Source organism: Centropristis striata, chromosome 17 (assembly GCF_030273125.1).
Source record: "Centropristis striata isolate RG_2023a ecotype Rhode Island chromosome 17, C.striata_1.0, whole genome shotgun sequence".
In the NCBI taxonomy this organism is placed as follows: domain Eukaryota; kingdom Metazoa; phylum Chordata; class Actinopteri; order Perciformes; family Serranidae; genus Centropristis; species Centropristis striata.
The window spans coordinates 22,743,381-22,815,469 of NC_081533.1; the positions used below are offsets into that span (position 1 = coordinate 22,743,381).

Consider the following 72,089-nt stretch of genomic DNA (forward strand, 5'->3'; position numbering starts at 1 on the left):
TGTTCACACTTAGAGACCTGTCATCAAATATGATTGTTTGCTAGAAATGAACTGTTATTGTTGCCTTGTGTGTGGGCTTCTCTCGAGTGTACCCTTTTTTTTTTCAGTGTGCCCCACAGCTTTTACATTTTAGTTCCAGATATTTTCCACGGCTGTGAGGATGCTTTCCTTTTTTCCCTTTGCTCCAACAACACTAGGCTGACATGTTTGCATTCATCAGAGGTTGATGTTTGTATCCACTAACGACATCAGGTTTGGGAATCTTTAAAGAAAACACGAGGACCAATTAACGTTACGTAATATATTGGAACTGTTTGGTTAATTGTAAAACATGAAGTTGCCCTTGTTTAAGAAAACAATCTGGGCAGCGGTTTCAGTCAGTGGATTAATTTTGCTTGTATATCAATCTCTTTGTTCAACATTGAATTATTATATAGCTTTTGTACATGATGGCACAATGTAATCAAAATGTAATTAAAATTCTGCCAAGAGGGATAATATATTGAATTTAAAATAGTAATATTAATGTTTTGTTGTTTCCTTGATGTACTCTTATCGTTAAAATATTCACTTCTGTTTTTGTATTTCTTTAACGTGACGCTGAAGTAAATAGGCCGGTTGCACAGTTAGTATATATCGACATTTGTTTCCCAAAGGAACTGAGGAAAAAAGTTTGCTCTATCTACTGTATATCATGACTCATTCATCTGGAAAAAACTTGGTTTTCTGTTAATTCAAATGTTGAGATCCAGATAAAGACCTCCTCTGGCTCTTAATCACAACTCTGTGAAATCGAGCCCATATGTAAACTATTTGTGACGTGTTTTCAAGTGCATGTTTCCTATATTTGCATTACATTTTGTATTGTAATCTCTTTATCTCATTGCTTTTATTGCTCTCTCTTTTATATTGTACATATTGTATTCTTAGATCTGTGCCTCATTCAGACTTTGGTGCATTATTGGTGTTTATCAGTGAATTAAAGTGATACAAGGCTTGTGTTGTGATGTCTGGATTCACACCACACACACACACACACACACACACACACACACACACACACACACACACACACACACACACACACACACGTCCTTGTACTTCTATCTTTGTGAGGGCCCTCATTGGAATGGTGAATTCCCTTGCAAGGTTATAATAGTTTTGAATTTTTCATTAGTTTTAGTTTTAATTTTTACTAGTTTTAGTTTTTTTTATGGGGTATTTGTTTGGTGGGAGATTAAATGAGGTCACAGTAAACTTTGCCTTCATTTCCTTTGCCTTATCCATCTTCATTATCTATGAAAAAAGTTGACAAAGACGAAAACGAAGGACACTTTCACTTTAATTTTAATTAGTTTTAGTGAGTTTTGTAACCACACAATACAGTTTCAGTTAATTATCATTTAAACATTAACCTAATTGTAACCTTTACCCCTTAAAACAAAGTCTGAAATCTCAAAAAAGCCTTTAAAGAAGTGAGGACCGGCCGAAATGTCCTCACTTTGCAAAAATGTCCTCACTCTGTTGGTTAAAAACGTGTTCCGGTCCTCACTATGTAGGAAGTACAAGAACACACAGACACACACACACACAGAGCACACAAGCCCTCTCTCTTTTAGTGTTCAGGTCCTGGTAGCCAACACTAATACCATCATACTTTAAGCCTTTAATCTAACAACACTAAAACACACACATACACACATTCTCGCTGACACTAATACTTGGATGATGGCTTTGTAAGAGGCTCAGCCTTAGACTAAGTCTAGCCACCTGAGGCAGCACCGCACACACACACACACACACACACACACACACACACACACACACAATTTGTCTGGTATGCTAACAATCTATCCAAACCACAGAGGTCTTGCAGAAAAAGCTCCTGTTTTGTAACAAGCTGGACAATGACTCTTGTCACTGCAGTGGACCTGGTTAAGCCATATACGCATGCTCCACATACTAGGTTTAGTTTGACCTTCTGAAGGAAGATGTTGCACTTGGTCACAATAGACACAGAACACACACATAACTGCAAACATTCCCTAACTAACTTATTAATGTCTGCCGATAGTTTGTGAATTACCCGGTTAAAACATTTCAGCCACTTAAAATCCACATCTTCTTGTATTATTAGCTGTTATCTATTTATAGATTGTGTTGAGGTCTGCAAAGGCTTTGAGACACCAATGTCAGGCTTTTTTAAGGCTGTTAGTGGTGCCTTCAAATATAATGGCGTCTTTGAGCATTATTTTGGCATCACTTTGTGTTCTTTCCCTTTAGACAAATTAATCACGGCTGTGGAATGCACCACAACAAGAATGCTTTTCATAGTTTTCAGACATTTACACACTTAACAAATGTTAAATTTAGCTTAAGTGTTCCTTGTTCCTCTCTCCATCCATTTATTCTGCTGCAGCCGTCTATCCTTTCCACTACAAGCATCTTATTGTAATGCCCTTTATATCATTTTTTCTAATTGTTGTCTTGCACTTTCAAGTGTGTGAAAATTAAAAACTCTAAATTAGATTTATTTAGCAGTAGTTCTATTGGACAAGCAGAACTTGTTTTAATCATTTGACATATAATCATATAAAAAGAAAAAAGAAACCACATTAAAAAACATTATCACACTGTTGTTTCACTATTTCTTGGACAAACTTGAGTGATGTAACACATTCCCAGTGGGTTTGGATATGTGTCAGGGCGTATTAGAGCTCCTGCAGATGTGAATTTAACATGCTTGAAAATTGTGTTGCATATATCAGAATAGGATGGTCATATGACAAAAGTCACAAGGTTTGATTAAGCAAGACATACCCAGTGGTGGAAAAAGTATTTAGATCCCTTACTTAAGTAAAACTACTAACACCACACTGTGAAATTACTCCTGAATTCAAAACTTATTTAAGTTAAAGTTCAAAATTATCAAAAGTAAAAGTGTTCATTATGCAGAATGGTCCTACTCAGATTGTTATATATAAATATATATTCTAAATACTTAATTGTATCATTACTATTGATGCATTTATGCATTTATTTAATGTTGTCCAGGTAGGACTTATTTGAATTACTTATATGTGTTTTAATTTATAAACATGCATAATTATTTTATATTGATCATATTTTTGACCTGAAAAGTAACTAAAGCTGGCAGCTAAATGTGGTGGAGTAAAAAGTACAATATTTGCTTTTAAAATGTAGTGGAGTAAAAGTTTAAAGTTATATATTTGGAAATGCTCAAGTAAAATACACGTACCTCAAAATTGTACTTAAGTACAGTACTTGAGTAAATGTACTTGGCTTCATTCCACCACTGGAAATATCACATACACACTCTGGCCAGCACTAATACCCGGATGACATGCCTTAACATCCTGAGGTGTAGCCACCTGATACTCCACTGAATGGAGGTAAAACACAAAGTATGTGTGAGCATACTTATGAGGCTCAGCATACTGCAGCTGTGCATCATAATGTATTATAGGATTATAGTGCAAACTTTTTTTTATATAAAGGCTACATTAATGTAACTCATATTCACCATCCATCCCATTCCTCCTGCTTCCCACAACTTTCAGTTTATCTTACTGGGTTATCAGTCGAAACCAGCTCCTGACCCGAAGAAAATTGCTCTGTATGACAGCCTGTGTTGAAGCTCCTCTACCCTTGAGTGTGACAAATACATGATTTTTACGCATTTATAAACTGACGTGCCTATCTGGTGGCGCTCAAGAGAAGTAGTAGCTGATTGAAACTAAAACAGGAGGGAATCTTCAACGCAGGTTTGTCGCTTCAGACAACTGGACTATGAGTGAGAACTGAGTGAAGCCGTCTAAAAACAGCCAAAATAACGCCGGAGCAAACTCATCTTTAAATTTAAGCGTGGCATTTGTGACACTGCACAAGAGACAGGTGAGTTATGGGGATATAAATGGTTTATATGGCTCATTGACAGAATGTTAAAGTGTGTTTCTGCAACGTATGAGAAAAAAGTAGTATAGTTAAAAAACAAAGTTAACAAAAAAATTAAAAAATAAAATGAAAAGTTTAAAATAATTTCTTGTTTATACAATTGTACTCGTAGCCCTACTGTTTTTACTTCGTATTCTTCAATAAATACTAAATTCTCACCTTACAATAAAGGTGCGCTTCATCTTTATTTTGAAATACTTTAGCGGAAGTCTTTTATTTTCTATTGTGGCTGTCCTCATGCTGGTGTCTTCCCAGACAGGAACCTGGCCGCAGGACGATGGCGTTAACGGGGCTGCTGCTGCTGGAGCTGGGTCTGTACGCCTGCTGTTTCGTCTGTGGGATTGTCACCGCCGCATCCGTCACCATAGTCCAGGTGAATTTACACAAAATTAATAAAATAGCTTAAACGCTATGCTTATTTTATATCCATCCTCTTCCGGGTAGACGCACTTTTTTCAGTGCGCGCGAGTGTGCAACAAAGTTTTAAGTTCACCAAAGAGTCAGCCGAGACGAAAAACCACCTCAAAGGTTGGATTTGTCGCACTTATCTGTACTAAATCCTACAGTTTTACATTAATTTGCGTTGTTTGATGTACAATGAGCGTCATAATTTGCTACTTTTCCCCCCTGAAAATTACCTTTACTGACTTTTAACGCTCGCGCATATCAAAAACAATTGATTTTAAACTTTTATTTTACACATTATGTAATAGTTATTATCAAAACCAAAGCTCGAGCAGTTTAACAACAATAAACGTAAGACGCACTTTCACTTTCTTGTGATTTCTGGCAACTGTGAGTGTTGTTGTCTCGGACACACCTCTGTCTATTAACCTTATAATGTTTTAGGCAAAACATCACTATTTGTTGCACCCTACAGTACTGTTTCCCTGTTTAACACATTTTAGACCCTCAGGGAAAATTACAGAAACACTGTATCATCATCAGCACGCGCATTGTAGTAGCCTGTCACTCATTGAATTAGCTGCATCACTTTATGCTGCTAGTTAAAGTCACTGTGAAAAATAACATTTACTGTGAGCCTTGAGTCCCAAAAACAACTTTCTCTTCTTAGCTAATCAAGAAGCGTGTGAAAATGCGCGTGCGTAACTGCTGATGTGCGTGCGCGCGCCAGTAATAACAGATCATGTTCCCATCATGTGACCAGATGGTCCTCGTGCCCAATTATTCTCTCTGCTTCTTTATAGAAGTCAGATGCTGCAGTTTATGAGTGTGTGTGTGTGTGTGTGTGTGTGTGTGTGTGCATTTCTAACAATGTAGAAAAAGGAAGTTTTTGAAACAATGCAACAATACTAAGACTATTAAATGAAAAAGGGAAACATCTGTTATAATAAAATGACATCTCTTTGTCTCTCTTTGTCTCTCAGGGTAATTTCGGAGGCCTGTGTATGCTCTATGGACTTGTCAACTACAATGCTACAGCAAGCCTCATTGGGGTCCAGTCATCCAGCGCCTCGTCTCTGTGCTATTTTGTGTCGGCCATATCAGTCATGGTTGCAGTGGTTTGTTTCTCACTGTCTCTGTACTGGCTGTACTCTTTCTGCATGGACGGGGAAATCAGAAGGTAATGGCACATGTGATCACAAACCACTGGCTTTCAGTTCCACATTAGATCAAACACACGTAATTTTTTGGTCAGTCCACTTTTGACACCTGCTCTGCTGGAGTCCATGAAGTCATAATTTTATTGTCCTTGGAAAACCCAGTTGCACTTAAAATTAAACTAACTATAGTCATCATATTTTTTATATTCATAAGTTATTCTTTTCCAACCCCATCAAAGCAAATGTTGCACAGCTTGTAGAAGACTTGAATTCAGTTATTCATATAAACTGTATTAATCACACACTTAAATAGGAATGTATAATCAGTATGATGTATTTTAACGGATACCAATATCCTATATAATGTTTTCCCACCCAATTTAGCCATTACAGCCATATACATAAATACATGCAGCCGCAAAAAAGCAACAGCTGTAAAGAAAGAAAAAAAAGGAATCTATAAATAATTCAGAGGCTGTTGTGACTTTATTTTGATGATACAAATGTTTAGTTTATAAGTATTTTTTAATAAAGCTTGGAGCTTACATTTAGAAGCTAAATGCTTTTAATAGTATTAAAATGACTTCACTACCCCTAATGCTCTTGGAGCAGAAGAAAAAGCTTTGGAGACACTAGGAAGGTCTTGTTGGGAGCAGCCAAGTTGTGTGCTAGTTTTTATAACCTTTTTTTATTCAATGAAGGAGAATGTCAGTTATAAGTCCAATACTTTATTCCTCTTTTTCTCTTTTCATGGCAATACCACAACTGGCCAAACAATTAACAATAAAAAATAAAGCTGGACTTATACTATTATTGCTGGTTAATCCTTATATTGTCCAGCTCTACTCAGAGTTGTATTTTTGTTAGTGTGAAGCACAATGAAACAAAATCAAGGTTCACTCAACAGAGACTTTGGTTTAAGGTGAGACATGCACTGGTCTATTTATAGGTTTTGAGCTATTTTCTACCATAACATGTCTTCTTTCAGAATAGTGGAAAGAAATCATCCAAAACAAACATTTAGGGGGTATATTTTACTATATTTCTCTTAAGTTCACTAAAAGTTAGTCCTCTATAAACTAAACTAAAGTCTAAACCTTGTCATCACAGCATCGTTTGAAAGCTCCCACTCTCCTGCACAATATTATGTGTTTTACATGTTCTACATTGTTGTTGCTAAGAATTAGATTCAGTATTTTGTCTTTTAATAGTATGAAATCTTTAAAAGCAGTTTTCTCAAAACACGTTTTTTCTCATGCTCTGAGCCATAAATCTCAACTTAATGTGGAACTTCTCAACGACAAGTTTTTTTTTTATTGCTTCTGACAGTATTTTCTGATTTATGAAATGATAAAAGGAGATATCCCAATTTCCTTCTGTAAAAAAAACTTTGAATCTAATATAACAACAAAATGAAAAACAACATTGAAATTTGCTTTATCCAATGTTAAGATTTATGTCCTGGAAATGGTGATATCTATTAGTTAGAAAATTACACTTTTCACCTGTAGTGTCTAAATGGCGTTCCCAAAGCTGCTCTAACAGCACAGGCTACAGAATGGGCGAGGAGGGGAAAAACATTTAATAAAAATCAAAAACTGACACAGGTCATCCGATTTCATGATGATTATAAAAGAAAGTGTTACACACAGTTGTTTGACGTCATTCCCTTTGTTGTTCAGAGGTTAAAATAACACTTTATTTCTCTTTTCCATGGCTTAAAAAAAAGCTCACAGCCGTACTGGCACTCTTTCTGTTTGTTCTGTCCTCCACAGGGAGCGTATGTGGATGAACCTGATTATAGCTGTGAGCGGCGTCTTCCTGTTCTTCCTGCTCATCACAGGGTGCATGCTGAAGATCGGACGCGACACGCTCTGCAGCTCGGTCACACAGAACGTTCACAACATCACCAGGTGAAATAGTCTCACACACACACACACACAATGCACATGCACAGACATGTCCATGCAAACCAAAAGTTCTCACAGAACAAGTCAGAAATGAAACTTAAAACAACATCTGATGCTCTGTGAGCATTATGTTTGCTTTCTAATTTCTTCAAATCTGTTTTTTTTCTCAGTTTCCTTGCTTCACAGCCTCATTTATCAATGTTAAAACTTTCTGTTTCAGTTGTTCTCCACTTTCTTTCCCCTTTGCATATGAAAAGTAGATAACTGGATAATTTGATATAACTTATGACCCTTAAGTAGATACGTTTTATATTTCAAGTTGATTTTGAAGGGATTTTTGCAGCTAAGATGTTTCCTGTTTGCTACTGGTAACACCTATTCAATGGGATGTAAAAATGCATTGAAGCTTAACTTTCTAACATGTAATCATTTGTTTCTGTCTCTCAAGATGTGAAGACGCCCAGGCTAGAAAATGGGTTAGTCCCATTAAAGGGGAAAGGTTCTACAACAGTCTATACAAAGCAGAGGTCAGTAGAAGTTATTCAATTTGTATTTTAATGTTTACAATCACATGGGTGCAATAAACTGTTCTCTTTGATTATTATGTTAGCAAAAGGTCCAACGTAATTCATGCACTAGTCGACAATCTACTTTGATTGCAAACAAAGAAAAATGCAACATGTTACAAGATTCAAGCTCGCAATTTTAGTTTGAAAGTCCTCAGTTTAGTCATTGGAAACTTTTGCAGGAGCAAGAAGTTTCAAAAGAAAAGTGACCCACAAAGATTTTTTTCACTGTACAAGACGCAGCTGATTCAGTCAGCATTACTCTTCATTCTTTAAATAGCAATAAAGAACCATTAGTGCTTCAAAGAGCTTCCTCATATAGGCAGCTGCTATGAAGTATCACTTTGTTAATGTGTCTAACCCAGACTGTTCAGATATAGATGAAAGAGTTTCATATCCATCTCATCTGTCATGTGTGTTCTCGTGTCTCTCAGACGGCACTATGGGTCAACTTCTTCTTCTGGGTCATCATCGGGGTTGTGATGATCGTCCAGAGGCGCCAGAGTTCAGGGTCCAAGATTATCGCAGGAGGGTACGGAGGGTACGGTGGGTACGGCGGGCCGGCAGGAGGGCTTTTTGGTGATGCGGGGGTGACGGCTGCAGAGACGGAGCCGTTTTTCAACCGTCCTGCGAGGCCACAGTGAGGACGGGTGGCTTAGAGGAACACATACAGCACAGCATTGTAATGTGGGAGTAGATGTGGAAACAGGGTGACTACATTTAATGCACTTGTACTTCAAGTATTCCATTGAATATTAACACAAAACCAGTCACAGTCATTTGTGGTTGATTCCGTAGTTTAAGGTATTGCAGCAGTTAGATAGAATATAAATATTAACCCTCGACGAGGATGGGATTCGAACCCACGCGTGCAGAGCACAATGGATTAGCAGTCCATCGCCTTAACCACTCGGCCACCTCGTCAAGTTGAGAGAATTGTAATACAAACAAGCCTGCAGGGCCTCCATGAGTCAGTCAGAACATGAATGTTACATAACCCAGAGATTGAACTGTCGATATGTACATTTACCCTTTTCCCACATTTACTCACGTATCAAAGCCAATTCCGTTGCCTGACTCCTGGATCACACAGAAATGTGTATTTTTTGTATTTTGTTTACATAACAAAAAATGTGAGTGTTTTTCGCAGGCATTCTTTTTTTTAATATTTCACCAGTGTGCTGAGATTTTGTATTTTTAATGTGACATTTTCACTCATTTGACAAATTATTAACTACACCGTCCTCAAAAGCTCAAAGTCTCTTTCTCTTTCTCTTTTACCCTTTCAGAAGTTTGTTTTCACTATGTGCCTGCCAGTTTTAATTCTGTTAGATGTCTTTATTCTCTATTTATGATTAATTAATTGACACTGAGGCCCATTGTCTCCTCTCTCCATTTTGTCTGAAAATGTTTGACATGTGATCTTAGATACTTCTGTCTCACTATATTAACAGAACCACTGCTTAAAGGGACAGTGCACCACAAAATCATAAAGACATATTTGACCTCTGACCTGTAGTGCTCCAGATTGTTTTGGTGTGAGGTGATGTTTGTTGGAGATATCGGCCGTAGAGATGTCTGCCTTCTCTTGAAAATAATTAAAGGAGGAATAATGACCCAATTACTCAAGATAATCCACAAAATTGTGATTTAAAAAGCCATATAGTAATGTACAGGAGAAGGCAGACGTCTCTACAGCATATTTCTCCAACTCATACCAAAACAATCTAGACTGATAAATCGCACTACAAGCAAAAATATGTATTTTTGACTTGTGGGTGAACTGTCCCTCTAAAGGAACACTTGCTACAGTTCATAACAATGTCAATTACATTATATTACATTATGAAACATGAAATAATTCTAATGGATTTTGACTTTTAGGTACAGCATATGTGCTCCCACTCTGCCTTTTACATGTAATATCCAGTTTAGGTTAACTCACAGGTGCTCATCAAATATTGCACCTTATGCGTTAGTGTACCTAGAAAGGATATATATCATGATATCAAACACTCAGAGATGTTCCTTGACACCTGGTGTGCTTTTTTAAACCAATAAACCAAAGAGTTAAAACACAAAGACCCTAAATGTGTTTTCTGTTCATTTATTTCAGGCATAATGAGACATGGAAGTAGATTAGTTGAACTGTGTCTCCCTCTGCTGGCTGATAACAAGTAGACCCTCACTTAGTATATTCATTCACAAAGGTGGTTTATGTGTTAATATCTAGATGAGACTTGATATTATTACTGTCTCTATTCTGCTGTCTCATCAAGCTAATAAACAGTGATTTAAGACAAAACAGTACATCTCTTCTACTCAGTGGTGGACGCAACGCTGACTCGCTAGCTTAGGACGTCAAAGTTCTTTGCACTCAACACAAACATCAGAAAATAAAAGTCTAAAGTTCTTCTTTTGTCTGCTTACTTACAAACTTAAAATCATACAGTATAAAATGTAGGATCTTTATTTGCTAGGATAAATTAACTGACTAGTGTAGGTCAAAGACTGTGTTGCTCTAAGGTCTAGTGGCTTCTGGATGCTTCACTGGGTTCTGTTTCTTTTAATACTAAATCTAACAGCCAATCAAAATACATTATTACTCTCAGTTCCATTTGCAACACAGAATTTCTCAGGTCTAATAATATAATCAAAACTTAAGTGATCTCACTACAAAATTATAGAGCATTACAAATCATATTTTTCATAGAAATGGCTACAACAAGCAGCATTTTCCTTTTCTCAATCTAGGGCTCTTTTAAATACTTAATATACAGTTTTGAGGTTTAATTTAAAAAAAAAAAAAAAACTTGAATCACTTTAAATGTATCATGTTTTTCACGTTTAATCTTGACCTGAAAAGTAACAAAAGCTGGCACTTAAATGTAGTGGAGTAAAAGTACAATATATGCCTCAAAAATGTATTGAAGTAGAAGTATAAATTTACATAAAATGTGAATACTTAATTAAAGTGCAAGTCCCTTAAAAGAACAGTACTTGGGTAAATGTACTTAGTTAAATTCGACCACTGGTTGTTTCTGCTATAGCAGTAAATTAAGACATACTGTAGCTAAATACCCTCAAATAAAGAATCATTTTTTATATGCCACTTAAGATATTTCTTTAAAAAAGAATGAAATTGTGATTGAACAAATTATGACTCAACAAGTTGCCTAACAGGTGAAAATAGACTCCTGCCATTACAGCATGACTCCTTCTCTCTTTCCTTAATTGTCTAATCTCTGTGGATTACCTGACCTTTCTTTAGCCCTGAGGTAGAAGATAATGTTCAGTGGAAAGAGACAGGGAGAGGAGAGACGAGAGAGAGTGAGACGGATGGGGACAGAGAACGGAGAGCGGTGATAAAAGAGCATTTGGAAGACATACCGGCACTTTGAAGGAAGAACTTCACTAATTCTGTCAATCGATTTCCACTCTGGAGAACATCGAGGACTGTGATACACTCGAGAAGAAAACCATAACGCTTGTGATAGCTTTGACTTTGGAGTCTGTGGTAAGACCTTTTCACATCTTATTTGGCTACTGATTAGCAATATAAACAGTCTAAACATGTCTGAGAGAAAGAAGTAAGAGTGAAAAAATGATGGAGAGTGATGGTAGGATAGGGATAAAAGAGACAGACAGGACCAGTGGCCACTGTAGACTGAGCTAAGCCATGATAAGCCTCTTTAAGCTACTTCACTCTCTACAGATCAGATGTTCTGTTTAAAACCTGTTGATCTGTGCTGGACTTCTGACTGCGACCTATTGATTCACTTTATCTGATTTTTTTGGCATGATAACTCAGTTCGCTGCCAAATCAGACAGTAGATAAACTAGAGAGTCCTTAAATCTCAAAACTGAATCAACAAGAGCCTTTGAACTGGAAACCAAAATATGTTAAGTCTCTATTTTCTCTGTGTTTGAACCAGTCTTTGAATAATGTCCAGCTCCCATGTTGACCTCTGACCTCCATCCCTTTATGTGTGTCCAGAACATGTCTCACAATCAGTGTGAATCAGTGGCAGTAAGTGTGGAGTCCCTCCTGAACGATGCCAAGAGGATGCAGCTGCAGTGCCGTGAGCGCAGCGAGCAGCTCTCCATGGCCGCCACGCAGCTGAGGGTGGAGTCGTCCGCCCTCAGGGAGCAGTGCGAGTCCACCCAGCTCGACATGGCACGGATCCGCCGGCAGCTGGACGAGCTGATGGATACCAAAGCCGCCTTCGAAGCCAAGGAGAGGCAGGCGCGTAAACTCAGCAAGCACCTGTGAGGAAATGAGGAAGAGGAGGATAGTGATGTCCTGGACTGTTGATTTGCACTCAGGGGGGAAGTGGGGCTGAAGAGGAGATTAGAGGAGAGGGGAGAAGGAAGGGAGAGAGAACAGGCAGAAAGGAGAGAAGGAAAACATTCAATTTGGTATCAGTTTTGGCAGATCCCGCAATGTAGTTTTGGACAGAATAATGTTTAGATTTACAAATGTACCTTTAAAAGTAAATAGTAAATCAGAAGCCTCAAAAATAATTAAACTGTTTGTCAGAGAAGTTATTGACAGCTCTTACTTGTTCTTTTTTTTTTCTTCTATATGAAACAGTTGAACATGTGAATACGCACAAGAATATTTTCCTTCGAGCTCTCTGCTTTCCCACTATTTATGTTAAATAAATTATCTCCAAAATACACTCTTGTCTCTTGCAATTCTCTGGCATGTCTTCACATCCTCATCTAGTTTGATTTCCTTACTTTTTTTTCTTAAAGTAAACTCAACATTCTCATGGCGCTTCACTTTTTCAGTGCTTGGGAATGTGGCGTACCTACCGACCCCCAAACTGTGAAATACAATTGTAGGAAAACCCAGTCAGTTTTTTGTGAGCTGCCTAGGCCAGAAAACATGTGATTCAACAAGCTATTCAGCTCTGACTCCCCTTTCTGAGTCACCTGCAGGCATATTTGAATATACCGCCCATCATGTGAATATTTCCACCCAAGACAAGTACCTTTGCAAAGATTCACTATGTTTCTCATAGTTTCCAACAGAGTGAATACAGGTAGATTCTGACACAGTATGAAAAAAATATTGTGTTTAGTATTGAAGCGTGTTAACATGTTCCAGTAGAAACCCAAAACATAAGTATGAACCTGAAAATCTCTCTGTGTTAATGTCTACTAAAGCACTAAAGAAAGCATTACAAACTACACAGTCTTTCCTTATTGGGTTTCCTAAATTCTACTGATTTTACACATTTACACATTCATTCCAGTCCCATAGGTGGCGACAAGCTGATTTGGCGAGACTCAAATCCGAAGACGAGAAAGTGCTCTAGCTTTCAGGAATATTCACTTAACATTGCATGCAAAAAAAAAAAAAAAGAAATACAACTAAAAACAAACAAACACACAGGCATATGGAGGAGAGAGTGAGTCGCTGTGCGGTAAGTGTTGCCTGTCACTATCTTTTTTTTGTTGACAAAACCAGACAACTGCAGCTACTGCATGAAGAACTTCCACCAAGAGAAGCCACACCAGTTATCTCATGCAGGAGAGAAACCTTACCAATGCAATCTGAGAGAGAAAAGTGTTGCATAACCAGTGCTCCGTGGACCCTCAGAGGAAAATCAAAACAAAGTTTATCCTTCAGATCATGCTGCACTTTGCTCCACCTTATTTTCTCTGGTCTCACAAAGAGTAACTACCAAACAGTGTGATTTCTGCATTTTGCTCACTTTTTAAAATTAAGATAAAATATTTCAGATCAGTGGTTGTGAGTGTAGACAGTCAGTGTGTAAAATCAGATGAGAGATGTAAGATCAAATCTGTCCCTAACCCTAACACCTCTGTGTGGACCCCAGCATGCCTGACTGCAATGCCAAATATTTCAAAAGGCACAATATAAGTCAGCCATCTGGGTAAAACCCAACTGTATTCACTTGCATAACATTTAACCCCAAAAAATCTTCTCAAAATTCAAACTCCTTTTACTGACTTCTTTAAGTTTCCACTCTTCTACCTTGTAGAATCAATAAAAAAATCTAATTATTGTGGAATAAATGCCTCTATGTTAGTCAGCAAGTCAGGCAATGAGAGCTGACATTCAGCATGTAAAATCATATGAGAGCTGAGAGTTTACTGAAATAATCTCTCTTAACCTTATTACAGAAATTCCCTCCATGATTTGGGCGTTGTTGGCAGGATGCTGCATGTACCAGGGGCAGGCTCAACACAGATGGATAAAAGCTGTGCACAGTCAATGGGGGTTTCGGCCCCTGCAAAAAGAGCCTATGATGGGACAAATCCTGATGTTTGGAAATGAACAAACCCCTCAAATTGAGAACTGTAGTTTTTGCCACTGTGATTTTTAGAATTGCAACTGGCATTTCTCTGTTTGTTATTTAATTTTAAGAAAAGACCAGATTAAAGAAAAGATGGAAGGTTTCTAAATAAAGTGAAAACTTTATCAGGACAGGGCAGGAACCAAAATACTCACAGGGAAAGACAAAAAACAAAACAAACAAACAAACAACAAAACAAAAAAACCCTATGTGCAATAGAATAAATGCCAAGTAGCAGCTGAGTATTTATGTAGGCCAATATAAGGTGTGTATTATATATTGTATGTATTATTTATGTATATTATGTATGCACATGTCTTAGTCTTTATTCTGTTTTTTTATATATTTGTGAGCTCCCCTGTCTGTATCTTGAGCTGCTGTGAAATTAAACTAAATTTCCCCACTTCGAGATAAATAAAGACTTATCTTATCTTACTGCAAAAACGCACCTAAATAAGTCTTCCACCACTGTGCCGACCTTCCAAATGATATTAATTTCCCTATGACTCTCCAGACATTGTGTGTTACTTTGGTGTCATCTTGTGGTTAATTGCAGTATATGCATTTAGTTGGAGCAACTGCTCTGTTCAATGGCAAGATGGTTAATGCAAGACAAAGAATGAAGCTTTACACCAGTAGCATGATGGGATGGCTGCATCACATTTTGCAAATGTTTCTTGAGTTGAGGGAAATAACAAACAAATACACAGCAGTATACATAATCCCCCGAATATCAGGTCAGTTGTGCCCATATGTAAATAAAATAACTCTTAACAACATATTTGTCTTACGGAAGAGGAGTAGGGTCAAATAGGAGAGAAAACTAATGAGGAGGAAAATATTTTTTTTTATTATGCACACAAAAATTCGAAATGTCGAAAATAAAGTCAACTTTTTGAGTTCAGTAAAGTAGACTGCGAGCTACAACCTGATTTTCCTCAATACGTCTAATATATGTCTAAACTATTCCAATAAATTACATAAAAGCACATTTTCTCAAAACAATAGTTGTGATAACCTACCATGAATAGGTCATTAGTAGTTTTTTTAGTACTACTACACTCTTAAATATTGTGGTTATTGATCATTTTATGACATTGATGAAAATCAGGCTGTAGCTTGCAGTCTGTCTCTTAAACAATGTTCCTCTGATGACTTATTGACACAAGAACAAAAAATCTGTGAATATCTTTCCAACTACCGAACACAAAAAGTTTACTTTTTTCTCGTCATTTCGACTCTTTTCTCAAAATTGCATTATATAATAAAAAATTACTTCTCTCATTATTTTTTCTCCTACCTGGCCCAAATCCTCTTCCGTATTGCAAAGTCAAGGCAGTTTAATAATTCCTTCTTCTTCTTTGACCTATCTTTATCTGTATCTGGTCCAGCAACATCATCAATATCATATCAGTGCAGTTCCCAAACTTTTTAGCTGCGCACCCCCTACACCTTCAAAAAAAAAAAAAAAAATGCAATAAGCTTCTTTATAGCCATATTAAAGGCGGTATAACAAAATAATCACGATCACAACAATGCACTCTCGCATTTGAATTAATCTGAAACACAGTTTCAACATAATGCAACAAAGTTATGCGCAAGCTTTCACTTTTAAGAGCAAAGAGGATGATGACAGGCTCAGGATCAGAGGCAAAATGAAATCATCAAAATGAAAGATAACTTAACTACGCTTCATTTTAAGATGAAGTGCATTTTGAATAGGCTGCATTTATTAAATAATTAATATTACAGTTTTTGATTTTACATTTTACAAAGGAAATGTTTATTTACATTACATTTTTCATCTCGCGCACCCCCTAGCAGCAGCTCATGCACCCCTGGGGGTCCCGGCACCACACTTTGGGAATCCCTGCCATAACACATCACATCATATTGCGATTGAAAAAGGAAGCTGCGCGGTATTTTTCATAAAGTCCTTCCTATTGGCTCACTCTGGTGGTCTACAGCACCAATCTGGATGAGCATTGGCCAACTGAACCTTATCCAGCATTCTGATTGGACAAGCGACGTTTCGGGCTGGCCGCTCCTATTGGTCACCGCGACATTACAGCTCGCCGCTGATTGGCTGCATTCACGGGTTGTAGAGTCCGGCAAGGTGTCGAACTGAAGACCGAAGTGAAGAGGAAGTACTTTTTAAAATGAAAATATAGAAAATGATCCGTTAACGTTCTACAGACGAGCAGAGGGAGAAGGTGAGCAGGCTCTTCTAGTCACTGTCCTGTCCGGCTCAGGGACATGGGTCATCTGTTTACATTCAGCATGGATGGATAACGTTAACGTTACTTGTTAATCCGTGTGGAGTTAAGAGATAGGGTCAGTGTGAAAGCTGGCGATGCCGCATTTAATAATGACATTCAAACGCTGGTTTTATGAGTTACTACCAAATAGGCGTAGAAGAAGCCGTCCGACAGTGTGATGAGCAGGCAGTCATTCCCTCGCTCTGTGGTTTCAATTGTTAACGTAAGCTAGTGTTGCACTTGACTGCACTCTGGTTCATTGCCGCTATTTGACATAAAAATGCAACAACGCGTCTCGGTTGATTTCTTGGGGGATTACAAAGTAAACGGACTGACAGTTTAACACGCTTCAGACTCAGTTTGACTGTTTATTTTAGTCTAAATATCGCCGTCGAGTTCATACCGTTTACAGTCTTACTGTATGACATCACAGAAGCTAACGATGGTTAAGTTAGGCCAATTGAAATCGGACTTCCGGTAAGAAACAAAATAAAAGCCCCATTAAGATGTAGCAAATTTTTGCAGGAAATAAACGGTCTATGTTACATATCGTCACCCTATTAAAATAATCGCCTAACTCATTTTTTCAAGTTTTGCAGGAAACACAAAAAACTTCACCAAAAGTGTAACATATGACATTTATTGATCATTTCACTCAAAAAGGATGTAACAAAGGCTATTGGCATAGTAATAACACTGTGTGTAAAGTATGTAACTTAAGAGAAATAAATTACTTAGGCAATTTTTGAACATGCCTTTGTGACTTAAGCAAGATATGGTAACACTTTATTTTGAAGGTGTCTACATAAGAGTCACACAAGCCTGTCAGAAACATGACATGACAAGTATCATGAGCATTAATGTTACTTCAAAGTGTCATTAATGTTCATGACACATCCCATGTCATGTTTATGACACGCTCATGTCACTCTTATGTAGACACCTTCAAAATAAAGTGTTACCATATCTTGCTTAAGTTACAAAGGCATGATCAAAAAATTGTAATAAGTCACATTTTATTTTGACTTAGGCATAATAAAAAATCACACACTTCACATAGGCCATTATCTTAAAGGGGTAACATCACATGATCTGATCAACTGAGGATGGAGGCGATTTTACCGTAGGTGGCCGGCGTCATGAGATGATTTAGGCAAAAAACTATTTTGACAAAAAATGACTTAGGCGATTATTTTAACAGTTTGACGATATATAGTTATTTTCAATTAAGCGTTTCTAAAGCAGTGTGACGAACAGCTATTTACAATATGTATATTGTTTTGCTTTACATCAAGCAAAATCGAATAATTTCCGGTCATTTGTTGTGTTTTTCCAGCTGGCTTGACAGAGATACGGAAGCCATACAGTAGCTCGATGTCCCGCGGACTGCCCAGTTTTATTCTATTCAAATTATTTTCTATTTGCACAATAAGCTACACTTAACTATTAAACATAGGATAAGTCGCTTGTTTAACCAGTAGATAATTCAATGAGTTAAGCATTTGTCTCCTTTCTGTTGTTTACAATGATTGAAGCCCGTTTGCGGTGTTTTCTTCTACCGGCATCACCCATATTAAGCAAAATGAAAACAAGGACATCAGCAGATATCAGTGTCTGTATGTTGAAGGACGTTGTCTTTCATATGAAATTGGTCTTTGTGAAATAGACATGAAACTGAAACTTAAATTAGATGCCCACTATAGTTCTTTTCATTTATTTTCGTTACTTGTGCAGGTTTGTTTTTGTTTGTTTTTTCATTTTAAAAAATCATGTTTGAAAATACGATTTAAATCAATAGGGAGAACTTTCATTCATTAAGAGGTTTTTTTTTCCAAAGAAAAATGTTAAAATATTAAATTAAAGAAAGCAATCTTAGAATGTTTAGACTATTGTAAAGTGTCGAAAAACAAACAAACAAAAAATACTTTTAAACCTTTACCCAGATACACTTTGGTATAGTTTGTTTGGGTCTGTATTTTTCAGCCAGCCATGCCAGCCCAACCCCCTGTGAGGGAGCCAGAAGAGGAGATGGGGGCAGAAGGAGAGTCACTACTCCCTGAGGCCAATGGAGAGGTTGAGCGACAAAGAGAAAATGAAAGAGGAGGTGGAGGAGGAGAGGAAACCATGGAGGAGAGCATGGAGGAGAGGGACAGTGACTTGGAGGATAGTGAAGATGAAGAGGAGGAGGAGGAGGAGGAAGAGGAGAGTTCAGGTAAGATCCAAGTGCTCTGCTAAATTGTTGGCTGTTCGTATGCAGTTACGCTATGTTGACCGTTTCTATCCCTCTGTCCACTGAAGAGATGGATGACGAAGACTGTGAGCGGAGGAGAGGAGAATGTCTAGATGAGATGTTGGATCTGGAAAAACAGTTTCAGGATCTGAAAGAGAAGTAAGTTGAAACAGGAGGGGGAGGAACTTTTCAGTGTGTCCCTCTGGTACGATTTAAAGTAATCTCACTCGATAAAGGATGGAAGTTGGAAAAAAAAAAGAAGAAGAAAAGACTGACTTCACTGTTTGATTGCAGGTTGTTTCGGGAGCGGCAGAACCAGGTGAAGGTGAAGCTGGACGAGGTGCTGACAGGGAAGGCTGGAGAGTACAGAGAACCACTGGTTGCACTACAGGACAGCATGCAGATACGAATACAAGTGGCTGGTAAATAATACACACACAGAAAACAGAATATGATGAGTGTGGATTTTCAAAACTTAAGCTCTTCTCTCATTGCATACACTGCAAGACCACAGTGGCATGATGTGACTCTGTTGGGCAATGATACACATGTTATACATTGCAAAACAGAGTCACACTGCAGACAATATGCTCCAAAAATTATTAGGGCATGCAGTAAAATTTGCAGCCGGTTGTCTAGGGTGTAGATCAGGGGTGGGCAATTAATTTTCCCAAGGGGCCACATGACCAATACCACGAAGGTTGCGGGGGCCGGACCAAAACTCTGAAGTAAATTCTGCTCAGTAATAATGTAATCGCTTTATAAAATACAGTAAATGATCTGGTTTTGAGCTGCTACTGATAAGAATACATGTAGTAAATACTCCAATCACTATATCACTTTTCCATTTATTTTATTTTAACACAACTGTAAATGTCTTTTAGTAAGGTTCCTATTGGGGTTTTTATATTATATAGCTTTTTTTCATGTTTGTACATTTTCTAGGTGTTTTAAATGTTGTGATGCTTTTATTTTTGAAAAGGTGCTGTCCAGTGTGAAACGGTTGCTTTAATTTTGAAAGGTAGTGACAGGAAATAACAGGTGGATCGGTCAAATGAAAAACGAATGGTTTATTTTTATTTTCATGGAGCTACGTTTTTTAAATAAATCTTGTGAAGTTAAAGAGTCAACCGTCATTCAGCCAGAAATGCTACTAAACATACATTCAAACTACTAAAACAATATAGAACATGTATGTTATGCAGCAAACCAGTCATTTATTAACTTTATGCAAAAAGCAATACGTGTTTTTGACAAGGTACCGAGGTAACACTTCTGTGGAACGTGTTTCTTTGCAGGTGGGTAAATTGCTTTCAAAATAAAAGCACTGCGGTTGTATTGATTTATAATTTCTGGGTAACCTCACGCGGGTCAGACAAGGAGAGCCAACGGGCCGGATGCAGCCCGCGGGCCGCCTAATGCCCAGGTCTGGTGTAGATCTAGGGGTGGGCGTTATGGCCCTAAATTAATATCCCGATATTTTAGGGTCATTTTGCAATAAGGATATTCTTGATGATATGACAAAATACAAAAAAATATATAAGAAATATGATTTGTTTTTGTCTGTATAAGTAAAAACTGTACAACAAAATAAAATTCGACCATAAATCTAAATTGTAGTGTAAAGTGCAAATCTCAACAGCTGCCAAATACAAAAAAAAAATAGTTTCGACTCTTCAGTGGAAAATGAAAGTCTTAGAAAATAATAAAAAGAATACTGCAAATGTCCGTGGTGAAATGCAACTAAATACATTTACTCAAGTACAATTTTGAGGTATGTCTACTTAACTTGTGTATTTCCATTTATGTAACTTTATACTTCTACTTCACTACATTTTAAAGGCAAATAGTGTACTTTTTACTCCACTACATTTAGCCAACAGCTTTAGTTACTTTTCACATCAAGATTTAACACAAAAACGGTGATTGAACATTTAAAAGGAAGGAAAGTCGTCCTGTCTCGACATTCACGCTGCAAATACTGTTAGTTGAATCCAAAAAGTGGTGCAGAATGAGACACAGTGCCAGTACATTTGTACTCTCCAGTGTTGGCAGCTTGAAACTTTCTCTTTGATCGGTGAATGGATGTTAATTACCAATCATCATAAAGGTTGTTTTTAGGCTTATGTGCAATTTCCCTGAAAACATGAAAATGTGAAATGAGCTGTATTAGATAATATAAGATGTCGGTGTTGCTGCCTGTTTCTGTCTACTACACATCTTCCACTCTGTGTTCCACTACAGGGGTGTACAGAGAGCTGTGTCTACAGGTCATCAAACACAAGTATGAGTGTGAACAACAAGGAGCGAAGCAGCACCTGGAGGTAACACACACACACACACACACACACACACACACACACACACACATTCTTGTTCTTCTATCTTTGTGAGGGCCCTCATTGGAACAGTGTATTCCCTGCTAAGGTTATAATAGTTTTGGATTTTTCATTCGTTTTAGTTTTAATATAGTTGTGATTTTTTTGTTTTCAAATTCAGTTAGTTTTAATTCGTTTTTAGAGTGAGTTTGCTAGTTTTAGTTTAGTATTTATTTTTTTTAAATGCTTTAGTTTTAGCTTAGTTTTTATTGAAATGTCCTTTCTGTCACTTTGTAAAAATATTCTCACTCTGTTGGTTAAAAAGGTGTTGTGGTCCTCACTATGTAGGAAGTACAAGAACACACACACACACACACACACTCAATGCAATTGAACAAATCTACTACACAACCTAAACTGTGTGTGTGTGTGTGTGTGTGTGTGTGTGTGTGTGTGTGTGTGTGTGTGTGTGTGTGTGTGTGTGTGTGTGTGTGTGTGTGTGTGTGGTTCAGAGCGAGCAGACGCTGCTGTTCGATGCAATGAAGACAGAACTGCTGGAAAAGATCAGAAGACTGGAGGAGGACAGACAGAATATAGACCTCACCTCAGGTACAGCTAGAATGACATCATTATCAGTCTTTCTTATTTAGAGAACAAAATAAATCTACTGCACTTACAGCAAAATTCTGCTAAATTTTTGTTGAAAACGAAAACAAACATTGTGCAATTTCTGTGTACCAAATAACAACCGCTACAGTCTGAAGACTTTCAAAGAACAAATAAATGTAAATAGTTGGACAAGTTATGTTATTAATTCTTTATTTTCTCATTCCAGAGTGGAGTGATGAGATGAGGGGCAAGAAGTGTAAAAGAAAGAACCTACTGGGACGGTCGGAAAGGAAGAAGAAAGTAGCTCTGGTTTCAGGTAAAACCTTTCTTATTTTTTCATCTCCTCCTTACCTAGGGCTGCAGCTATTGATTATTTTAGAATTGAAAAATCCAGTAATTGGATAACAAATACTTTTGCATTTTAGAAACCAGTCATTAAAAGAGAAAATAGGACCGGCCTCTTAAAATCAACAATTTATTGGTTACCTTTTTATAAAAACACACCTCTGAAATCTTAAATGAGGCTATTGTAATAGATCATAATATCAAACCACGACCCCATATTCTTACAGCACACTTACCCATGTTTGTAATCAAAAAGCATTAATAAAAATGTCACAATAATGACAATAGTTTTTTTTTTCAACAAGGCGGTATTATTGCTGTTTATCAGATTAAGATTAGTTTCAGCACACACTGAAAAAGCAGGAAGTGAATTTGCCGCTGCATTTAGATAATACACCCCAGTCAATACGGGGATCAAACCCTCAACCTTGGCGTTATTAGCACCATGCTTTAACCAACTGAGCTAACTGGCTATGTTGACAATGACGTCACACAAATTTTTTGCTCGAAAAAAAAAAAAATTCTCAATAGATTGAAGTGAAGGCAGTATTCCAGTCACTGACAATTCTCCTTGAACTGATGCTCTCAATTAGCTCTAAACTGGAGGTAAATCGAGTTGAAAATGAAAAAATTGGAGTTACTATCCATTAACCAAAGACATTATGAATCAGGATGTAAAGGCCTAGTTTAAATGAAGTGATCATTTAGGAAATAGAGTGTAGCTTAGATGCATAAGCCCTACATATATCATAGTTTGTCATTAATAACATTTCCACAAAGATCACCACTTGTTTTCCTTATATCTATTAGATACATCAACAAGATCACAGCCACTTGTGTATTCCGTCCTGCATGGTGCTTACTCAGCATACTTAATTTGAGTGCAGGACTTTAATTGTTACTAACAAGTACAGCTGTTGTAGAGTGTTGAAATTTCAGTGGAAAAAGCATGCTGGCCCGTACGGGGATCGAACCCGCGACCTTGGCGTTATTAGCACCACGCTCTAACCAACTGAGCTAACCGGCCACGTTTGGCCTAAAACAAGCTGGCAAATCTTTCGCGAATAAGTACTATTAAACAATATTGGCAGGCAGAAAAAAATCTAGTAGATTCGATTAGGACGTAAAGATGTAATAGACATGTTTTAACCATAGACTGTATATAAATAAGGTTTTAACTGAAATCTTTCGGCCATATGCTTCTGTACTTTGAAATGACTACTGTGGCTACTGTGGGGGGGTCAGTAAGGTTTAGCAGTAGACACATTGGAAAGAGTGTTTGTTTTTGTTCCAGCTTGAAATGATCCCAAACTTTCTCTGGCCTGTCCCTTCTCTCCACCCCTTGCTATTTACTCTCTCTTTCTTTATTTTGCAATCTGCATCATAATATCACGTCTTCATCACGCTCTTAGTTTTATTATCTTCCTCTTGCTTTCATTCATTACATCAAACATGCATTAGTAAATAACGTGCAGCAGTTAAATGTTGTCGTAGTGAGACAAAACCTGAGGTTGTTTTTTTTCCCAGATGAAACTGCCATGCAGTCTGTTTATCCCATGTCATGTAGCTTTATAATACATTAGGGGACTTAGTTGCCTAATCTTTGCAGGTCTTTAGATGGCTGTGGAAACTCTGACAATAGCCGTGTTTCCATCAATGAATCTCAATTCACATTTTGAAGATTGAAAGCTTGATGGAAACACCAAAATTCCCTAAAACTTTTAAAAATGCACATAAAAGTTTTTACGCATGCTTGTCTTTTTTCGAAATCTAGTTAATGTGCTAAACAGGAGATGGAAACACTTTTTTCTGAATAACTTCTGACGTATCAAAGTATTTACCCATGACTGATCAGCTGTTTATATAATTATAAGTTGCTCAGTTTAACCTAAATCCTGAAGACATATTTTCTCTCATGGGTGGCCAGGTTGTGGGATTATCAACACTGTTTTTAGTTTTTTCTCTCTCTTTTGTTCAACTCTTCTCCTACTGTTTTCTTTCTCGCATAATCTCTTCTTCTACTGTTTACTGACAGATTAGCCTATAGCAATACACCACACTGCCATCTTCTGACCAAACTACGTTTATGCAGCTTTGTTTATTCGCTCTAAACCAGTTGATGGAAACGTCCCTAATTTGCATATTCTTTAATGTGACATTTCAAAATTTCGCTTCAAAATTTGCTTTGACGTTAATGGAAACACGGCTATAGATAGACTGAAAGAACCATTGAGTCCATTGAAATAGTCCCAGGAGTAAAATGACGTTGAAACCCAGCTCAACAATATCTTTATGTTTACCGTATTTGTTGTTAACAGCCCCTGACAAATGATTTAACATGCTTCCTGTGTGTCTCGCAGGGCCTTTCATCGTCTACATGTTGAGAGACCTCGACATCCTCGAAGACTGGACAGCGATCAAGAAGGTGAATAAGTAGTAGTAGTTACAATTTCAGTGTTGACATGGCGGTGAATAAAGTCCTGAATGTCTTTGTTACAGATATTTTGACAACTTTCTCTCTAATTTTCAGGCAAAAACAGCGCTGTCACCGCTAAAAAAGAAAGTTGAAAGTGAGTCTGTCTGTTTCCTTTTTGCACCCATACACAAACATCATACTGTTGGGAATTTTTTTTCCTGTAAATTCATTCTCATTCTGTCTTTCAGAGCGGTGATAATAGGACTGACGTGGCAACAACCAAACTTCAAGCACACACATTCCCAGCTACTTCCACTAACGGTGACGGTTTTGAATCCAAAACCCAGAAGATTGTTGTGTTGTTTTTCCTGCGCCTTTGACCCTCAACAGCCAAAACCAACCACCCTACTGCTTGTTTATCTATTGCTATTTAAAATAAGTTCTTAATGATATGACAACCATGTATTTATAGAATGATTTATAATGCTGATTAAAATTTTAATCTTTTGTGACACAAGGTTTTTCCATGTTCGTGCGATTGATTCCTGCTCCAGGGGTTTATGACTACACACACACACACACACACACACACACACACATTGAGTTTTTTTTACAGAAATTATGAAAATATTTAATCAAAGAGGATGTTTTAGTGACCTGAAGACATGTCACTTATAATATGAGGGAGTATTTGGGCCACTGTTTTGAGAAAAATATTGAGATTTCAAAAATTAAGTCTACATATTTCTATGTGAGAAGTTGCATATTCATGTCTGTATGCTAAATTAGATGATATGGTTAATAACATGGTGATATATAATGCTACTGTTAAAGAATTACTTTAGGCAATAAAACATTCATTGCCTCAAGCTATTTCCAAACTAACTGTAAATTCAGTTAATTGTACCTTGCAAAGCCTGACTTAAAACGAGGAGTTTTATTCAGTGCTAGTCATTAATTTATCATATAAAAGACTCACATTTACTGAATGGATGGTAAAATAAGATCATTTAATTTTAAATTTATACGAATCTGCCATATTTTGCAGCAAATATTCACCTCTACTATTAGAAGTTCCATTGTTATTACCACCAACACTACTACCATCTCTGCTCTGTGAGGACCACCCACACTGCAAAAAAAGAAAAGTTGGGTGAACTCAAAATTTCAAGGCAACAAACTTCGATAAAATTTTAAGTTGGACAATTAAACTAAATATTTTAAGTTTTGATTTTGAGTTTGCTCAACTCTGAATTTCTCTGGCACGATTGTAACACCGCTATGAAATGTCAGCTAATGTTGCGACCACAATTTTGAGTTAGCATTGATACGTTAATGGCTACTCTTGTAGCTGTAACAAGCAGCGCCGCTAGCATCAGTTAGCCGCTAGCTTTCGCTAATGACCGAATTTCACAACAAAGAAATAAGAGTTAGCAGAACTATTGTCCCTTGCTGTGAACCCCAACTTAAAGATATAAGTAACAACAACTCACAAACTTGTTTTTGAGCAGACAACTGGCTTCCTTTGTTGTGCTAACTTACATTATTGCCCTAAATTTCAATAATTTATATTTCCAAGTTTTACCAAATTAAATCACTGTTTTAGGCCAAAAAATACAAGTTGGCTTTTTTGCAGTGCAAGCACTCCAAGCCCCCTTAAAGCCTCTGTGAAGAACCACACCCTTGACACTCCCAATCCTGCTGAAGCCTCTGCAAGGACCCTCACCCCGGTCACTGGCAGCCCTGCTGAAGCCTCTGTGAAGACCACCTCTGTCTGCATCACCATTTATGTTGTAAGTTTTTGCTTTTACTATGAAATGCTTCTGTTTAATCACCTCATAGTTTTTCATTCAGTCTCTGTCTCATTCAATGTCTTTCAACTTCATTTTAAAGTAATATTTAATTTTGCATAATTGTCATGTACTTAAGAAACCAACTGCCTGTTTCTGCTCCATTCTGGCTGCAAGGGGAAGAACACAGTTGCTGTGCAGGATCAACTATACAGTTCCAGAAAGCTGCGTCCAAACTTACTGTTCTGCTTTAACTGCCACCGGCTCCTGGTGTGGATGCCAACCCTAGGTGAGAAAGTTCTGCTTCGGTCTGCTGGTGATGGAGATTCTAAGGTGTTTCACTTGATATACACTGTTATAAATTATTCTGTAGTCATTTCATTTTACTTAATATAGTTGATAAAATGTATTAAACATAAATGCGTCCTTGATTTTGAGGAAGTTGTTTAAGTAACTTTAATATAAAAATGTTTGAGATAGAATCTACTTATTTTGACCACAATAAATATAATCTTTATGTGTAAGTAATTCTAAATCAAGAGAATTTTGAATGAATCCAACACAATAGAATTAGTCTGTTTTTAATTGACAGGCACTTCCTGTTAAGTTGTTATTAACTCAATTTGTAACATAGTTAGATTTAATTAATAATATTGCGTGCAATCTGTTGCCTCAATTTTATTGAGTAGTTATCTGACATAGTATGACTTTAAATCACTTTTGGTGGTAAAGTTTGATATAAGTTGTGTATAAAGTGGTCAAACACAGGACTTTTATGTAAGTGTTAAATTCTTAAATTACATCATATATACATTCTTCTATAACAGTGCTGCTGTGTGGTTATTTTGCAACCACAGAGCAACATTGTCACATTGCATCTGTTGTTATATTGCAATTCACCAGATTATGACTGAAGTGCAATGTCGTCAGGTATAAATAAGGGTTAAGCTAAAAAAAATTAAATAAGTTGCACACTAATGGATATTAAACTGAAGCAGATACTGACACAAAGAAACAATATGTCCATTTTACATGTTTTTATTAAAGTTGCATAAAAGTGTAACAAAATTGGGCAAAAACAAGACCTGTTGTTGATATTGCTACATTTGTTTGTTGGTTTGATCTAATCATTGTCCAAAAAACACCTCCGCTTCTTCAATCGACATGGTTTAGCTCTTGTATTTAGCCTCAATGATGATAATCAGTATATATATTTTTTGCAATTTTCCCCAACAGTAAAAAAACAGACTTCTCAATAACAGTCTAGAAGGTATAATCCAAACCTGGATTCAGAAATGAAAATCCACTCAAATTCACCTACTGATTGAGCTTGCCTGGTACAGTCCGATGTCTCCAAATAATGCAAACGCCGCTCCATTTGGAAACCTTACCAGGAAGGCAAAAGCAATCGCACCAAAAGTGTATCTGAGTGGATTTTTGTTCAACAATTTGTTAATCCAAGGCCTGGCATCAAGAAGTGTCATGATCACAATAAAAACAGACCAGTATTCAAATGGTAAATGTAAAGAACATTGTTTTATCTAAACAAAATCACTGTATCAAGGCCTAAGTATTAAACACTTACTTCTAAAAAAACCCAACAGAATCTCATTTGTTTAAAAAAAAAAAAAAAAAAGGAGCTATAGATCAGAGATTCTCCACACGCTGCTGATCTGCTCAGTAACACACGTGTTTAGCAGGTTGCGTTACCTTTTTAAAAATGAATGTCTCCCATTTATTTGGTTTGTATAACATAAATAATACCTAAGGCAACATCTGTTTTTTTTTAAAAAAGGAAAGGAAACTGATGAAAGGATAGAGGGAGGATGGACAAAGGGATGAAAATGGGAGGGAGGAGGAGAAAAGAGGGATGCCAGGGAGCAATGACAGAGCAGCAAGATGAAAATGGGCCTGTGTGTGTGTGTGTGTGTGTGTGTGTGTTTTGGCACTGAGAGAGGAAGACAGACAGTGAAGGCCTGGTCTCACCGCAGGTGTTAGAAATCGGCTGTAGGAATCACAGAAAACGCTCCTGCTTCTCCAATTGGCCGATGGTCGGCAGTCTAAGCTCTGATTGGCTCAGGATGAGAAACAGATGGCTTATTCTTGGAGATGATTGGCAGTTGCGGCAGGGAAACACACAGATCTTGTGACAGCTATGGACCTGTCTGTCTCTCGCTCTTTCTCTCTCAGCACTTTGTGTGTGTGTGTGTGTGTGTGTGTGTGTGTGCACATCTGTGTGAGTGGCAGCTGTGTTTGCTAATGTGTTTCCGTTTTCTCCGCCCCAAGGGTGGCCTGTGTGTGTTTGTGTGCGAGACAGAAGAAACGGAAGGGTGAATGCATTGAGACAGCCTCCCATTCAGATGTCTCATTGGTGGGTCTGCTGACAGGCAGAGGACAGAACAAAGTCTCGACACCGACACGGAGCTCCAAAGACATTTTCCATGTGAGTCTCCATATGCGAGTGACTGCTCTGAACTGATGTCTGCCAAGCACAAAACAACACGGTGGACTGAATGAGTTACAAAACAAAAGGAGGAAAGTGAAAAAGAGACGTAGAGAGGAGGGATGATTGAAAGAAAGATAAAACAAAAAAACAAGGCAGCTTTGTTCTGGGTCCCCCTGTCGGACTGTCAGTGTGTGTGTGACAAAATGCATCCAGAAAATCAAAACAGGAACCAGTCCTATACTAAAAAATCTAATTTGTCGTACAGAACAGCAGAATATACAGGCCAGAAAAACACTCCTATTATGAATGTTGCTGTACATTATGTAGCAACATACACGTAGCATTTAGCAACACACAGACGTACATATGTATGTGCAGGCTGGACAGCAGCGGCTTCTAAAGAGCCTCTCTTATGACTGCACTACGCATTTGAGGAAAGAAAAACACACTTTCCCCTCCAAGAATTTGAATTCTATTCAAGCACACCCGACCTAAGAGAACCTACTTCTACGTCTAGCCTCAAAGGAGGGTTTTTAGTCTAAAATAGGTTGGACCGTATGACCACCACAGCCAACCAGTGACTTTTTTAGGTTCAACCACTATTTCCAGGGATCAGATTTCCCTCTAAAGATATACCACACAATATTCTTAGTGGTCAGATGTTCAGATTTTCTTCCCAAAATGACATAGTGCAGATTTTTAAACAGATCCACACAAAAAAAGACAGTCTATAAATGCACCACTGTAGCAAATGCCTCTGATTAAGGGGAAAAGACTGTACCACCCCGCCCGCCCCCCCAAAAAGTTACCTAATTAAAAAAAACTACAGTCAAGTGACTACACCCACACCCTCAAACTGAACTAGAAAGTATCAAAAGAATCATGGTTGGTAGCTGGATCATTTACAAGGTTAACCCCTTACAGATAACAGAATCTCATTGGTAGAAACATAAGCAATGATTAGGCCCTGCTTCAAGCTGATTGGCTGTTTCAGCCCTCCACTCTTTTCTTGGCTGTCGCAGATTCTTTCTCTTGTTCCTCTTCCCACTCTCAGCCGCTCCGCTCTCAGTAATTATGGGACTCATCTCGTCTCCCCTTCTCTTCCTCCTCAGACAGATGGAGGGTGGTATGAGGGAGGGTGGGAGGAGGAAGAAGAGCTGGATGAGGAAGAGGAGTAGAGCCAAACAAAGGGTGAAGGAGGAGCAGGAGTGAAAAGAGACGGAAGGAGAATGCCTGGATTTAAGACCGATGAATCGCCTGTTGTCACCTGCTTATTATTAAGCATTATCTACTTTTTCTTCTTCGCTGATGGTTTTTCAAGCAGGCAGTCCAACAAACAAGATAAGGTCTCAAAAGATGAAAAATAAAAGCCATTTATGGGGCAGGGAAGAGAAGGGGTTAAGAGCAGATGGTGTAACAAAAAGAGGAAACGAGGATCAGTAAGAGTATTTCATGAGTATCCTCAACGGAAGAAAACTGACTTTAAAATAAAAAGACACAAAGCACAGTAGGAAGACGAGAGGTGAGGGCTAAGGTGGAGGGGGGGATGTGGGGGTGGAGGAGAAGGAGGAAGGATGCCATCATTTCTTCTGAGGCGTGGAGAGCTTCTGCATCCCTCGGATCTTGTCGAGCAGTTCTGAGATGAAGTCCTACAGGGAGAGAGGGGGGACAAAACACATGAGGGGGGATTGAGAAACAAAAAATCAATAGAAAGTGCAAAAATATAACTGTAAAGTGTCAGAAGACGGAGAATGGAAGAGATAGAAAGATAAATCTTACCTCAGTAGGTTTAAAACAGTCGACCAGTAAGTCCTGCAAAACAATAAAAGACAGTCTGAATATAAATATATTATATATATTTGCATCTCTGTCTCAGTAAATGCATACTCGTATCCTACCTTGACCCTGGCTCCCCGTTCAACGTCACTGGGCATATCCAGCAGCTCATCCACGTCTATCTCCAGCTCTGGAATGGCCTCCTCCTAAAACAACAACAGAAGAAGAGAGGAGAGCACATTAGGGCTAGGACTATGAAAAGATAGCCAAGATAAAACTGTTTCGCATTAGAGTGTTTCACAAAAATGCATGTTTTGTCTTGAGTTATAATTCCAGCACTTTCACCTGTTTTCGCTGGCTTCCTGACTGAATATAGTTCACCAAAATATTCAGTATATGTTTCGGATATATGATATATATCGTACATATGTTTCGATTGATTTATTTTTGTCCAATTTATTTCTATTTGGATTAGGTTGTGGAAATGCATGTGAAAATGACATTAAAACACAGTAGATGTAATGTATTTTGATCTAATACATTTTTATTATTTATTTATTATATTTGTATTATTATTCCAATTTATATAGAGTTTTTTTGTTTTTATAACTATTTTTTAAAAATTCTTTAAAAATAATTGTGTTCCTTTTCCACGTGTATTATACAATCCACTGGTCAATACTGACCAAAATAATCTTGATTAGGAATTTTGCAATGATCAAGGAGCCCTAACACACTCACTTATACGTATTCTCAAAGTTACCACAATAATCTAAAGATGCCAGTTCACTGTCACTGTGCACACATAAATAGAAATCCTCCTCGTCCTTTCTATTCTTAGTCCCTGTGTTTATATTTTGTGGTTTTCTGCAAATAGACCAGCACAGGCTTTTCTGTCTCTGTGTGATGTTGTACAGTGACTGATGAAGTGGCGGTTTATGAACACTAGAGGGCGGTGTCCTTCCATTGCCTCACATGTTGCACATGACAGAACAGAGAGGAGAGACAAAGAAACTTGAAAATAGAACCAGTAATTTCAAATAGTATTTTAAAAGAATTGAAAACAGATTTTCTACATGCACACAGCTTGTGAAAAAGCTATAAAGAAAGCGATTTTCAGTTCTTCCCTTGAATGTTTAAAACTGTAGAATAAAATGTGGTTGAAATAAAATAGTGGTGGAGTGATGGTGTTTAAATTGGGGTGCTACACTAAACTAAAGTACAGTAGAGCTGCAACTAACAATTAATAATCATTATCAATTAATCTGCTCATAATTTTTCCAGATTAAATCCAAGGCAACATTTTCAAATGTTACAAATGTCTTGTTTTGTCTGATCAACCATCCAAAAAATGTTTTTTTTGTTTAACATTTCATCGATTATTGATTAAATTGATGCGTTTCATTGATTATTGATGCATTCATTGATTAAAGATGCAAGCCTACAACATTACCAGGTAACAGTGAAACTGAAACGAGCATAAGAGCAAGACTGAAAACGCAGAGTCAAAGCTGATACATTCATCTCTAGATAAAATCTACAGAAAAAGCCAAATCTGTGTCAAGTTGACACAAGTTGGTTTTTTACACTATAAGAAACCAGGCCAGTTGTTCCCACTCTTTTTGCTAAGTTAAGCTCCCTGGCTGCTGGAGGAGGCTTCATATTAACAGATATGAGAGTGTTATCGATCCTCTCATCTAACTCTGGGCAAGACATCAAACAAGCATACTTTCCAAAATGTCAAACTATTGCTTCATATCTACAGCAAGTGCATTATTGAAAGCTTGCCTGCAAACTGCTGACTGTCACGCTGTTGCCTAAAGTGAAAACACACTGCTGTGAATATCAAAAGGATGAAATCAACTCCTTGAATCACTGTAGATGTTTACAACTGCACAGAAAATCTCGATCCATTCGACACTGTAATTCACACTTAAACAGAAATAGCTGCAGTAAATGAAAATGCACACTAATGCACTTTTAATTTAAGCGAAGCAATTATCGCTTGATACTGATAAGCTGACCTCTAATATGAAGGTTAAGAGCACCCTTGCCTCTAGCTCTGAGATATTTGGCTCGTTAAATATGTAAAAGTGAAAACGGGGTTCACGTTAGGTTCGTCTTTGTCTTGTTGGTCTGGACACGCCTTCTCCCTCAGGCCAATCAGTGCCTTTTCTGATTAATCTGTCGCTTTATAAAGTGCTTTAATAGTCTCCCTCTTCTTTCTCTGTTTCTCCATCTGTCTCACTCAAACACACTAGCTCAGTGTGTCCTATCAAAGCACTTCACCACTGGCAACAACACACACACACACTCGTACAAACACTCGTTTCCCCCTCTTTTGCAGCTCAATTGCTACCCTATATTCATGTCATTCTCTAGGAATCTCTCCCTCGCTCTCGTCCTCCCCCTCGGTTAGAGTTGCCCACACCAGCTGTCTCTGCACCTGCCCAACTGCCCCCTACTCCATCACACACACACACACACACACACACACACACACACACACACACACACACACACACACACAGTCATGTACACTCACAGGCCCAGCATGCTGTGTGTGCACACTCATGTGTCACATTAACCGAATGCTACTTTTTTCCAGTCCTTAACATCACACACATTCTCTCTGGTACACACACCTCACACACACACACACACACACACACACACAGACACACAGACACAGAGACACACACACACACACACACACACACACACACACACACTTGGATTAAAGAATTATAAAATGAGCATTAATAAGTCTGAACTGGATAAAGTGTGTGTGTGTGTGTGTGTGTGTGTGTGTGTGCATAAAGGGTGGGGTATGAGGATTTAGTTCTGAGCAGGACAGCCTGTGTGTGTGAGATAGAGACTGGAGGTGACAGACAGACTTACTGTCAGCAGTCACACACACACACACACACACACAAGTTGACATGTAGACACGCTGTAAGCAGCAATGCGGACAAAATGTGCAGAAACGCACACTTTTAAGAGTACACCATTAACACACACACAGACACAATGACACATAAGCTGAGATTTTTACAGAATATCAAAATGAAAGCTCTGACAGACAGACACAAAGGTGCACACATGCTTACACTGCAGACATTCTGACGCTGTCTGTTATTAACACTCTCTCTCACATACACACACACACACTCTTTCACACACACACACACACACACACACACACTGTGAAGGCTCACACAAAGACAGATCTGCACAACATGCGGGCTCCATGTGCTACTACATACAGTAAAGAAAGCGAAGACAGAAAATGTGACAAGACAAAGAAACAAATAGATACAAAAATATTCTTGCTCATAAAATCACCTTTACTTTTAACTTCTTACCATTTTATTTCTTACATTACCAGCATTTTATTTTTATTTAATACCCGTGGCATGCTCACTAGGTAAATGAAACGCACTAATTCCAGTTCCTGAAAAGCGATTCCATTTAATACAGCTTACTTGAAAATGATTCGAGAGAGAAGACTGTTAAATCTGCTAAAGGGGGAAGGGAACGCCAAGAGGAAGGAAGGTAAGAGGTTAAGGAGCATATCGAGAAGAGGGAGCAGCTGAGTTGAGCAAACCAGGAGGGAGGGAGGGAAGGAGGGAGGGATGTTGAAAAAGGCCGGAAGACAGGCTTCAGAGAGGAGACACAAAGAAAGCCGGGAATCACGAGGGAGGATTTCCAAAACAATCTTCCAGACTGACTTAGTGAACTAGTCTGCAGTCTGGAGGGGGTTTTACTGCTGGCTGCAGATGTGATCTGGACTGAAAAGGTGCCTACAAGATATTGGCACACACTGCGGGATTGTAAACAAAGCCGTGCAGTGTGGAACTGTTCAAAGAGGAAAATCTGATTTATTCTGAACCACAAATCTTTTCAGTACAGCCACAAAACATCAGCAGTTTGGATGTTTGATACATTAAACAAGTCACTGCGATTTAAAGTGGTACTGTGACATATAGTCTAGTTTCAACAGACATTCCCTCATATGGTGTTTTGATGACATCGCTCCACAATCTCTCATAGGTGTACAACAGGGGAGATGTATCATGAAGTGGGATTAGTGGGTTAACCAGCCATCTTCAAACTTCACTGTGGCTTTCTGGTATCACAAAGCTGTATCACTAAACCAAGATAGGTCACCATGGTAACCGATGCAGCCTCATGGCGAACCTACTCTGGAGCAGGTTAACTTCAGAGGATTTAGGCTTTTTGTGATAATGACTGAAATAAAAGGTGAAAAAAATGTTTCCTTTTACTAGAAAAAACAAAATCCACACACTGGTAATGAGCTTTACATTACTTTTACCTGTTTTATTCATAATAGTTTGATCATCCTAACAAAAAAAGCAGCAAAATATCACTATGACGGATCAATGAACGATCCATTTATCTTTATTATTCATTATATTATATTATATCATCTTATTATATTATATCATCTTATATCCATATTTTCTCTTGACTACTGAACAAAAGACCAACAGTATTTCAAAAGCCCTATGTTATACAACTCTAACTCCCACACACACTGCTTTAAGCCTTTATTTTAATATTTAGATATTATTCATGATATTTAAGGAATATCAATTTAATTCTTCTTATTCTATTCTAGATGTGTGACTGTTGTTGTATTGTGTGTACAGTAAAATAAACTGACCCAGTCACCCACTGGTTTGTACATTACCATTTTGGAGCCTCAAATTTGACATTCTGGTTGTTGTTATCTTTTGTTTTGTCTGTTGTTTTTTTGCAGCAAAAATGATCTGGACAACAAGGTGGATCTGACTGAGAACCTGGCTACACAGTGCAAAGTCGCTGCAAAGTTAGCTTCAATAACTCAAGGTAAGCAAAAAGAAAGCTGCAAATTTAAATGTTCAAAGTGCCATGTAGGGGTGGGCGATATGACCCTAAAAGAATATCACGATAGAATATTTTGATATTCTTGACTAGATGACAAAATACTGACAAATGTATAGAAAATATGATTTATTTGTATTTTAGAGTCCGTATAAATAAAAACCGAACAACAAAATAAAAATTTATCATAAAGCTAAATTGTAGTGTATGGTGCAAATCTTAACGGTTGCCATATACAAAAAAAGTACCGTTTGACTCTTCAGAGCAAAATCGGAAAATAATAAAATTAATTCTGCAAATGTCAGTGGTGGAATGTTATTAAGTAACTTTACTCAAGTGTGATTTTAAGGTACGTCTGCTTAACTTGCACATTTCCATCTATATAACTTTATACTTCTAGTCAGCTATATTTAGGTGCCAGGTTTAGTTACTTTTCACATCAAGATTTAACATAAAAAAGGTGATTTCTTTTCATCAATTTAGCCAATTTTTAATATAAATAGAATATATAAAACAATCTGAGTGGAGTACTTTAGCTTTTGTTACTTGAAGTTCATTTTGTTGCTGATACTTTTGTACTTGAACATAACTTAAGGTAAGTTTTGCATGCAATGATTTGATGTCACTATGTAAAGAAGTGGGAATGTAATTGTGATATGCATTTGTTTTATCATATAAAAAATATACAGGTATTATCGTAAATGTTAGGATATGGCACACCCCTAGTGCCATGGGTACGCACTGTTTACACCTGCAAGGCAGCCATGCACGAAACATACCCTGATTTATTGTCTAATTTACTCTAAATGGGGCCATAATTATCCTAAAGAAGACTCAACAACTGATTGAGACCATAAACTCATCAGGAAAATATTAACTAAGGCAATAAATCAAATGAGAAGTAGGGTCTTCTCATTTTCTCTTTTCTCATAGACAATTCAATGGGACTTCTTTTTGCAACCAGTGGAGACACCACCTGTTGGCTATTAGAAAGAATGCAAGTTTCAGGCACTTCTGCATTGGCTTCACTTCCACTTCTTTTAAACAGTCTATCAATTCCCCTCACTATAAATAACTGTTTAATGGCACAATCACCTGCAGGAGTCACAGTTCTATCTCATGTCATTAAAAAAAATACTCCACTTGTGATGCTACATCTAATTTAGAACTCTGTTTCTCATATGATGTTGGTGGTTCAGACAAACGGCTACTATAAACTGCCATATAAATATATTTTATTGTGGTCTTGAAATTTAATTACACTCTTCCTGACAAGCTTGCAAATATGATTCACACACCAGCACAATGAGGATGAGACAGGGAGGGAGCAGCAGACAGACAAACTGTCTGTCTGGAGGCTGCCTGCAGAACAGAGCAGAATGAGATGTGACAGTATGAGAGCGTATCTGTGTGTATGTGTAGGTCATAGTACTATTCCTCTCACAGGGGGCTGTGTACTGTGTACTGTGTACAGCGGCTGCAGGCTTGGACAGATCAAATGCCAGATAAAGCTCCCTCACAGGAACAACCATAAGCTACACACACACACATACACACAAGTAGGTCAGCGGCCCAGTGTTAGAACAAAAAGGCCGATCATGGCTACTGTAAATACCTCTGGAAAGGGAAGTGATGAGAGGGAGCAATGAAGCAGAGGCAGGGTTTCTCCAGGGAAGTTTGGTGAGAGACTAGATTCAGTTAAATACTTAATCATCTGTCAACAGTTTTTTCTTTAGACTGGCTTGATTTCTCGGTACTCTGACTGACTTTAAAACGCCCGACACAGGACTGTGATTTACTTATTAGACACGCATAATGCAGTTAAAGGCTACACACAGTGAGAGATGAACTATGCAGATATAAAAAGAAACAAGGATGTGAGCTTGAAATTAGAGAAACGGCTACTACACAAATCTACATAGCACTATGTAACTATTTGCACATACAGTATAGACACATGGAAGTTGACTGTTTAGCGTTATTTATACTTGTGTGAGGCATAGTCCTCCAATTGCAGTTATTTGCTTTTATCAGTATTTGTGGTGGTCATGTCGGAAAAGGAGCAGGAGTAGTGAGCGCCTAGTTACAAAACAATCGGAGGTGCAGAATCAAACATGTGACTTGCGGTGCCTTCATACTGTACCCAAATGACACGATGACTTTATATTTAGCGCATGTGACCCTTGTAGGGTTGTCAAAAGTATCGATACTCAAAAAAAGTATTGATACTAAAATGTTGTATTCGGATACGATACTCATTTTCAAAAGTATCAAGTATCTGAAGCTTGTTATCATAGTTGCAGTTTCTTTTTGCACAACTGTTTTATTATTATAAATATTTAACCTGTGGTTCTGTTAAATTTTACATGTTGCATTTTTCTTGTTGATAAAAATATTTCTGTTAAATTTTGGGGTCTTTGTTTTTATCCTTGTGGTATCGAAAATGGTATCGAGTATCGAATATTTTCCTGAGTATTGGTATCGAGTTGAAAATCTTAGTATTGTGACAACCCTAGACCCTTGAAGCAAATTTTCAAGAGAAATTTTGAAACGTCCAATAAAGAAAATGTGAATTAGGGACATTTCCATCAACAAGTTTTGAGCAAATAAACAAAGCTGCATTAACGTACTTTGGTCAGAAGATGGCAGTGTAATGTATCGCTATAGGTTAATGGGTCAGTAGCAGAAGTAGCAATCACGCAAGAGAGAAAAAACAACAAAAAAGAGGTTGCTAATTGGACAAAGTTAGCCACCCATGAGCAAAAATGGAGAAAAGTATTCAGGGATTGGATTCAACTGGACAACTTTTAATTGTACTTCCATGTCAGCTTGGAAACAGCTGATCAGTCAGTCACATAGAGTTAATTGTTCTGTATGTCAGAACATATTCGGAAAGCGTTTCCATCTTCCATTTAACATATTTACTATTTTTCGAAAAACATAAACAAACACCTCAAGCGAATTAAAAAAACTTTAATGCACATTTTTTAAAGTTTTATCAGATTTTGATGTTTCCATAAAGCTTTTCTCATGCATATCTTTAAATGTGCATCTAAATTCGTTGATGGAAACATGTCTTACGGTCAGCATAAACCTTGTTTTAAGTCCTTTTTAAGTCGCTTAAAGACGCACGTCAATTCTGGATCTGGTGTTGGAGCTAGGTTGACCCAGGAAAGAGTAGTGCAGGCTGGCTAGGGAGATCCACTGCTCACAGTATGGAGATTTGAGCAATAGTTTCAATGTCTTGTCCATTTCCTCTGTCTGCGAAACACTGGAAAGTTTCAGCCATACATGTTTGAGCCTCTTGACTTCTGAGTCTGTTGTGCATTGAAATTAGCTACTAGCAGACGTATCAGAATGGTAAGTGTAGTTAGCATCTGTTATTATTTGTTAGCTTGTAACTCTTGGATGACGGCATTACTGGTTGTGAAACCTACAAGAATATCTGCTGCGATGGTTCAGTGTGTTTTCACTCTCTGTACTGACAAATATGCTCTTTGCTGGAGGTTTCAGGTTTCTTTTACAGCTTTCGAAGATGTCATGTACCTAATCTAGCTTTCCTGGCATATGTTTGAATCTCAGATTTTAGGGAAGAGCAAGGACATCTCTCCTTTCAGTAGAGGAATGAGAAAACACCCCTAGTCAGTAAAGTCAAGGTCAGATACTTTAAACGTAAGAAAACACACTTTTGAGTGGAGGGGATATTTGATAAGGTGGATATAAGCCAATGCAAGTGTGGGAAGCTTCATGTGTAAGTAGGTCACAGAGGCCACCTACAAGGATTACACAGCATGACTTCCAGCGATAACACACTACATAGCTGATTCCTGTGATGGGATCTGTGTAAACTGTGTGTGTGAGTATGTTTGGAAGAAGCCGGGCCAGAGAGAGACGGATATGTAGAAGAAAATGATTAAAATGTAAAGAATTAAAGAGAGGCTGCTAAAAGCTGAATGATGAGCGATAAATCGCCACTTTTGCTTTCCTACTGCCGCAATAACAAACAAGGATAAAAATAGTCAGACTTCAGGATGGCCAGTCGCCCGTTTTGCAACAAAGACAAAGACAATGCTTTGGCTGAGTACAATGTGGGGATGAAAAGGGGGAAGAAGGACGTTGGAGACAGAGGGAAGTGATGGCTAGAGCAGGCAGGATGGAGGAAGGAGGATGAGGAAGGAGTAGGAAAAGTAGGCCGCGTGGCGCCGAACAATGTCGCCACTCACTCCAATTTCCGTGTTTGTGTGTGTGTGCTTTTACTTAATTAATCAGACTCCTTTCTACGCCATTTACTTCTTATATGTTTACTTGTTAATTCTCTTTATTTAATAGTTGTAAAGACGACACATGTACATGTAACCAGGGTTGCAAAATTCCGAGAATTTTCAATGTTTCCATTCAATGGGAATAAACGGGAATAAACCATGAATTTACAAAACTTTTATAGTTAAATCCCATAAATTCCCATACATTTACATTATTCCTTTAGAAAGTTTCCGATTTGGAATATTTCTAAAATTCCCCAGCTTAACTTCCCGTGGAAAGTTTCTTGAAATTTACCAGACATTTTCCACCCCTTTACAACCCGACATTTAACTAATTTTACACTGCTGCACTTTGTGCCTTTCCAATTCTATCTGTACTGTTTACTTTTTTGAGGTCAGTCCAAGTAGGAAAGTGCTTTTGCTGAGTGTTTATAATATGTATGAGTGTATGAGTTAGTATGTTCTCCTTTAAAATGATTACCAGAGACCGGATGACTTGGCACAGTGACACAGGTACAAATATGTGTGAGCTCTGACAATGACAAGTTACAGACGAAACCACTCTGCAGGCAGTGTGAGCACAGGCATAGCTGAGATTGTTTGGCTGTTAGTGTGTGATTTGGTTCTCACAAGTTGAGGGAACAAAGTGTCCACTCAGCAATTTTACAGCTCCACATCACTAACACCAGAGCAAGAAGGGTGCTGGTATCATTGTGTCAATTAGCTTCAATTAGTTCGGATCAATTGTTCAGGAGCTGTGAGTAAAATGTCTGAAGGCAAATCATCTGCTTAGATTTTCAGCCTATTTGCACTCAAAAAGCATGTTGAACACCTTTAATGGAGAGAATTGGATTGTGCTTTAATCATCTTTGTGTAATGGTTCAAATCAGAAGGCTTGAGCTCTAAATCATTCACTGCTTTGTCAATAACTTAAGCTCAGATATTGTAATTAGTTGTGATTGTGAAAAAGGATTATTGCTGCATCACAGACACAGAGAGCATCAAGTCACCCACCGAGCTGTGCAGAAGGACAGACAACAGCGAGGGTGAGAGAAATAAGAGAATACAGAGGTAGAAGAACAGAGGCATGGCTAAAAAAAAACTTGGATCAAAGAACACAACATCTGACGCAATCCAGATAAAAAAGGAGATGAAATCTCATGATAAGTACTGTCTTGTTTCACCAGCGAAGAACACATATTCCATTATTGCTCAAGTTCAGGACAGTGGTGGCTTGAGGATGAAACAGGCTCATGCAAAGATTCACATAATTATATCTGACTAAAGATACACGAAGGTTTCAGAGGGACTTCAGCTCACAAAGACTCGCAGATGAGCCGATAAGCACACCTTTAATCTCACACATAGTATGCATGTGCAGGCCTGTTTCTAAAAAACACTGACTGATTTAGCTGTTGCAATAAAACTGGAGGTGAGTCACACCGAACATGGAACTAAAACATATTTTGTGATGTATCTCTAATTATTCAACTTCCTTCCCAAAACTCAAAATGTGTTTCTGGAAATGATGGAGAAGCTAAAGGGATGTGGAAATGGTCATAGGGCTGGCTTTAAAAATGCCCTAAAGACTTTCTGTTTCAAATCAATGTTCATTTGAATGATCCAATATCTATACCTAAATATTCCAAGATCGATCATTTCATATATTCCTTTTCCTGCGGATGTGTGAAGCTTTAACCTGATTCGTCTCACGTGACCAGCCTCCAGTTCAGATTTACCTAGTGAGAGACTAGCACTCCTCAAATCACAACATGCCTAAAGGCAGGTCATCGGTTGCATTTTTGGATTTTAAAGCTATGAAGACAGAGAGGAGCTAGACAGGTGGAGTAGCTGAGGTGAAGTATTACAGAAATACCACAAATCTCTAAAAACCATTTAATGATACATCACCCAATCTGCAAAAACCAATGTGAAACAAGCCAACTGGAGAATGCATGTGTTTTATCTGACTGCTGTGGAGTCTTCATGTTAAATAAAAAGTACACTATTACCCCTTTTCTACCAAAGCAGTTCCAGGGCCAGGAAAACTGGTTCCAGAGCGGCATCAACTCTTTGCTGGTGTTGAACCACGACCCACTTACGCCAGGGGCTGGGGGCGGGGCTATCGTGACCAACAAGACCAACTAAAATGTGTATCATTCATTTTATTTTATTTGTTTAACTGCTATGTGATTGATATGGGCTAGCCTTGGTGGGCCAACTTTGTTCAGCTTACAACAAAGTCCGACATTAACTTCTAACAATCAGTGTTAATAAGAACGTAATATTTCGTCCATAGCATTCAAGACAAGCAGCACAAATGTGTTGTACATGTTGTATTTGGATGTCAATCTAGGCTCGCGAAACCAGGAGCAACATTTGTAAAGAGGTGATGTAGTCTGCCATTGTTGTTATACTTGCTGAAAGAGCGAGACATTTCCAGGTGTATACAGTGACGTAATGATGTGGCTCTCAGGTTCTGAGAAGATTCAAAAGTTGAACCAAAAGTGAACCAGCACCAGCACAGCAAAAGAACTAGGTTCCTGTTGGTCGAAAAGGGATATTATATAATGGCTTTAGGGTCCATTCTTAACATTAATATTGTAAATAATGCACTAGGTTAGATATTTCCTTGTAAAATGTTAGCATTAGTTCTGAGAAGGTCTTTGATATCCAAGCAAAACTGGTAATGTAGGTGAAATATCCGTAACTGCACTAATAATGAATCGAATCAGATCAATTTCGTAAATTAGAGACAATACACAATTCCCAACCCTTACTGATCATGGACAGGCCAATATGGAAACGTATTACTTTATAATATGACCAAGTCGCTTATTATTATTATTGAAGAAAGGATAATACAAAAAACCCTTTCTTGTCAATGTAACAAAACATATTTTAAGTTTAGAACTGCAAGCCATTTAAGGTGGTAATTCATGACAACCTTGTGACTGATCTGATAATTTGGTCTACTGTCATCTGATTCACGCACACGCGCACACAAAGAGGATAAGACCAGTATGAAAATAGTGGAAAACTACTGGGCTTGAACCTACTTCCTGTCATGCTCTCCCCCCTCTTTTTATCATCGTTATGTCTCCTTTGATGCCCTTCCTGTCTGGTTGGCATTAACACTCTGTGCCGCTCTCCTGCTTAAATCACTCTTGTAATAGGGCATTTCATCGTGTTAGGTCCACCTTGCTGCGGGCACTTATGAGCCAACGAGTGAGGAAGAATAGAAGACCGAGGGAGTCACAGAGGGGTCAACAAGGGTGTAGGGATTATTAGTGCTGCCTTGTGTCACTCATCGCCTGCTGCTTTCCATCTTCCTTCTATCTCTCTGACCCTCATGTGATTGCTTATCTTGAATCTGCAGCTCTTTCAATAACAGACACTGTTAGCTTCCCTGTTTTTCTACTTCTTTTCCTTCCTCCCAGAACAAGTTTGGCTCACAAAGTGTGTGACTTCAGAAAATGCAAGTTTTTAAAAGGTTTCCTCTCTGTTCTAATGCAATGAAGGGGTTAAAATTATAGAGCTACTTCCTGTCTGGTCACGTGACCTTGGGAGACAGCAGGGGGGGAGGGGAGTCAGAGTGATATCTGTGGGAAGTGGCAGGGAGTTTACAGAAACACTTTAAGACGGCAGAGTTGATAGTGTGTGTGTGCGCGCGCATGTGTAATTAATCTAAGTGCTGATTGGCTGTTGAAATAGACATGTGGCCTCGCATATAACCGTAAACCACAACCATCCCTAATCAATACAATGTACTTAATCCAGCCTGTAGTGTGCATGTAACAATGCGTGTGTGTGTGTGTGTTATTGTGCACCTTTATTGTGTGTGTGTGTGTGTGTGTGTGTGTGTGTGTGTGTGTGTGTGTGTGTGTGTGTCTGATCTTCATCTCGACTGCATCTAATCAGTTGTATGTACTTCCTCTCAGGAAGAATATGATGTCCTGTTTTGAATCAGAAGAAAAACAGCCTTCACAGAGACTAGAAAACATAATTTAATTGTTTTATCAGTTATATTTTCTTTACTCTCTCACACACCCTGCAGTGTAAGCGATAGTAAGGATTTAAATTTCAAAGATGATCTGTCTCTCCATGCACCTCAGTGTACCTAGGGCCACCTGTAGCTCCTAAATGTTTTTGTTCTATTAGAACCCCCTCTAAAAACAACATGTCCGCCTCATTGAGCACATCCTACCAGAGCCTCCATATGGTCTGACTCTGCAGCCCTGTCAGCCTTCCTGCTGTCTCACTACTGATAAAACAGCTCTGTCATGTAAAGCAGAGTCCGGTGGTGGTGGAGGGGGAGATGTGGGTATGTCATCGTGTCTTAGTGTGTGTGTGTGTATGTGTGTGTGTGTGTGGGTTGTTTCAGACGTATTGCAAGAGAAAGCCAAACCAAACGGGCTCCAAGTACAGAGAACATATCTTCGTATGATGCCAGGAAACATTCATCACTATAATTAGGATGCAAGCACAGTAGTTTTGGCAGTTCTTACACTGTAATCAGTCAACAATAGCATATATATATAGCATTAGTAGAGTTGAAAGAAATGCATAATATAGAGTAAAGTGATATCTTGGTAAAGGTTAGCTGAACCTAAAGCTGCTGATGGACTGGCCTGCTTCACACACACACATGCACACAAACATATTACTATAAATCTATTCAGAGAGTTAAAATGTAGAGTGTCACCCAACCATGACCCCCCCAAAAGCAGCCCAAAGTCATAGCTGCTCACAGTACGGTTGAATGATTCCCACATCGGCTTGTTTGGCCTGACTGAACGGTTCAGTGGTTTCTGTGTGTTGACTGGACATGTCTGTGCTGCAGCCTCTCTGGGGGAAACACTCTGGCTGGTCCCTCAGGGTCACAACCAGCCTCGGGAAGACTTGTACTGGCAACTGCACGGTGCCACCAGGCCTGGAGCTCTGCTGCTGTATGCCGCTTACTAACTACTACACGAGGGCAACAGATTGTCACCCAACTGTGAAGTCAAATGTAACAAAAGAGCAACATAAAACTGCTAAATATTAATATCGAGTTGTCCAGTGGCTACTGTTTAGCAATGAGAGTTTTGGTTCGATATTATTCTAAATTCCTCGGACTGTGGGAGGAAGCCACTGACCTAGGAGAACATGCACACTTGATACTGAAGGGACACACACACACACACACACACACACAGAGAGACACAGTAATTTGAGGTTTAGTATTTACATGCTGAGGTGTCCTAAAGCACATGCAGACATGTTTAAGTTTCACCAGTGTTTGTATCGAATGAAAACAAAAGTCAATGTTGTTATTTGACTCTACGTGACTTAACTTCAGGTGTAGCCTGTGCCTAGCTACATCTACAGTCTACCTTATGTTCTACTTGTAACGTCCATTTATTCACCTTTTTTAACCATCTTTTCTGAGCCTAACCATGTACTTTTCCCCTAACCTTAAACATGTAGTTTTGCTGCCTAAACCTGACAAAATTGCAACAGATTCACAACGTTAATGATGTGTTTATGATGGCGACCGTTATGTTTAGGTACAGTATGAAGACATGTTGATCTCCTGTCTACCGTAGGGGCACTAACGTAGAAAACATTCTGCTGGGTCGTATTGGAGGGTAGGGACGAACAACCTATGTGGTGGTGTGGTTTGGAGGACGAAACTTTCGAAAAAATTACTTTCCCTTACCTTAAAACAGGTTGTGCACACAACTAAAAAGAGCATCACCTACACAGATTTTTCAAAAGAAACCTCAAGTGTTAGAGATCCCCGTATTACTGTTGTGATCAACAGGTGATCTAAGGGAAGCAGCACAGGAACAAGTGTTAAGAACTAAGTACTGTACTGACACCCAATGAGGATTATTTCAGAAAAGTGTTGCTGTGAAAATGAGCAAATTCAAATTATTCTATCACTTAGTTTAAGGCAAATACAGTAAATATAACATACAGAGCATGTCAGACAATCAAAAGTTAGGAAGTAACAGATGACCAGATGCTAACTTTTAACCTTTGCCTTATATTTCCATACAGCTTTTAATGATTTGCATAAAGAAGTACAGCTTTTATCTGCCCGTCTCTCTTTATCACACTCACTCGCACAATGATTATCCATCTCACTCTTCTGCCCACTCCCATTACAAAATGCCCCGTGCTTCCATCTGAAATATGTGATCCAGGCAGCATCTCAAGTGCCCACTTTCACCCTCCACCTCCACTCTCCATTGCCTCTTGTGTCTGTCATTTCTCTAGCAGAGAACAGAGGACAGATCTGAGAGAGAAATCGCAGTGCTCCACAAATGAACACACAGACTGATATTGATGCGTGTGTAAGCATCTTGGGAAAATTCTGGGAAAAAGTAGCCTGAGGTGTTCAAAAAAAATAAAGGAACTCTGGAAAAAATATATACAGAAAGGAGACTTGGGAAGAACACAAACACACACACACACACACACACACACACACACACACACACACACACACACCTCCTCTACGAGCCAGAAGAGTCATTACCACTACAATTGGACTGAAAGACGAGATTATGTGCAGATTAAATTAAGAATGCATACAAACAAGGATTACAGCAGATTATCATTATGTCACTCTTGGCAAGTACTACTAACAAAAAGACCCCAACACTATTCATTTGCCATGTCACTCACTGAATGACTTATTCCTTTATTCTGCCAGTTTTAGACAGGAGTGGAGTGTCACAATTCTAAAAGGTCATTCAGGTTTCTTTTAGACATTCTTTCCATTCGTTTTCACCCACTTTGCCACAGAAATGTCCATGTTTATTTGTGGCGCCTTTTAATTCATTCTGCCATTATTGAGTTTTAATCCCAGTGGATTTTTAAAAGGATTAGAGGACATTATAATTCTTTCATACAGATCAATCATCAACACAACCTCTGACTCCTTAAACACTAAGTAGTCTAATAAGTGAATGCTTTGGTTCAGTTCGATATTTGATCAATCCGTCACAGGATATTTCAGCAGATTATTGCATTAAAGAAACAAAAACAGACAAGACAACACAAGACAGGGACTGAAACAACAACCCTAATAAGAAACATGATCATTCATTCATTCGTTTCTGTAGCTGATTTCTATTTTTAGCCGCCTGGCAACTCATTTACTCTCCCCGGAGGTTTGTTCAGTAGCCGGATCAAACCGTTTTGGTGGGTTTTATAGCTCTTACACAAACCAACTGTAAGTAGCTTAAAGTCATAATCCATCCAAAATCTTTTTGAGCATAAAACACACCGCTGGGCTGGAGTGGTTTCTGGAAAGTTTGGACGGACATATTGGTCACTTTTTTTGTCAGATTTTATAATATGGAACAGAAACAAAATGTTAATGACTTAACACTTGTGTTGATTTGTTCAATAGATACTGTTAATTCAGTCATTATGTGTAACATACTGTGTGTGTCAGAGATAAAGAGACTGACTCCCTTCCTGATGAATCAGCCTTTTTGCCCAAATATGGTCAGTTGTTCCTTCCTGCTCAATGACTAAATGCAAATGAGAAGAAACTGTCTTATTTAATTCACAACTGAAGTAGATGAACCATATCAATATCAAACTAGAAAATTTCCTCTGAGGAAATTCTGAAAGGGCCACGGGGGCTACTGCCAGTGTGTGTTCACTATGATGAGATTCTTCAGAAATTTCAAACAATTAATGCTAGTAATGTTATGATACTATATAATATACAAGGAGCACACCTACAACAAGCATTCCTTTTCAATTATTTATTTATACAGCAACCTATGACCTTTAACCTCAAAATGTGTGTGAGACATGTGTATCTGGAGGGGTGTGCACGCTTACGCGCGCATTTGTGTGTGTCTGTAGCGAAAATTGAATAAAGTTACGTGTGTGTGTGTGTGTGTGTGTGTGTGAAGTATGTGTATCTGGACGAGTGTGCGCGCGTGTGTGTGTGTGAAGCATGTGTATCTAGTGTGTGTGTGTGCGTGTATCTGTAACTGTAATCACATCAAAGGATCAAAGGCAATCACAGCAAAGATCAAAGGCTATCAGAGCAGCAATCAACAAAATTAACTGCCACCAACTGCCAATGCCCCGGAACAGTGACAGCAACCAGAGGTGGACAGACTGGAATTTCTGGCCTCGAACAGAAAGCATTTTGGCAAAACCATAATACCTATCATTGATCTGACTTCACTTTGAGCGTCCTGATTTCTTCCTGAACAGCTACATGTGTTTTTTGTGAAGAAAAATGAAGAAATAGCTTTGTAAGAGCAATCTGAAAAACTGTTAAATATGCTTTTCTACAGAAATCTTCCAGCGTTTTTAATATGGGAGTTATTGGGGCTGTCGGTGCGTGTTGGTGGCGCATCTGTGCGTCCTACGCCCAAACTATAATTCTGACAGCTTTACCAGAGGATTGTGAGTGAGAAGACAAATTTTCCTACTTACGTCGCAAAAAAATTCATATTCCATTGAGAAAAGAAATAGCACACCGATCCCGAACAAAGCACATGTTTTGATAATAATTTTTAGCGGGACAAAATTGTGTCCGGAAGAGGAAGAAGAAAAAATTCACAAGATAACAATAGTGCTCGGTTTTTTTTAGGGCCACGATTGCCCCGTGGCCCTAACTACATAATTAGAATTTCACATATTAGAATAAATGACAGATGACTGCTAACAGAATTTTCCCACCTCATTCATCAGTTTGTCTGTCATCAGTCTATTTATCTATCTGCCTACCAGCTGTCTGTCCATCTGTCCACACATCTTTCATGCTTCCATTTCTTCTCACAGCAATTTTTATTCAGATCAGTTCTCAAAATCACGCAGGAATCCTGACACGTGACCTCTACATTGCGATACCATGAAAGCTTAAGTAAGGTTTCACACAGCAATGACATCATGGAAGAAATATGAAGCCAACCTGGCACCGGTGCTCTAACCTGGCAAACTCTATGAGTGTCTGCTAACATGGTGTGTTTCTGTAAACCAATCCAACTGCACATCTATTACTATCTGCTGAAAGCTACGACCGACTTGTTTTAAAAACCACATCCCAACTTTGACATCATCCATCCACTTAGACATTGTGCACAGCTCCTGTGCAGCTTTATTGCCGTACAAAAAGTAAAATAAACACATTATGCTCACACAAAACAACCAGAGACATTGCATAAGCCATATACTGACATATGCTGCCCCGCAGTTAACCAACAATCACCTCGCGTATGCTCTAATGCATCTCCCAGGACTGAAATACTCTCCTGAGTGGATCTGTGTTACCTCACTCAACCTGCAGGCAGTTGGCATTACTTACAAGGAGACTTCACGACGAGAACGACTCCATTCCAAAGATTTGTGCCAGCTGCCGCCAACTCCAGACGCAACTGTTACATATTGGGACAATGGCTTCCTTCATTGTTTTAATATGGTTTCAACATCGAAGCCAATAAAAACACTTCAACGAAACATATTAATTTAAAAGCACCATTACAACAACAACACCCTGGAGTCATATACAGTAATAACACTGGCTTGTGTATTAAACTATATCACTATTGTGCCCATGCTCACTTTAAAAAGCCTCCTCAGGGGTGCTGGCGTTATCACAGAACAGCTATCAGAAGCATATGTACGGTCTTAAAGTGCATTAATTAAAAAAAGGGCAATGAATAAAACACTTTGGTTGGGACCGGGCAGAGGGCTTGTCTCAAACAAACTGTGATACATAGTTGTTCATTCAGAATAATGAGCAGGGAAGCAAAGGGGTAATTTAATACATCACAGTCATTATGTTTATGGAAGCAAAGATTCTAACAGTGTCAGTATTTACTGGAGGCCTATTAAATGTGCACAAACCATATACACAACTGTCGGAAGACTTGACCGGATAACTAAGTGGCTTTCAAGTCTGTAAACTGTCTCATGACATTAAACAAGTTACCGCCTGCAATTAGATTTCCTACAAGCTCCTGCGTGACATTATAGTACTCCCGATGTGCTCCGCTTGACTTGTAATGATTAAGGTAAAATGGTTTTGTTTAAACCTTTTACACTTGACTGAAAGCCCAACCTGTGTGACGGGGATGGAATGACGAGCTCATCAAGCTTAGCTGGAGCTGAAACATAATACTGAAGGGTTCAACACAGTGGAAAGGTGTCAGACAATCAGTATACTGTATGTGCAGTCAGAGCATGCTGGCTGACACATGACAGAACATGTGCTGATTGTGACAAACAAACAAGAAAATGAGACACACAGAAAAAGAATCAGAGAACTAGACAGGAATAATGGGTATACACGTACGTACACACACACACACACACTATTTATTAGTGTTGTCCATCAACTACATGCTTTGTTTTTTGAAACTTCATTAGTCAACTTACCTCTTAAACCTACCCTGTTGAGTTATACTTACAGTCACCAAAAGACATTGCATGTATCTTTGAGGACCAACCAACATTATATAAACAAATGCATTTCAGTTCTCATAAAAAAAATGACTACAGCATGATTTATATAAGTGGTTCCCAACCTCTTTGGTCTGAGGTTCCCCCACAGCCCTGTCATATGAGGTCATGTACCATTATCCTCTCCATCAATTCCCAATGTATAACACTACACAATATTTAAAAAAGTGGATTTTGTCAATATTTTCCATGCACTTTAACTGTCAGTATTCAGGGTGGTCTGGTCAATATTTGTCAGTTTGGTTTTAACTTTTTGTCCATTACTTTCAACCATTTACCTTGCAAACGACCTTAAGCACGATTCTTTGTGGTGTGTTTGTATTATATAGCTTGTCTTGTATATCTGGGTGTTTCACTGTGTTGTGTTGTTTTTATTTTGGAAAGGTGCTTACAATGTCATTGTGGGACATGTGCTTTTATTTTGAAAAGTTAGTGACAGGAAATAGATCATAGCTCTTATGGTATTTACATGGAGCTACGGTCTTTAAAAACAACATTGTGAACCATCAGTAAAAGAGTTGACCGTCATTCAGCCAGGCACACTACATACACATTCACTTTATTTTTAGCTAACTATTTAGACCTTTCATTGATTATTTTCAGCTATTTAAACCATTTACCTATTACCATTACGTTCAACTAACTATTATAACTGTTGCTCTTACTTTAATCTAATTATTTGAACCTTTTATCCATTACTTTCAGCTAATCATTTGAACTGTTTAGTCATTACATGTAGCTACCTATTTAATCTCCTGTGCTTGTTCGCTAACTAGTTGTCACACGCTTGCATCACATGAAGTTACACTTAACTTAATAAAATTGGATATATATTACATGGCCAATTTTTTTCGAATTTTACTTACTTTAATTTTCTTATTAAATAACTGAGTAACTCTACAATCTTTCCACATACCTAATGACAAATGAAGACGCAGTGGTTGGGAATCACTGGTTTACATATGTTTGCTAGCAAGCTTCATGCCATTTGCTGGCCTAATGTAGCTGCAGTTTAGCAGAATATTGTTGCATGTAACCAGGAATACATATGTCCTTGTTCATGTGCACAAAATACAAATAAAACTGCTCCTTAAAACATTGCTCCCTAGCACTACTAATGGTCAAAAACCCCACAGGGTAACCTTAGTTAATACATAACAAAAGATATTCACAACATGTACCAGGCTGCAAGACTGATGTTTCCAGCAATGGATGTCTGCATATTAGAATTACAAGACATTTATGAGTAATAGGTGACTAGTGTGAGCTGATGCATTCCACCTAACAAGTTTGGTTAACAGATGCACTGCGACAAATGACCCACATCCTGCTGTTCTTGTCAGCTAAAATAATTACTCAACAGACCTTCCCCCGCCAATGTGACGTAGTACATTCCTTTATCTCTCATCCCAACATTAAGTAAACCTGACTCTCATGTTTACTTTTAAAGGTAACAGACAGAAAAAAATGTTGTACGTAACACAAGTGCAACTTTACTCGGACATGTGAGTGTTTTTGTGTGAGTCAACAGGTGTGTATTGATTAGATATTGTGCTTTTGGGGGAAAGTGGTGTGTTAATATTGTCCATTTTCCTATGTACTGTGTTTGTCTATCACACACTTCCTGACAACATGCATAGACATTCCCCTGGATGACTCACATCCCTCTATCCCTCTCTTTCTTCATCCATGCCTCCTCGCGCTTGGCCTTCTTTACTTCCTTCCGATCTTACTCACACACTAACCAAAACACACGCTTGGTCTCTCTCGCTCACAGTGTCCTCTCCGGCCCGGTTGATTTATTCATTGGGTCTTAAAAATCACTCACATGGTCAGTCAGTGGGTCAGGCTACAGTTACATGCTGACTCACCCGCAATCAAACAGGAAAAGAACTGTTCAACATGTAGCACCACATGTGAGCTATTAACACGATGTGTTCATGTCTATATCTGTGTGCGAGTGTGTGTTTGTGTGTGTGTGTGCTGGTGTGGGGGGTGTTTACAAAGACACACTGGAGTCTTTCACTGCCGCTGTATAACAACCACTCTTTGTAATCACCCTCTTACACACCCTGAGCGAAACAGGGTAATACTGATTGGTATGCAGACCTTTAAGGGTAAGGTTTAAGCAAATTTTGCACACTCTATGTGTTTGTTTTTGTGCATGTGTGTGTCAGCTGGATTGACTTACTTGCACAAACACAACACCCGAATGTCTGTTGTAGTTTTATTGACCTATCACTTCTGCAACTGACTGATTGAGACCAAAATAGACTGATAGTGAGGCAACATAAATTAGAAATAATCCATTTACAAACTTCCTCAACTGCACTTTTTTAATCAATAACTGTTTGAATGGGAAAAAAGTAATTGTGTTCATTTATTTAGCCGTCAGAAGTTACTGCTTTGTTTTTAGCGCCTGATCGAGTGCTGCTGCAGTTGACAGAAAAGGGTCTTGGGGAACTACTATTATTAAAGCAGAGGACACATGTTACAAAAACACTTTCTCCCTCTCTAACATCCCTGCCTCCTCCTACTACTTTTTCCTTCTCCTCTTGCCATCCCCTCATTTTTTTCCCTTCTCTTCCCCCGTTTATTGCATTCCTGCTCACCAATCCTGCCTCTGTTCTCACTCGTATTCCCATCTGTGTTTATGTGTGTGTGTATTTGTGTGGCCACGTAGGGCCCTGAAGTTTAGGGATTGGACCGCCCACTCGCCCCTCTGTTAACTATGTAGCTACTGGGCAGCTGCAGAGTACTATACAAGCAGAAAACACAGCAAACTGAGAGTCTTTATTGTCAAATTAACATGTAACTGCACAGTTGCCATGGAAATGATACAGAGGCTGGTGTGAAATGTGTTCATTTTTACTAGAAGTGGTGTTGTGGGCTTGAGCGTAACCTCCACTTTCCTCCACTTGAAGCTCAAACTCACTTAACACCTTAAATACAAAGCAATAATAGAGTGGAGGCTCAATAATAACATCTGTCCTTAAAGAAACACTCCCCGATCTTAGTATGTGCCCAATACCCCCCTTAAATCCTAACATTTCCTGCCAACTTTGTGTTTATGTTTTCAACCTAACATGGTTTACAGTTGGGTTTATAATATAAACTGTGAAGTGGGCTTGACTTGTGGGATTTGAAGGCTCTATTGCAGGTTCCCAACCTTTCTGGCCCTTTGAGACCATTTCAAGCCGCGATATTTACGACTCTATGGCGGTTTGCCTGCAATCTGAATGTGCCAGAGGCGTAATGGGGCTACATATTGCTGCAGTACATACATGCTATACTGTGCTACACTGCCACTGCTCTGTTACACGCCACTACTGTCTCCTCCCACTTCTGCAATGCCAGATTTCAATGTAAATGGACACCAATATTGCACCTTTGTGAAATCAGTAGGAATGTCAATGCCGGCAGAGTTTGTTGCAGCGCTGCGGGACTCTTGCAGAAACGCAGTCTGACAAAGGTTTTTGTCTAATGTACATCCACAGCCCTATCATATGAACCATAATAATAATAATAATAATATAATAACTGAATGGCTTGAATTATAATTTTGCACTGAAAGAAAAAAAGGAAAACAGTGGCTTATTGGAAATGATGATTTTACTAAGCTTTTCTTTTACTAAATGGACCCAAGCTTTTTTCCACTGCATGGTTAACCAACATAAACATTAAACTAAGCCTTGTTGCCATGGAGTCATATTAAGGCTCGGCTGCTCACTATTACCCATAGCAACTCTGACTGATAGACTGACTAAGTGGCTGGATGAATATCTGACAAGCTGGCTGGCAGAAATGACTGGCTGACTGCTTGTAGCATGTTTAAAGGGATTATATGAATGGAAAAATAGCTCATTATGAATTCCCTGTTGTGTAAACTCCATGCCATTGTGTTAATAGCAGAAATATGGATCCAAGAAAGGAGAGAAATAAGGGAGATAAGGAATAATGAAGGGTGAAAAATGAAAAATATGGATAATGACGAGGGGCATTCCACCACGAATCAGTCACTTTTCAACCTCATCCCTTTTCACTTGAATGACATTTTTCCTCCATGTTACCTGATATGAGAGTGTGAGAACATGGTTTGATTAACTAGAATGCTGTTTTTGGTGTTGTCTATTCATCTGTAGCAGTATCAGATAGAAACCCAAGGGACCTTTCACATCATTAAGTTTACTGATCAACTCTTGGTTGATTTGCATGTTCTGCTAGAGCAAGCAGCAACAGGCAGGACATACTGTCTTAGTCCAAAAGAGACGAGCAAAGCATCATCCGCCCACAACCAGTGCCTTCAAAATAAAAAGAAAAGACCTTTACATGACTTTGCACGTGTAGATAAGAAAACTGAAGTTATATGTGAAATGAACCAAGAAATTGAAGGAAAGATAAAAGATCCACGTGTTCACTCATGTGACTGAACCCCCCCATAAACTCAGAGGTCTACTGCTGCACAATCAATAACAAGCATAAATGCTGCTGGCGTACAAAAGTGAATACTTAAAATTGAAATCTAAAACGATGTAAAACAATCAGATTTTAAATTATTTTTGCAAATTAATATTTAACTACAAAAAACACCAATTTCTTTTTGGGACAAAAAGTAAGCTTGTTTGTTAGCTTTACTGTGATCAAAAAACCATACAGCTTTGTTAAATTTTGAAAACAATATCTGTATCTTTTGGAGGGGTTGTCAGCCAACATGGCTCACTTTTAAGGGCCTGGTTTCATGAATGTTTGTCCTTTCTAGATCATCAAACCATGTGCTAACATTCTTCATTTAGGTTAACATATAGGGCAAAAAGTGTCCAAATCTAAAGGGGTGAGGTCAGAAAGTGACTTCTGGTGGAATGCCCTATGAGTTAGAACAAAAGACAGATCAAAAAAAGGAGTAAAAAGGAGTGATTTAAGGAGGTGAAAGAAAAGGAGTAGAATCCCAGGCCACATGCTCCATATCTTTTGTCAGCGAGCAGGGTTCTCCCAGTCCCACTCTGCTCTGTGACCGGCTCAAGCTGCCTCTCCAGTTACACTGTTCAGGAGCACGTGTTCCACATTTCCCCTTCTAAATGAGCCCAATGTATCTCCATCAGTGAACCGACTGTAAATTAATCTCTTTGTTGTCTAACAGCCGAGACAGAGACGGGCTGAGGACAATGAAAAGGGGAGAACCACTGTGGATGGGAGGAAAAAAATAAATTAAAAACAAATGAATGAGAGATATATGTCCAAAAGGGCGAAATAAATCAATATCCCATTTATATAAGAATAATTGAATAATAAACAATAATAACAATCCAAATCTCACTGTCACTTTGAGTCCTCTTTACGAGGGTTTTGGACTCTTTGTGACCCTGTTTGCTCAAAAAAACAAACAATAAAACATTCATGACTGAGAGACTGAGAGGATTAGTGAATGAATGATGGATGTGAGATGGATGAATGAATGATACATTGACAAAGACAAATATTCATCCTTGAAAATCCTTGTTCACTGTTTGCTACCACTCACCACTTTGAATTCACTAGAACACAGCACTGCAAAGATTTTCTCCTGAAAATGTACTCATACTTTTTTGACTCTGCAAGGTTTTAATCCATAACATATTAATCCACCATTGGCAGACAATCAAAGCACATTGATTTTTAAATCCTCTCTAGGCCATTTAATCACCTCTGCTGGCATGTGAGTCTCTTTAGTGTCCCTGCCACTTTATTATTATCCACATGTCACGGGATATCCCTGTAAATGCCATTAAAGTCTCAATGAAAGTGGGATACAATCTGGTTTTCACACCAGATTAAAAGACGGGTATCAGTTTTCAACCTAACTTTAGTGCATTCACACGCATGTAAAACATGGCTTGGAATAGGGCGCCACAGGAATGACTTCTTAAACTCAGAAGTAAGTAAGCATTTTAGCGCCCTGGGGTCTGTCCTCTCAAACTCAATGAGTATTTTGAATGTTTTTTTTGGTTAGATGCCTGAAATAAAGTCCATGGTTAACACAAGCAAAATAGATGTTTGTGTTTTAATGTACAATGTAAAATATGTTAGTTAATACCCCCACTTGTGGATTTTGGAGTTTTTACGTGTCTTTAGAAAAGGTGGTTGGTAACAAGTGGCCAAATGAGACTACAGTGGTTGTCGGGGACATTAAACGTCATAAGTAGTCCGCCTTACAGCCTCTAGTCGTGTTTTTCGGTGCTCTTACAAACTCTTGTAGATTGTAAATGATGCTAATAAACATTTTATTAGGTTACGGATTCGCTAGCTTGTCAAAATACTAGATAGCTTGTCGGAGACCAACTGAAGCATAACAGCTGTGACATTCAATTCATTTGACCATGGAGTAGTTCACTTGAGCATAACGTTAGCTTTTTACTTTAGTTGTCTGCATTAACGCTTCAAACTTAATAAAGGGGGTGTTAATTTGTAAAGATTATCCTGCTAAACAAAATGCGTAAGTATCAGAAACGTGTGTTTCCCACAAAGCTTTTTATCTGCAATGATACAAAACCCAATGCAAAAATCCCATAGCAGAATTCTCAATCGACCCCATGGGGATGCTGCTTCCGGGTTGGCCTACAGAAATACGTCATTTTGTTTGCCCTCAATAACATCTGGTTACAATTAGTTACACTTTGTCAGTGGATTGGATTTTGGACCTCCGTGTGTAAATGTAGAGACATTCAGAACATTAATAGCCAACCTGTCTGCAACCAGACAACTCCACCTCCATAGCAACACCCCTGTGTGTGTCAGTGTGTGTCAGTGGGGGCTGAAGAGAGGTAGAACATCTTGAAAGTTTTCCTCCTTACTAAAAACTTTTTCATCCTCTACAGATCAGCCTAAACTAGAGTCAGTATGTGTGATTTTCCCCCAGCCTCTTGCCTTTTTGTCTCCCTTAGCCTACTAGGAATTCTCCAAACCTGTTAAGTCGTTGTATTCCTCACGCTAGGAATAGAATGTGGGTCAATGCCAGCTCAGTAGAGTTGACATGAGCTTACCAACTACTGACGCCAGCAGCTACACCACAGCTGCCGCCAGGTTACATTAGGGCCGCACGCCTCTCCATGTGTCACCATAACCATTGGTTTGATATGTGATGGTGCAGAGGGACTCTAGCTTCTGCTGCTGGTTACGCTCAGTCAGCCAGGGAGGTCATAATATGACTCAAGACACATGACTGGACCCCCCACCCAGACTAATCACCCCTTTCCTATAGAAAGTACTTAAAAGTTTGCAATTAGAATATATCTGAGTGTAGATAAACTAGAGCCATAACCAATTTTTTTTTCTCAAATATTTTATTTTATAGAATAATGCCTCCTACTTATTTTTTCGCAGTAAACAATGTATTGAAGTATGATTTCCAGTCAGCTATTAATCCTAGATTAAATTAATTCACAGGTGTGCTTTAAAACAGCCTCAGCCAATCAGAAGAGAGAGGAAAGGCTGTCTATTCTATGATAAGGCTATAAAGCTGCATCAGCTACATTTAGCCTACCTGTGGGTGGGGGGCTGAAGTTAAACCACAAGGTCTTTACTGTGAGAAATGTCTGACATGAATTCTTTGTTTCTTGTGATGTCCACACTCTTTTCCCGTCTTCATTACCTCATCTACTTGCATATGGCCCAGATACTATAGCTATAGAACAAGCGAGGCTAGGCCAAAAGCAGCGACAAAGGGCCTATTAATGTTTCTTTATCAACAGTTTGCTTTAGGTCTGGACAGACAGACAAGCTCCAGAGCTCATAAACTGACTTGTTAGGTTATACCGTGGAGCCCTATTACTTAGCACAGCCGCCTGATCGATACGTTCGATCGGTTTCGAGGCCGGTTATTGTTCGGGTCTTTACCTCACAGTCGTAGAGGTCCGTTAGCTGGTCGATAATCCACTCCTCCAGGTTCAGTCTCTTCCTCAGCTCCTTACGGTCGTATTTGACGGTTACGCGTCCCTGTTTCCGAACGGGTGTCTCCGGTTCCTCTGTGGTGCCGGCCGGCGTCTGGAAATATACCCGGGGTTGAGGGCTCGTCTCCGGGCTTGTTACAGCAGCCATGGTCGCTCGGTTTGGGAAGAAAAATCCCCCCCGGAGGTGTGGAAGTGTGAAAGGGGCGACGGAAAGAAAGCGAAGCGGTGTGTGGACGTGCGGCTGCTCGCTTTTCTTCTCCTGCACTGAAAACCCCCGAGTGATAAATGTGTGACTTGGAATCCCCCGAAGAAACAACGTTGGACCTGATGCTTTTGTTGTCCAAAAACGCTCAAAGGGACATTAGCAAGAGCCGGTCGCTTCCACAAAACAAAAGGGAACGACGGTAAACGGTGAAACGTAAAGTGTAACCGGCTTATTGTGCTATTTACAGCATGCAAACTCTGCTTATATAAAAAGAGAGGCGAGCAGTAGCAGAGCCGGCCTCAACTCTTCATTCAGTACAAAGAGAAATCACACGTCTCTCTCTCTCTCTGTCCCCACGAGAGGTGCGTGCGCGCTCTCTGGCTGGACTCGAGCGCATCCGACGTAGCGCGACTAAAAAAAAGGAAAAGGCAAATGTTGATTTTTTTTTACAACTTTGAAAACCGGTTCGCTCCCCCTTCTTCTAGTTTCCTCTTCATGTACACCCCCTCTTCCCCTTAACTTTCACATGTAACCCCCTGTAGCTCATCTGAACAGTTTGCATGATAGGAATAAGACACATTCTGTGTGCTCTTACCCCACTTTAAAAGAATAAAGTTGTTCTCCACAGTGACCTATTCAGACCCACTCAATAGCCCAACCTGTGTCAAACCTTTTGACTTTTTAAATAGCCTATTATTTGCATTGTGCTCATTGTCAGTGACAATTATACACCAAAGACATACTCTGCTTGCAGTGCATTGTGCAGCACTTTGTCATTAAACACTATTTGCACAAATTACCAGTTTGGCCAGGAGTCTAACCATGGGTGGATTACTGGTCAATAAGGGCCCAAAGTGTCAGGGGTCGCCATCTGCAAAATGTCACTTGAAGAGACACATACCAACCAAGAAAAAAATGACCAGAAGACAACATAAAATGACATCAAATTACACAAAACCACAGACAGAGAGACACAGATTTACCATAACACAAAAAAGTATTATAAAGCTATGCAAAACAACACAAAATTACCACAAAGAGATACAAAACAACAACATAACAAATACAAAGAGATGCAAAACAATAAAAAAGAAAGAGGAAAACCACCACTAAGTTGGTGCATTGTTCATATGTAAGAGGGCTAGCAAGGCATGTCTGTGCCCAGGGGCACATTGTCTCATAATCTGCCTGAGCCTAACGGCTTCAAATGCTTGGTATTTGAATGCTCATTTGACTAGTTCACAACAAATGACTCCTCTGGAATGTGTGAAATGTATATAAAGACACAATTTCACACCTCGATTTCACAGTTTATGAAAATATACGCCTGTAATTCACAGTTTACAAAAAAAGATCCTTTTTTGTATTTCTTGTATTTTAATTAGATTTTCTTCTAAAATTACACACTGTTGCATAAATTGAAAGCAGCTGGAGCAGCTGGATTTTCTGGTTTGGGTTCCGTTTTGGAGATGAACTGGTAAGTTTCATTGTTAAGCTTCAGCAGAGATGAAATTCGCTGGAGGTGTTCCATTAACAGGAAACTGGTCCCATTTTTTTCACAGTCTGTCCATTGTGTTATCACAGCAGGGAACCCCACACCCCGGCTAGGCTGCTTAATAACAAGAGTTTTAATAATAATAGGAGTGTGAAGTGAAGGGGGAGGTAAAGACAGGGAGCGGATTCATAATGTCCCTCTCTCTCTCTTCCTCCTTTGGAGTGTGTATGGGGGTGTTCACATCTGTCAACATGCTCATATTGGTGTGTGTGTCGGTCCTACCGACCAAAGCAGCCATGGCAACAAGACATAAAAACCTGAATTATTCAGTGAGCATGTCTGAAACTTACAGTTGAGTAAGCACAGACAGATCAACACACCCTCATACACACTAACTTAAACATTCACATGTGCATGCACGTAGAAATACTCTCACACACACACACACACACACACATAGTCATGCAGTCACTGTTGCATCTGCATTAGTTAGCTAAGTATCCTGTCTGTGATATTTAGGTCTTTCCACTTCATGTTAGTCAGACACAGATCTCTGGAGAGGAAGTCAGTGTAATGTTATCATGCAACGTTGAAACTGTTGTGGCCTTGTGGGCAGTATATTTAAGGTATTATGCAGGGGTGTGAGAGAAGTGCAATGAGTTTAAATAATCTCACTTAGAACTTCAAGATTGCAAATAGCCAAAAAACTGAGAGTTGTGCACGATATAAAGCCCTCCTCCTGCTCTGGCATTGTGACCTTTGAGAATTAGCAGCCATGTAGAGATGGAGGAAGTATTCACATGTGCTAAAGTGTACTGAAGTTCCTTTGGTGGAAGTGTTCTCTGAGCTGCGAAGAAATGTTTGTCTGAAAAGTGAGTTTTTCTTATCATACTATATCCGATCTTTGGGCACATGGGACTTCTGTTTTTACAATACACACAAAACCCCCAATAAAAACCGATGTGCCCAAAGATTGAATAAAGTAAGATAAGATAATCAATCTGTCCCCTCATAACATATATATCAAATATATGCACATTTAAAAATAAAAAAATAGTATAGAAAGCATTTATTAAACACATTGTAAGCTTTTTTCCCCACATTTTTCAAAAATCCTGACTTTGACTATTTTGACTACTTTGAAGATTCATTTTTCGTGTGATCTAAACATTCAAAAGCTGTACTGTTGCTTACCCAAAGTACTGCAGTACTTAATTTTGAATCTTCAGACCAATCAAACAAGGTACAAAAGGTTAAGTAAAACTAGCAATACTATGGGGAAAAAGTCGCATAAGCACTGTAAAGACATGTACAGTAAGAACGTAAGCGGATGAAACAAATTGGCTCGTCTACTCTCAGTCTCAACTTCCTCCTCTGTGGCACATACATGCTCATATCTGCTTGACATTGGAAAACACACTGTCACATAATAGTTATTCATGTACATAATGCTCCGAGAAATACACTCTAGTCTTCTTTGCTGAAGTAGCCAGGAGTGTAGGAGGTCATCCACCCACAGGGGGGAACTGTTGAGTAGTTTTCGGTGAGATGTTGGCTCTGTGAGGAACAATCTGGGTAGTTTTGACTTTCTTGCAAATAACACTTTTTTTGTGCATATGTAAGAATAAAGTTGTTGTTTTTTTTCAGATTATAGACATGATTTCTATGCATTGAAAATCTTACCCTGTATTTACAGCAAAAGGAACTTAGAGTATGAAAATTAAAAGTACTCACAGTGCAGTCAAATTGTCCCTGTCAGTGTTTTACTAATTTAAATGAGGGTTTTTTTTTATTAATATGACTGTTGCATTAATTTGTATGTTGTGCTTTACTTCTGTAGATATTAAAGGTTGCTCTGTGAGAACCATGTCAGGGTTTTCTTGGGTTGTTGGAGGGAGAAACTGTGCATATACAACATAAAAATATTTTTAATATTATATACATTTATGCCAGATAGCAGTATTAGCAGTACATATGAACATATTGTTAGATGCAAGCAATATGCTTACCCCCATCTGGAATGCTAGATAAAAAATTCTTTGTAGGTCACAGTATGTGTAATTTTAAGTGTAAAGACAGAAATGTCATCTTGGGCTTGAATTGATACTAAAGCACTTGGGAGGTTTCTATATATATAAATATATATATATATATATATATATATATATATATATATATATATATATACACACATATATATATATACATATATATATATATATATACAGGTGAGGCAATTATATTTAACATAATGTGACTAAGTCTAAATTAGCCTACCAACATTATTAACAGGTCATAATAATTTAATGAATTATTAACATGATTTTTCCCTAAGTGCAAATGAGAGGCTTGACATTGAAGAAATATCTCAGGATATTTGAAACACAAAGCTAGTCTAGGTAGGGAAAGTTGGAAAAACTTAGAGGTTAATAGAGGAAATAATAGTGAAAAAAGTAGCAGAAACCTCCTGAGGGCTGGACCTGGCTCCCAGTCTAACTTTCTCTTTTTAATTATGGAATCCAAATCCGTATCAGTTGTGTCTTGTTTTAGCCTATGCTATTTATGTAGTATGTGATTATATACACAATGGTTTTACACTGATTCACTTGTGCAAATACACTTAACATAGTTTGCTGTGATTGACAGGTGTGCACATACACAGTTGGCCACACCCCCAGTAATCTCCGATCGGAGGACAAATAACTGAAGCAGATCTGAAAGTGGTGCATCCACATTCCTAACTGTTGCACAATCCAGCCAGTACTGCACACAGGGCAGTGTTGCAATCTAACCACTAGGTGGCAGTATAGGATTATATAGCAGACGTGAAAGAGAAGTCTTGGGTTCAGTCCCCCCATGTGGAGCACTGTGAGGCTGCAGGGGTAGGGACAGACAACTGGAGCTAAACTCATTTGGACAGAGTGGACTGTGATGAATGAAGCCATCATGAAAGACAGTTTGGTCCTCAGCCATAAAATCCATCTGCATTGTCTATGAATGCCTCTTCTGGGGAAAACTGTAATCAGCACTTTGCTCTCATGCCCACATGATAGCTTTTCTCCACAATAACTGTCCCGTGTTATGGAGACAGATGGGTCCAGGCTCCAGTGAACTGTCAGCGACTTCTGGCCAAAATTTCAGCAGAGCTGTGGAGAGTAATCTGAGCAAGTTTTATTGCTACTGTTGACTGAGTCAGGCCTTTTTATTAAAGCTAGGATGTGTACTGAACATGTGTGTGTTTCTGTGCGTGGATGTGCGTGTGTGGAGGGAGGGCAGTGTGTGGCGAGACAGTGAATATGCCTGTGTGTCTTAATACAATGTGTCTTTGTGAGTCCTTGGCTTTGCGTTGGGGAGAAAGATCTGGCTGTTACTAGAGAGAGGCAGAGAGAGAGAGAGATAGAGAGAGAGAGAGAGAGAGAGAGAGAGAGAGATAAGTAGTTGGGGGTCTTCCCTTTCTCTACAACATCTTTTCCATGTGTCTCTGTCCCTCACTTTGTTCCATTTTTAACCTCTGTTTTGTCTATTTTCATAACCCTCTTTATTACCAGGTCATTATGAAGTCTCCTTTTTTTCTGGCAGCCTACACTTATTCCACACTCTACCCTCTTCCTCATTCCCTGTCATTGTCATTCTTACACTCATTCTTTGTTACTTGATTGCTTTCGTTTTACTGTACATCACGTACAGTAGAGAGAAAGCAAGAGAGAAGCAGAGAAAAAGGAAATACTTCATTGTTAAAGGGAAAGCAGAAAACTACCTGAACATGATTAAATCTCACATTTGCTCCAGTTACATTTCCCATGAATGCAAACTATCTCCACCCCTTTCACCCCCCCCCCCCCTTCCTCCATAAATCCCCTTTTTCTTTATCTCTTTTATTAAATGATACTTCCTTATGCTCTGCTTGTCCTCTTCTGCTCCCTTTCCTCTCCCAGCTTTATCCCTGGCTTTGGTGGTCCCATGAAGGGGGCTCGTAAGGACACTGCAGCTGTTTCATGGCAACTCATCCCATAGTTGTCAGGACATGTTACTGAAAAACAAAAATGTCAACCTGCTGCTGGTGGTGCTACCGAAGAAGGTAGATGCCAAGTAATTAGGCTTCCTTCTCTGGGAACTATGTGCAAAATCTTGTTGAGGTTTTTCATAGATTATAGGGAGACACTACAGAAAAATAGGGAAAAAATCAAGTGTATTCTGTAAGTTTTCTGAAACACTATGTTTACATATGCAAATGAGGTATTATCTAATGCTGACTTTAGGAGAAATAATAAAAAAAAAACCTAAATGATCATTTTGGATGCTTTCTTATAACTAGTCTAGAAAAAGGCTAGTTAGGTTAGGTTATGGAAGCAAAATAGCCTAAAATCTTGCCTGTGGTGTTTCATCTTTAGTAAAAAGTTTGACCTGCTTGCGGTGCAATAGAAAAACTCAGATACCCTTTTTCAACCAACGTGAACCAGTTCTTTTACTGGGCTGGTTCATAGTTGGTTAAACTTGTGAACCGTCTCAGAACCTGTTTGTTTTTCCACAGACTCGAGAGCCACATCGTTACGTCACTGTATACATCTGGAAACGTCTCCGCTCTCTCAGCAAGTATAACAACAGCAGCAGACTACATCCTCTCTTTACAAATGTTGATCCTGGCTTTGCGAGCCTACACTGGCATCCAAACACGACATGTACAACACATCTGAGCTATTCGTCTTGGTCACTGTGGATGGTGATTACGTTCTTATTAACACTGACGTAATGTGTTACACTGCAAAAAAAGAAAAGTTGGGTGAACTCAAAATTTCAAGGCAACAAACTTCGATAAAATTATAAGTTAATTAAGTAATTAAACTAAATATTTTAAGTTTTGTTTTTGAGTTTACTCAACTATGAATTCAGATTTTTGTTATAGCTAAGTACTAATTTGTAATTTTACATTGTAATAACTTTTAATCCTTACTTCTGCTAACTTCTGCAATGTGCTGAATTGGCACGATTGTAACGCTGCTATGAAATGTCAGCTAATGTTGCGACCACAATTTTGAGTTAGCATTGATACGCTGATGGCTACTCTTGTAGCTGTAACAAGCAGCGCCGCTAGCATCAGTTAGCCGCTAGCTTTCGCTAATGACCGAATTTCACAACAAAGAAATAAGAGTTAGCAGAACTATTGTCCCTTGTTTTGAACCCCAACTTAAAGATATAAGTAACAACAACTCACACACGTTTTTGAGCAGACAACTGGCTTCCTTTGTTGTGCTAACTTACATTATTGCCCTAAATGTCAATAATTTATATTTCCAAGTTTTACCAACTTAAATCACTGTTTTAGGCCAAAAAATACAAGTTGGCTTTTTTGCAGTGTAATGTTAGAATTTGTTATAAGCTAACGTAAAGCTAGCCCAATAACACTAGCATGTATCAATCACATTGCAGTTAGCAAATAAAATAAAATGAATGATACATATTTTAATTGGTCTAGTTGATCATGATAATCCCGCCCCCAGCCCCTGACATAAGGTTCATGGTTCGAGACCAGCAAAGAGTTCAAGATTAGGTAGCGGCTCTGAACCGACCCTGTAACTGCCTTAGTAAAAAGGTGTAGTCCTCAAAGTAATTTGGGGTCATCCTCACATGACTGTAAATGTCTGCAGCAAATTTCAATAGCAACCATCCACTTGACCGACAAAAACTAAAGACCAGCCCTCATGCATTCCACAGACACACACTAAGTTTTAATGTGGACAGAGTTGTGATAGATTGCCGGTCATACAGCACTTGTTATAGAGAGCTGCACCAAAGCACCCTCACCAGAGGTTAACCCTATTCTAGATGTAGTTAGAAAACCCCTCCTGTGAGTGATCTGACTGGACATGACTGTCCTCCCTTAAACAAACAATCCATGTGTGTTTAAGCAGCCGCTTAAAAAGCTCCAATGTATGTTTAGAGTTATTGGCGACCTCTAGTGGAAGTACTACTTATGAAGGCCCTTGAAATATCTTCTGTAGCATATAACCATGAACCCCCGCCCTCCCCCAACCCCCAATCTTAAGCAAGTAGTTGTGATTGATAATGAAACAAACAAAACTGCTACCATTTCACAACATTAACAACGTGTTCAAAACAGCAACATTTAACTATGAGGACGTGTTGAGGTCCTGCTCCTGGTCGGATCGCCCGTTTTGGAAGTGCTCCTGTGAGTCGTATTTGAGCGTAGGAACAAATGACATGTGTGGTTGTTGGACTGAACAGTGGTCAAAAATGTACTGGGGAGCAATGTTGAGGAGAGAGAAAAACATAAAAAGAGCCTGCTCTTTTAGATCTACTCTTGTTACAGAGTGTAAAACGTTTTGTTGCCTTTCTTTAGTTTATTCAGATGAGCACCATGTGCACGATGTACCACTGACCAATGGGAGCTGGACACCTGTTGGAATGAGAGAACAGGAGGCGAGGAAAAGAGAGGCTGGGACAGAGAGACCTAAAGAGAGAATGAAATTGTAAGAGAGAGGGAGAAAAGAAAGATAAGAGGGGGGAGGCTGTCTATTGACACCACAGGTGCCTGCACTTGAAATGCTGTGTTCAACACACAATATTATCTGGCTAAAAGGACGTTCATTGATGTGTATGTGACAGGAGAGATAGTGTATGCTGCATGTTATTATGCACCAGAGAAACACAATATCCCTGCGTATGCTTGTGTGCTGCGCTGCTAAAAGAATGCATATGCAGGTGTCATCTTGTATTTGTTTGTTGTCTTTTGAGATGGTGTGTGTGTGTGTGTGTGTGTGTGTTCGGTGGTTCAAGATCAGATTAATCAAGTCTACCCGGACTCAGTTACGGCCTAGACTCAAACACACATAGCTCAGATATACAAGGAAACACACATACACACACACACAGACACAAACACACACACACACACACACACACACACACACACACACACACACAATGCCTCAATGCCAGTCTGTCTAGCTGCTGAATTGTTAAACAACGTATCTCCTGGATGTGCACACCACCTCAGGGTCATGTAACACAGACACCAGGACTTTCTATACACACATATGAAATGTTGGGTTTATGATAGATTATTTCTCAATGATTCCTGTGGATTTTCTTTGGATTTCCTCTCTCTCACTATGGTTTTGGTCAAGGAAAAACACAGCGGCAGGCAGTCAGCAGGCTGCAGCATAGCAGACATTCCTGCCGGGTGTAGTTAGGGAGTTGGAGAATGGCAACCTTAGCCAAAAAATCTGTTGCTCTGTAGGGTTTTTTTATGAGAAGCCCAAGTTGTAATGTTGCTTGGCAGCGGGATTTAGGCAGCATTGTAACTGTGCAGCCTCTTCTGCTCTCACGCTTCTTTAAACATGATACGCTGATCAGGAGGCGGCAGGGGAAAGTTACCTGCTGACTTACAGAAGCTATTATCTTACCTCCAAATCCTCTAAATTATTTCCTGTTTATGTGATGCAGATTTAATATAATCATTTATAAAATCTCTAATCACACAGTGTGACTGCCTGTGTAACACCCTATAGTGCTGCAGCATTACCTCTAAAACTGATTACTGTGTATTTCCAATAACTGTGATTACTGTGACCATGTTTTTAATATCATTACTGGATGCACAAGTAATCTGTCACTGTCAACACTAATGAAGATCATTTCGGCACTTAAAGGCAAAAGTTATTGAAGAATTAAAACAGCCTATGGTTATGCTTTTGCTTCCTGCAGACTACAGGAAGTAAGAGATGACTAATATTTCTACAGGCATGTAGAGGTGCATGTGCCTGTGTTCTAATATTATTTCACTTTTATGTTATGCTACCTAATATTCCCCTTTGCCACATTTCAGAGAGAATATCGCTTTAGTACTGCTACTCAATTTGACATTTTAAAAGATTTATTACAAATTAGGATAATGTTGGCAAAACATGAGAAGCTTCACTGCTTTACTTACAAGTAGTTTGAAGCCAAAATATCTCACACTGCCGATGTCATTTGGAGCCAGAGTATCAAGGCCTAATTGCAAGTCAATCACAGCTGTCAAACATGATGTTACACCCCCGTTTTAGAGCAACAAATAACTTATTACAATCAAACTAAGCAGAAAAACGAGCACTATAACATACATCAAAAAGACAGAAAACATCTTTTCAGAAAATTTGACGTATACTTGTAGTTTGGCAAATGTCCAATCAGGTAACATGAAGGATTCCAATACTGTAGCCAGCCACAAGGGGGCGATTGAGATGATTGGGTTTCATTTTTTAGCCCAGTTGCTGGTAAAAAAAATGTTGTCATTGTATTTTATGTGTATCTTTACACCATAGATACATTAGTCTTCAATTGTTTCTTAAATAAGCATTTTAAGCCTAACACTGTTATTTTCTTTTACCTAACCTTAACTAGGTGGTTTTGGTGCCTAACCCTAACCAAAGTCTTTAGATTGTCATGTAAACAATGCGTTGCAGTTGTCACAATGAGAACGAGTTGTAGTGGTTCAGTAATGTTCATAATTTTTTTGGTTTAAAATATGCATACATTTAATGTTATCTGTTTGCAGAAATCACTGAAAAATCAATGGCAACATATATTCTTGTTGTTTTTTGGAATAAGCTAATTAGCCTTCAGCCCATGCTGCGGACCAAAGGTCATAACAGCTTCTGTTGCTTTCATTTTGACGATTCATTTTAAAATTTGACTCACATGTCCCCAAACTTTATGGAAGTAGCCTTCTATATTAAATCACTGGAGTGTACCTTTAAGTTACAGCAAACAGTTAAAAAGATGTGTTTTAGTTATTAAGTGCATATAAAAGTTGTGTAATATTTCACAATAATAAAGCACGAACACTTTCATGATAATAACCAAATTTTCGGACAGACTGTCAGACAGAGGAACTAAATTCAAACACACCCCTTTCACGCAGACTTCCCTCCTCTCATTTCTCATTCACCCAGCGCTATCTGACGCTGTCCTTCTCCCTCACTCTCTCCTCTCGGAACCTTTTCCGCAGAAAACATGCAGGGAGGAGAGGAGGAGGAGAAAAGAAGAAACGCGTCGGAGGCGACAGGAGAGAGAGGAAGCAGAGAAAGTTGGTAGAGGAGCGGAGAGGTGTCGACCAGATGGGAGGAAGGAAGGAAAGGATCTCTCCGCGGGCTCAAGTGCGCGATTAAAGGATTCTGCATGAATAAACAAATATATGAATCAAAGCTTATAATAAGAAAAGGGGGAGTTAGAGGCGCGCCACCGCGTTGCGTGGACGCGGACAAGACAGCGGCGCTGAAACAAGTCCTGTCTTTCTCTCTCTGGATTTTACTCCTCATGTTCTTCAAACTCTCGGTGAGCTTCACTAACTCCTGAAGTCACTGTCTGAAAAACTTTCCCTCCCCTTTCCACCTCACCCTCTCCCCGGAAAAGAAGAAGAAGCTCCGGGGTGGAAGTGGAGGAAGGAAGAGTGTTTTTTGTTCCTTCCGAGGAGTGCAGCTCGCCGTAGCCGGGGTTTAGGCGTTGGCACCCGGGCAGGGAGTCCCTCGCCATGGCCGGGGCCAAGCCGGGAGTCCACGCGCTGCAGCTCAAACCCGTGTCCGTCCACGAAGCGCTCAAGAAAGGAGGCAAATTCATCAAATGGGACGAGGTGAGAGAGAGAAATGTTTGAAACTTGTTTACTCCCCAGACAACACTTAACACATGTCACAGTTGAAGCGTCAAAGCGAAACGAATCATTGCCTCTAGAAGACAAGACAGACATGCAACTTGACAGCCTGTTATTGACAGTAGGCCTTTGACACTGTTGTGAAGTGACACACGAGGCTGGTGTTGGAAAGGTACACTGTGTGTGTGTGTAATGCACAGGTGTGTGCAGGCATAGCCTCACACAGAAGCCCACTCTATCTGCTCCTCTGTGTTAATCAGATACTCCAGCAGAAAACTCCCCGGTAGTTGCCAGCAGGCAGCACTACTTCAATGTGTGTGCTGTGTTGTGTTGAATTCTTGTCAAGCCGGTTTTACTCGGGCTCAGGTTCAGCCCTCATACACCCTATTTTTCTCCTCTTCCTCCTATTTCCTTTTCTTGCTGTCCTTTGCCCCCTTTATTCCCAGCGGATTAGAGAAGAAAGCACCTGTCTGAGTGGGAGTCTGTTGAAGTTGAAGCTTTGATTGCACCTTAAGCTGCATATTACGCTCTAAAATATCACCTTTTATGTTGTGTTAAAACTTTTTTCACATCTGTATTGTGTTGGTTTTTTTTCTCCTGCTCTATTTTTTTTTCTTCCGCGTATTTCTGTCTGGCAACCCTGACATGTGCCTGCCCCTGTCATTAACCGTAATCATTGTTTGTGTTTCTGAGTGTGTGTATTTGGATTTTCTGCAATTTTCCCTACAGAAAAAGTAGATGTGTGTGTCCATGAGCCATCAATGATTAACTGAGTTGGCTGGTTCTAACTGTAAGTCTGTCTTCCAACAATTGCATGCAACAGTGTGTGTGTGTGTGTGTGTGTGTGTGGGTGGATCGATCATCAACATTTTGCATGGTAAGGTCAATAGTCCCAATAACACTGCTATCAAACTTTTGCAGATAAGAGGTCAGGTGTGGTGTTACATGCACACACACACACACACACACACACACACACACACACACACCATTTTTAATGTAAAATCATCTCAGCAACAGAGCTTCACACACATTGTAATGATGTTGTGATGTGTGTGTGTCTGGCCCCAGAAAAAAGGGTCTTGTCACGCTAACAGTGCATACCATGTCCTTTTGATTTGCCTTCCTTCTCTGCCTCTCTCACACACACTAACTCTCTCTGTCTCTTTTCTCAAAGGGAATTCCCAGGAAATGGTTATGCTGGTGATTAAGTGTGTGAACACTCGAAAACATGTGCATGCTTTCTCCTCTTCTTTCATCCCCACTATTTGCTATTGCCCACTAAAATCAACATGTGAATTACGGAGAGGGAGAGGACACATCTGGGAGAGGACGATGTGAGGGAAAGAGACGCATGAGGTTTCTAACATGCAGAATTCATAAAATAATTACAGGAATGGTTTTGTGTTTGGGGACAAAAAGAAGCTCCATTGTTAAACATCCATGTTATGTAAAATGTACAATCCAGAAGCCTTTTACATCCGGAGGAGAAACACTGAGCTAATGTAAAAAGAGCTGCTCCAGGGTTATTCAGTGCACAACGTAACTGTTGCAAAAACAATGTTTCTTCTTGTCCTGAACGGACAAGAAGCTGCCTGAAGAAACTGTCCGTCCTTCTGTTTTGTCTCATAAGGCCATCTTGCACATTTCCTGTCATAATGTAAATGTTTTGTTAAGACGAGTAAATCAGTTTAATTCCTAGTGTGCTCGCTTTTACCATAATTATGCCCCAGATTTCCCTCAGTAATGAGTTATGATGAATAAATGACAAACGCAATTTAAGTCACTTCTCTGCTATCTTCTCTGCACATCCAGGTAGTGCTCCAACATTTACTCAGTCATTTGATTACTGAGCTTCGAGAAAATTAGCTGTGAACAATTGTTTGTTATTTATCAAAGTACCAAAGTACTCTCTTTTTAGCTTTGCACATGTTATTGCAAGAACAAGAAACATTTGGAAAGTTGCATTACATTTTCCACTATTTTCTAAAGTTTTCTGGAAGAAATTAATGGATGAATCAGTGATTTAAGAAGAAAACATTTCGTTGTCATGCAGACAATGAAACATTTTTTTCATAGTAATCCTGCTTGTTTCTACAAAACAATGCCTAATACTCTTGTCAGAAACGGATTGAAGAAACTGCAATTTCTGTTTTTTCTTTTTCATAAAGCAAATGTTTTGCCAATCCATAATATAAATTAAATGTGAAGGCAAGACGGCAAGTTCAGACCTGCACTTCTGTCACAATTGTATCCTAGAATCAATCCATTAATGACTTCTTTAGCTGAATTACGTTAAAAGTTACAAGTTGATCATTTTCTTCTGGGCTCCATGAAAACACATAGCATACTCAATGCCTCAAACATGAGAAAAGAATAAGTCATTGCTGCTAAATTGTCCTTTTATTTTTATTTTGTTGAACAAGAAAGTCTCTTGGGATGCATTGGCTTTGTTACAATAGAAAACCGGCCAGTAGTTAACACAGCTTCACATAAAATAAATGAATTTACAACTTTCTGACATGGGAATAGCTCCAAAGCATATGAGCAGAGACTATTTATCACAGCTGAATTTCTCATGAAAACTTTTCTTAATATGGAATGGCTGGTATGAAGGAAGTATTTCCAAGAGTTCTAAATGATTCCAAAGC

The 72,089-nt window shown here is 38.9% G+C and overlaps 5 protein-coding genes and 2 non-coding genes across 8 annotated transcripts in view; 4 read left to right on the plus strand and 3 right to left on the minus strand.

The window, feature by feature from the left end:
* The window catches only part of prox3 (prospero homeobox 3), a 15,490-nt gene extending 14,611 nt beyond the window's left edge, over positions 1–879 (plus strand). The window contains exon 7 of the mRNA XM_059355456.1: positions 1–879. This exon is cut by the window's left edge and continues 1,068 nt beyond it. The gene's annotated coding sequence lies outside the window, so the exon portion shown is untranslated.
* Positions 880–4,229: 3,350 nt separating this feature from the next.
* tmem179ba (transmembrane protein 179Ba) lies at positions 4,230–10,098 on the plus strand. The gene is made up of 5 exons (XM_059354976.1): positions 4,230–4,348; positions 5,364–5,560; positions 7,316–7,453; positions 7,899–7,977; positions 8,451–10,098. The coding sequence occupies exons 1-5, from the start codon at positions 4,253–4,255 to the stop codon at positions 8,658–8,660; spliced, it is 720 nt and encodes a 239-aa protein (XP_059210959.1). The 5' UTR covers positions 4,230–4,252; the 3' UTR covers positions 8,661–10,098.
* trnas-gcu (transfer RNA serine (anticodon GCU)) lies at positions 8,859–8,940 on the minus strand. The gene has a single exon. It is a non-coding gene; the product is annotated as a tRNA-Ser (tRNA).
* A 6,352-nt stretch (positions 10,099–16,450) lies between the features above and the next one.
* brms1 (BRMS1 transcriptional repressor and anoikis regulator) lies at positions 16,451–25,032 on the plus strand. Of its 2 annotated transcripts, none has more exons than XM_059355067.1 (10): positions 16,451–16,558; positions 18,587–18,815; positions 18,902–18,992; positions 19,128–19,255; positions 21,078–21,157; positions 21,664–21,760; positions 21,987–22,076; positions 24,466–24,530; positions 24,636–24,675; positions 24,770–25,032. In XM_059355067.1, the coding sequence occupies exons 2-10, from the start codon at positions 18,593–18,595 to the stop codon at positions 24,775–24,777; spliced, it is 822 nt and encodes a 273-aa protein (XP_059211050.1). In that variant the 5' UTR covers positions 16,451–16,558; positions 18,587–18,592; the 3' UTR covers positions 24,778–25,032. The 2 variants fall into 2 exon arrangements, with proteins under 2 accessions (XP_059211050.1, XP_059211051.1); XM_059355068.1 differs by having other exon boundaries at positions 16,455–16,558; positions 18,591–18,815.
* On the minus strand, positions 23,059–23,132 carry trnai-aau (transfer RNA isoleucine (anticodon AAU)). The gene has a single exon. It is a non-coding gene; the product is annotated as a tRNA-Ile (tRNA).
* A 2,301-nt stretch (positions 25,033–27,333) lies between the features above and the next one.
* ppp1r14bb (protein phosphatase 1, regulatory (inhibitor) subunit 14Bb) lies at positions 27,334–58,627 on the minus strand. Its single transcript, XM_059355327.1, has 4 exons — positions 58,037–58,627; positions 30,656–30,739; positions 30,537–30,569; positions 27,334–30,406 (listed from the first exon to the last, which is right to left on the minus strand). The coding sequence occupies exons 1-4, from the start codon at positions 58,235–58,237 to the stop codon at positions 30,338–30,340; spliced, it is 387 nt and encodes a 128-aa protein (XP_059211310.1). The 5' UTR covers positions 58,238–58,627; the 3' UTR covers positions 27,334–30,337.
* Positions 58,628–68,824: 10,197 nt separating this feature from the next.
* Positions 68,825–72,089, plus strand: part of plcb3 (phospholipase C, beta 3 (phosphatidylinositol-specific)) — a 57,520-nt gene continuing 54,255 nt past the window's right edge. Inside the window, exon 1 of the mRNA XM_059354611.1 lies at positions 68,825–69,420. Coding sequence (XP_059210594.1) covers positions 69,322–69,420 — 99 coding nt within the window. The 5' untranslated portion in view covers positions 68,825–69,321. The remainder of the gene's footprint in view (positions 69,421–72,089) is intronic.

Excerpts from the sequence above, each read along its gene's own strand:
- tmem179ba (XM_059354976.1), top strand. The coding sequence starts at position 4,253 with ATGGCGTTAACGGGGCTGCTGCTGCTGGAGCTGGGTCTGTACGCCTGC. Across the intron at positions 4,349-5,363 it reads CATCCGTCACCATAGTCCAG|GGTAATTTCGGAGGCCTGTG; the intron begins GTGAATTTACAC and ends TTTGTCTCTCAG. Across the intron at positions 7,978-8,450 it reads ACAGTCTATACAAAGCAGAG|ACGGCACTATGGGTCAACTT; the intron begins GTCAGTAGAAGT and ends CGTGTCTCTCAG.
- brms1 (XM_059355067.1), top strand. The coding sequence starts at position 18,593 with ATGCCAGCCCAACCCCCTGTGAGGGAGCCAGAAGAGGAGATGGGGGCA. Across the intron at positions 21,158-21,663 it reads GAGCGAAGCAGCACCTGGAG|AGCGAGCAGACGCTGCTGTT; the intron begins GTAACACACACA and ends TGTGTGGTTCAG. Across the intron at positions 24,531-24,635 it reads ACTGGACAGCGATCAAGAAG|GCAAAAACAGCGCTGTCACC; the intron begins GTGAATAAGTAG and ends TCTAATTTTCAG.
- ppp1r14bb (XM_059355327.1), bottom strand. The coding sequence starts at position 58,237 with ATGGCTGCTGTAACAAGCCCGGAGACGAGCCCTCAACCCCGGGTATAT. Across the intron at positions 30,740-58,036 it reads CGGACCTCTACGACTGTGAG|GAGGAGGCCATTCCAGAGCT; the intron begins GTAAAGACCCGA and ends TTGTTGTTTTAG. Across the intron at positions 30,570-30,655 it reads AACGGGGAGCCAGGGTCAAG|GACTTACTGGTCGACTGTTT; the intron begins GTAGGATACGAG and ends ATTGTTTTGCAG.